Raw genomic sequence first — 68950 nt, forward strand, 5'->3', positions numbered from 1 at the left:
AGAGTCACCTAAGAGAAGGAAGCATCTTACTCATCTTTGCATCACCAGTGCCTGGCACATTACTGGTTATCAATGCACCTAAAAAATAATCTATGCATGGATAAATTAATAAAATGAATGAGTGACTAAAGAAATAAGCCACCTAGCAGAGGGGCCTAGGACACAAGAGGTATTCAGTAAATGCTTCTTTTCCCTCCCTCGCTCTGGAGGGTGACGGTCACATTTGCAATTTCTGGTAGGCCTCGATGAGTGTGTGTAGATGGGATGAGTGACCCTTAGCCCTTGAGGCCATGGGGAAACACATGTCTTCTTACTCATAAGCAGAGGCCAGTGCTCCAAGCTCCAGGGAGTAGTGTGCTACCTTGGCCAGGGCTCCCTCCTCTGCAGGGTAAGGGCCACCCATCCTACAAGCCAACCCGACCCAACCCTGGCCCAACTGTTCCCCAGAATCAGTATCAGGCTTGGATGCACACACCAGTGGGGGGCAGCAGCAAATCCCTCCGACAGCCAGAGATGGGGATATGGCTACCAGTGAGCTGAGGGTGTACTTGCCCAGCCAGACTCAATTTCATTCCATTCTTCCATCCTGTCTCTTTTTCTCTGTCTTCTAGAGGCTTCAAATCTCTGTTCCTGTGTCTAATGAGCAAATGAGTGTCTAGAAGAGTGTCTGGCATATAATAATAAATATTGGTGGAATGAATAAATGAGTAAGTGAAAAGGACTGAAGGAAGAGTCAGGCTGGCTAATGCGTGTCTATTTATTGGCACAGGATCCTATAGGGCCAAGACCACTCCCTCCCCACCCTCTTCCCTGTAAAAATAAACTCTGTCCTTCCCTCTCCCTGCTCCATCTGCCTTCCTGTTTAGCCCAGTGACAATCAGTTACCCCCTAAGACTTGTACCTCAAACACAGGAACTAGTATCCCCTAACATACACACTTTTCCTCTGAGCCCAGGAAACCAGGAGGCAGCAGGAAGGCTTGTAAAAGCCTTCAGGCCTCCACTAAGAGCAAGCACAGTAGGCCTGGCATGAGGGTTGACAGGAGTATTGGAAGCAGCAGCACAAGGAGACAGGGTGGGGGACAAGCCCCTGAGGAAGGGGCTGAGAGGAGCTGAGTCCACTCCCAAGTGGGCACCGAGTGAGCCTCAGGGAGAAGCGTGGGAGGCACATCACCCAGGTCCCGCATGGTCAGAGTGCATCAGGCACAGCAGGCCCCGTGGCCACCAAGCTGAGTGAGCTTGGGACAAGAGGAAGACTCCTTCCTGTAGGAGTGGGTGCCCCCACCCAGGCTGCCTCCAGGCAGGGTGACACAACAGGATGTCACAGTGAATGGTGGGGGCTCTGCTGGAGGCAGGGGCACCCCCAAAGCAGAGGCACAATGTGGTGGTTGAGGAAGGACGATTGGGACTTATGTCACCTGTGGTGTAGAGGGGCTGGACCCAGCCCAGCTGGCATGTGCCCTCTCCAAACCTTGGAGCAAAGAGCCTTGCTGGGTGAGCTGCCCCAAGGGCTGGAGACAGCCAGCCACTTTCCCCTGATCCAGGTCTACCAAACCTCACACAGCTGCCCTGGGTTCATGGGGGAGCCAACAGGGCAGCCGAAGTGCCTCAGGAAGTCCCGGGAGTTGGAGAGGGTGCCCAGCACGCGGAACCGGGCGGGGCTGTGGGGGTCGGTGACCAGCCCCTCATGAGAGCTCTCGGGTGTGCGGACTGAGCACCACACCTGTGGGCCAGGACAGACATGGAGACATATGGTGTCTAGTGCAGGCAGGGCCACAGACTTGGCTGCAGCTGAGCCATCCCAGGGATACAAACCACCACTGACCCAGCTGTTCAGCCTTTCAAGAGGCCTCAGGAATAAGGACGGTGCTCAGCCCACATCTCACCCCAACCTTTGCTATCAGCACCCAGGGAGGGAATGTGCCCTCCCTCCCAAATTCTTTGAAGGTCTTTCAAAGCTGCCCTGGACACTGGGTTGCTCAGGATGGACATGTCTGAGGGGAAGAAGCACAGCCCCCAGTGGCCGCCTGCTGTGGTGCAAAGTGCCTTGAGGAGGTGCTGTCTGGGTGCTTGCTCTGTCACTTAATTTATTCCTGGGTAGCCCTGAATGACCCACTTGGTCCTGGAGCTTTAGTTTCCTCCTCCACTGCCACCTCAGGAGTGTGGTGAGGAGCAATCCTACTCCCTGCCCCTCCCCCCACTTAAGCTAGGCAGCCCTGCCCTTTGAGATCTGCAGAAGCCTCCTGAAGAGCTGTCCTTCCTCAGGCCTCCAAATGGACTCTCAGGAGCCCTAGCCAAGAGGCTCTGGACACAGACCACTTTCTTCCCCTCATCTTCAGTCCCATTTCCCAGGCCCTTTCCTACATGCTCCACACTTGTCACGACACACCCACGAGGGGGTAGGAGAGAAAGACCCCAGGCCTCCCGGGAGGGCAATACCTGGGCAAATCCCACAAAGAAGAGCTGATGATTGGTGAGCCCCACGGCTGGCAGCTGCTGCTCCTCCCCATGCTTTCTCAGCCATGTTTTGTAAGCCTGGAGTTGAGCACAGAGGCAGCAAGTTCTTCAGGGCCTGCTCACCATGTCTACCCAGAACCATTCCACCCCTGGGGTAGGTGGGCCACTGGAGGGCCAGCTGGGCCACTCACATTGTAGGCAGCCTTGAGCCCCCCGTTGTCAGCAATGTTCTCCCCCAGTGTCTGGCGGCCGTTGAGCCTCTCCCCGTTGACCTGGTACTGGCTGTACTGCTCTTCCATGCAGGCTGTGTGATTCTGGAAGGCTGCCAGGGACTCATTCTGCCACCAAGGCCGCAGGTTTCCTTCCTTGTCATATTCTCGCCCTGAGGAGAACTAACCTGTGCACCCCATTGACAACAGCCCTCCACCAGCCCCAGGGTCCCTAGGGCCTGCTCTCAACATCCCAAGACCTCATAGGAGTCACTGGAAATTCTAGGCTGGAGGGTACAACTCCATGGGCTTCTACCTTGGTCATCAAAGGCGTGTGTCAACTCGTGGCCCATCACCACGCCAATGCCACCAAAGTTCAGGGCCCTGGTAGGTGAGAAATGCTGAGTGAGGACATAGTGGGGGGACTTCTGGACCCCACCTAGAGCCCTGAACCCAGCTCCCCCACAGGCCCAGGTCCCAGCACCCAGCTGCCCCTGCCTCAAACACACTTGGGGTGGTTGCGGGTGTAGAAGGGGGCCTGCAGGATGCCAGCAGGGAAGACGATTTCATTCTTGGTTGGAAGGTAGTAGGCATTCACTGTCTGGGGGGTCATGCTCCACCTGGGAGAGAGGAAGGGTGAGGCTGAGACTCATGACTCCTCTGAGGCCCCTGCCAGCCCAGCAGCCTTCACCTCTCTCCTGCAGGGACCTTGTGCCTCTGGTTTGGGGTCGGTCTCGCCACCCCTTTCCCTCAAGCCCTGGAAACCTCCCCCACCTCTCCTGTTGCCCCAGGTATCTAGAGCCCCCCATTCTCACTGGTCCCGGCTGGGAGGCTTGCGTAGCTGGTCAGCCATCACCTTAGCAGAGAAGTTGTACAAATTCAACATGTTCTGGAAGAAGGAATCTTCAGAGACTTCATACTGTGGAAATGGTAGGAAGTAGAAAGCAAGAGAACATGTTGGGGAAGAGAACAGTCCCAGCTTGGCCACCAATTATAACCTTTATGAGCCTCAGTTCCCTCAGCTGTAAAGTGGGAGTGAAATATCTAGGAAGTAAGAACGGCCAACACTTACAGAGCACTTAGGTTGCAGATGTACTACTGCCTGCTTTTATTCTCACAACAGCCCTTCAAGGTATGTACTAACAAGACTCCCATTTTACAGTTAAGTCGGGGTAGAAACAAGATCTGACTCAGATCCGACTACAAATCTCTCATTAACACTGCTGTCTGGCCCGCAGCCTGGCACGGAGCCAGCACTTGAGCGATGTCATTGCCTGCACTTGCTTCCGAAGGAAACCAACAAACACCTACTTCCCTCCCAGTGCTTGAGCCCAAATTACCGAGCCCAGAAAACAGAGCAGCTCACAGAGCTGCAGTTCAGCAGTGGGGAGCAGAAGTACTCACCCCATCATAAACATCATCCAGCTCTTTGGGCTCCAAGATGAAGTCCGGGAAACCAATCATATCATAGATGGAGTCTGCCTGAAGAGATCAGGTTGAGTTGCCCTCCCCAGGCTCCCTCCAGAACGGTATCCTCCATCCCTACCTCAAGATGGCGCCCCAGCCCTGGCCACGGCTCACTTTCTCCTTGGCTGCCCGGCGGGTCTTCTCATCCATCCAAACCAGCTGTCCCAGGGCCTCCTCAAAGGCAGTCCTGATCTCGCTGATCATCCCCTCTGCCTGAGAGGGAGGGAACACAAGTCAGCTTCCGCACATTCCTGCAACCTTTCTCCCCGTTCACCCTCGTGCCCACCCCTATCCTTCCCAGAACATGTGGGAGTGAGTGCCCAGACTCTTGAAATAAGGCTTGAACACCTGGGGAGGACGAGAAGGAAACACAATTTATGGAGGTAGTAGGATGGCAGGTGACCTTTTTCCTAGTTCATCAAAAATTTTAATTGAAAATAAGTTAATGAATTAATATTATAACTTAATATAGTGCACTGATTTCTTTTTTTTAATTAAAGTATCATTGATATACAACCTTATGAAGGTTTCACATGAACACTGTAGTTTCAACATTCAACCATATTAAGTCCTTCCCTCTCTTATTGCAGTCACCTTCAGAGTAGTAAGATGATATAGTCATTATTTGTCTTCTCCGTGCTGTACATATAGTGCATTGATTTCTATCTGATTATGGAAGGAAGCCTTTAATAGCAGAAAATTTGGAAAATTGAGGAGAGTTGAAAAAGAAAATAGACCACTTACAATCCCATCAGTCAGAGACAACTTCTTTTAACACAGTGTCTGTCCCTGCCCAATATACATACATAATAGGGGATGATGTTGTGCAACATATATATCTTGTAACCTACTTTTGTTTCACTTAACGATATATCATCAGTTTTAAGGCTGTCTCATAATCCATCCTAATCACAATTTTTTTACAGTCCCCTATGATTAGACATTTAAGCTTCTTTCATTTCCCCTATTATAAATCACACTGCTATAAAAATCCTTATAGATGTTTAAGCACATTTATGATCATCCCCTAATAAAAATATATATATTATTTTCCTAATTATATAGGTAACATAAACTCATTGTAGAAAATTTGGAAAACAGAGAGAACTTTAAAGGACAAAAAAAGAAACGCATAATCTCTAAAGTGATCACTGTTAATTTGTTGATGAATTTCCTTTCAGTTTTTTCCCCATATATGTACACACATACATGAACAGTGGATTTTAACTACAAGGGGTAGTGTTCAAAGAACCTTTAAGACTCACAATTTGCTTGCTTTGCCGGTCAAATGTGGCCTTCACAAAGAGGGCACCCAAAGCGAAGCCAAGGGCATCATCTGTGCTGGAGATGCAGGTCTGCCACCTTGGTATGCAGGACTGTAAGGACAAAGGGCAAGATATTCCAGAGACGGTTCTGTCCTCTGGTCTGAGGGCCTTTCTCTGGCTCAGCTCTGAACGATGAAGGCCTGGGTGCCATCTCTCCCTCGGACTCAAGGAAAATAAAGGGCAGTATGGAAAAGTGCTGGCCACTGCACTGAAACTTCTGGAGGCACGTGTGCACTACCCACTCTGTTCTCAGCACTCTCCTCCTCTTAAGTCTCTAAGATGCCTATTGGGGTCCAGAAGTTTCTTTGCTCATCTCCATACCTCAGTCTTATATCCAATCAGTCCCCATGCCAGAAACCGGGGAGTCACTGCTTCCTGGAGCTCCCTCCACCCACATTCTGTCTCTCACCAGTTTCTACTATCTCTACTTAATCATCTCCCCTGTCTACCCTCTCTGCCTTACAACACTGTCATCTCTTGCCTGGATATCGCAGTTACTCCTAACAAGACACTCTGACTCCTTTCTCATTCCCCTGCCCATGCCACTCCCCTCCATATTCCATTTAGCTGCCAGGAAGATCATCCAATACATAAATCTAACCTGGTCACTCCTCTGCTTAAAAACATCCCATGGTTTCCCCATCCCTGAGAGAACCAAGGCCAGACTTCTTCACCCAGCATTCAGGCCCCTTCAGGGATTGCCCCAGATCCTACTTGCCACCCTCAGCCTCTCAGCTGCCCTGTTCTCAAGCCTATACCAGCACACGTGCAAACCCATCACGCTCCTCCTGGCCTCTGGGAACTTGTACCTGTTCCTTCTGCCTGGAATGCCCTTCTCTCTTGCTTTCTTGGTGTACTAATTCTTCAAATGTTACCCCTTCATTGAAGCCTTTCCTGATGTCTCCCCATTCCCCCAGGAAGAACGTACTGTCTCCACCTCTGTTCTATAGTACCCAATGTGAGCATTATCACCCCAAAATGTTTATCTGTCCACTACCCCCACTTAATGTGGTATCTTAAAACTAAGAACTGCATTTATTCATCTTCTGCTTCACCATCATTATCAAAGCTGAGTGCCTATCCATACCATACAGTGGCTAGGTGCTCCCTTACATTTACTCAGTCCTCAAGACAATCCTGCAAGATATCCTGTTTTACAAACCAGTAAATGAAGAGCCAGAGGCTGTGTGAAATGCCCAAGGTTCCAGAAGCTGAGAAATGGAGTAGTTGAGATTGGAACCCAAGTTAGCTTGATTCCTAATCTTGTGCTCCATGCTGTACCATGAGGCAAATGGTGCTTGACACACAGTAGGTATGAAGTATCAGCTAGACTGGATCAGAAGCGGGGCAGAGTCAACCCACCTTCTTGGTGCCATAGAGTGTCTCCAGCAGCTTCTCTTGTGCAGACTCAAAGCGGTGGTCCAGGCTTGAGGTTGTCTTCTGCACCAGGTTCCAGATCAGGTAATTGTTCAGGATGCTGGCATCCAGACCAGAACATAAGGAAAAGACAGTTGGGGTGCCATTTCCACCCCAAACCAGCTCCAAAATGTGCAGGCAGCAGGCGTCTTAACAGGCATATGTGGGAGTTGTCCCAGAATCCCTCTTTGTTACCCTAGGACCATACCCCAACTTGTAGGAATCAGGCTAGAGCAAAGTATGAGAACAGAGATCATAAGTGGGCTCCCTGAAGCCCTGGCCTAGGGGGATAGCCTGCAGACATTTTGTTTGATATTTGGAAGGCTCAGGGCCTTGCCAAATGCTGCTCTATGTCTGGCTCTGCCTGTCACCTCTGCCTGGTCCCTATCTGGGACCTGCACAGAGCCCTGAGCCCAACCCCAACACTGGGGCTCCCTTCCAACCTTGGCGCCGTGTGGCTGATGAGCTCGGACACCTGCTGCAAGTAATCTGTCCCATACACCACCACAGGCTCAGAGTCACGCAGCTCCAATGGTGACAACGAGAAAGACAGGAACTCCAGCCAGTCCATAGAGGGTGCCAGGGCCTGTGAGCAAAAACGTCTCAAGCCTCCCTGCTTGCCCACCTGGCTTCCAGTAGACACCCACAACCCACAGTTGATATGCTGGAGCCTGGGAGGGGAGCCTTTCCATTGCCATGGCTACGTCTACTAGCTACTTGATAGCCACTTCTGCAATAATCCTTTTCCAGGCCTGAGTGCTCCTGAAACCAAGGGCCCAGTCACTTGTTATACAAGGAAAACAACTGTGTGTGATATACAGCTGGGGCACAGATACTCAAATGTTTTCATAACAGTTGATAAAATACCACTCCCCTGACACCACTGAAGGTCCCTAAATACCTTCTTTACCCAAATTTGCCATAAGCCAGCAACTAAAGGGTTGACACCTGGCACAATGAGAACCCTCTAGATGTGGATACATCATACAGTTGTTATAGATTTTTAACAAAGTCCCTCTACACATCCGCAGGCAATATGAAAGGGATGGCCCAGTGAGAGGTAGTAAAAAATGGACACCACTTTTCTTTCCAGGATAGTAACAGTGTAGCTGGGAAGCTCAGAAAAGCAAGGAAATGAGAAAAGGCCTCATTTGGAGTGGAAGGAAAAGGAGAGCATAAAGGGAAGCTGGGGAACTCACGCTGGGGTTGGCCCCTCCCAGCTGTCTCTATTTCCTGCCTGCCCCACCTGCAGCTCTGAGATGCTCATTTTGTGATAGATCTTCTCCTCATCCCGCCGCTGGTCCTGGGGCACTGTGATGTTGGCCAGTTGTATCTCCAGCTCTAGCACCTGCTGCATCTGCTCACGTGTGGAGGCTGGCTGTCCACCCAGCAGCACCCCTAGCTCCTCCATGTAGTCCAGGTAGGCGTTAAGTACCTGTCAAGGGCCCCAGTCATCCTCAGAGCCCAGCAACAAGTCCTGCCCAAAGCTGAGAGGGACCGCTCTGGCCACCCCCTCTGCTCACCATCTCTTCTCCTGACCCTCCTCACAGAAGCATTCTTGGGCAATCATGTTTCATTTCTGTCAGACTGTTTACCACTACTTGCTAGAAACATTTTTATTTCTTTGTGCACTTGTTTATCATCCATTTACAAAAGGAGAAGGTAAGTTCCAGGACCACGCTGTTCCAAGTCACAGCGGCTTGCTCGTTGCTGTATCCCGAAGGCCTGGAACAGTGCCTGGCACAGAGTAAGTGCCCTGTAAATATTTGTCCAGTGCATGGATCTTTTTCCCATACTGCTCTGCCTTCTCATTGCCTAAAGCCCTTCTAGTTTTCCCAGCCCAGCAGTGACCACGTGCCTTCACTTAACAGCTGAGTGGACCCACAGAGAATTTGGTCCACAGTAGCTTTAATTCCCTTCTACCTCCCATCCTACTAAGCCTCAAACTTGCTGCTTTCTCTGTGGCTCACCTCTGGTCTCTAAGGGGAGGAAAAGTACAGAAATGAAATCCTTAGTGACCACATGCATCAGAGTCTCTAGGGGGCTTTATATATAATGTGTCTTTCCCCTCACAGAAACTTTATAAAGTGGGCATTAGATGAGGAAACAAGTGTGAAAAGGTTACATGACTTGACTCATACCACAAACTAGCAGATGGCAGTGTCGAATGTGAGCCAGGCCTAATGACTCCAGGGCCACGGCTCCAGCACTACCTAGGCTGAGTACAAACTCATATTGCTTCAGCCCCTGCTGGCACTCGAGCTGCATGAGGTAGGGCCTGTTTGCCTCTAGCACACAGTAGGTGCTCAACAAATATGTGTTGAATGAAGGGATGAAAACCTGCAAATAGCCCCTCAGCACTTCTCAGCACCAGTTCCCTGTAGCCCTCCTCCCAGGGACCACTCCTCACTGTCTCCCTGAAGCCCCACCGTGGGCTCCCATAATTGCCAAAGGCCAGTTCCTCTTCCACTCTACCGAGAAGTTTTAGATCTCTTAATATCCATTCTGTGTACTTCAAATTTTCTCTTTTTGCCCTCCTCCACTCTTCTTTGCTGCTAGTGTTGGAAGAAGTTTGAGTACCAATCCACATCATTTCTGTTCCTAAGGGAGACAGTTAAGCTTAACCAGTCTTATTGCTCCCACACTCCTGCCCAACTCACTTACCCCTTTCTCTCCCTACCTTAACTTAAGACTTACTTTCAAGAGCCCTGCGCTACCCCTATTTATCCTATTTAAACCTTGTGTGCTACAGATTCCCCTAGATGCTGGCACAGGAGACTTCCTACTCAACAACACAGAACTCACTCAGAGTTGAATTGAGGCTTTCTACTGCCATTTCCCAAGTGTTGGGCCCTGTGGTTCTCTCCTTCATTCTCTAAATTCTCTCCTCCCCAACTCAGATAATATTAAAACCACATCTCTAAGGATCACTCCCCACTTTTGAGTTTCATTTTGAATTTCTTTTGTGATAAATGCTAACCTTGATCCACAATGTTCATGCATAATATGAATCTATATACCTGTTCAAAAGGACTTGACCCACTCTCTTCTCCTATTCCTATTCCCCTCTCTGGTCCATTAACAGGTCATCTGCCTTCTTACCTCAGAGCCCTTGCATAAGCTCTTCCCTTTGCCTGAACCCTCTCCTTCACCACAGCCTACCCTTACCCTAGGACTATGCTGGTTCCTACCACACACAGTCAGAACACCATGCTTCTAACAGTCCCAGCAGCTATACACAGGATAATTGCACTGAGCCATTTCATGTCTTCTCCCCACTTTAGACAATGGCAGTGTCTTGTTCACCACAGGCCAAGAAAAGGGCCTGGCTGGGGCATGGTTGGTGTTTGAAAATGAATAAAAGAAGGACAAATGACTCCCCTGTTTATCCTATGCCATGACAGTCTCTTATGCCAGCTCCCTCCTGCTGACCTTAATATAGAGAATTGCCTTCTTTCACTTCTCTGTTCTTCCCTTTTCTCTCACTTCTCCTAAGCCCTTGACTAGGTTTCTGAGGAGATGCCCTTCAAGCCCTTGGCTCCCTCCAGCCTCATCCTCTCTCCAGGACTGCACCCAGCTTCCACAGCTGCCTGCTGACCTCCCTATATAGATGGTGCCCGGGTCCCTCAAACTCATACATCTCCAATGAGAGGCTCCTCCTCCCTCAGTTCTGCCACATGCAGGAACTTAAGCTTACATCCTGCCTCCCAAGTAAGCACCCTAGGAGGTAGATGTATGATCCCCATTTTCAGATGAAGAAACAGCCTCAGAGAGCTTAATCAACTTGTACCAAGCTGCACAGATGGGATTAAAACCAAGATCTGACTCCAAAGTCTGCCCTTTTCCTGTGACATCTCAGTCTCTTCTTCCACAGTGTGCTCTCAGCAGGGTCCTCCTCCAAGCACTCCTGATTCCCTAAGGGTCCCACCACTCTACCATCAGCCTCAGCACACAGTCTCATTTACATCCTCCTCCTACACCTCTCTTCTAACATCCAGTCATGATTTGGGCTTGCTGATGTCTCTTGCATCCTTCCCCTCCCAACATTCCCTCTTCACTTCCTGTACTTGGGTCCTTACAGACTCAGAGCCTGGGGTACTGCAGAGATTCTTAACTCATCTCCAGGCTCCCTCTCTTGCATCTCCTTTTCACACCCTAGCCAAACTGGCTCCCCAAAGCACTGCTCACTAGGTCATTCCCTCCCTGCTGTGAAGCATGCAGTGGCTCTCTGAGGCCTGTGCAGTAAACTCTGCATGAACCCCCAGAGCCTCCATAACTAGTCTCTACTCACCTTTCCAGCCTGTCATCTGCTTTGAGCTCTACATTTTGCTGATCTGAACCTCTTCCCACCGTCCAAAGCAAAGCTTATCTTTTCCTGCTTCAACACTTTTGTTTAAATTCTTGTCTTTACACAGCATGCCCACACCACTCCTAGATTTCTACAGGGCCCAGCTTAAATGAAGTCTAATTAGGAAACCTTCTCTGGCTACCTGAGTCTCTCCTGAGTCTTAGAGACCCTCTTTTGGGCCTCGTTCTCAGCTATCCAGGCCCATCTATGCTGTCTCAGAAATCCGCCACTGCACTGGGCACACAGTAAGTGCCCATAAAATGTCTTCCTGGAGAAGTAAGAGGAAGGAAAGAAAGAAGGGAAGAAAGGAGGCAGGAAGGAAAGGGAAATAAGTGAAAGAAAGGAGGTACGGAAGCTAAGAAGGAAGGAGAAAGGGAGGGAGGGAGGGAGGAAGGAAGGAAGGAAGGAAGGAAGGAAGGAAGGAAGGAAGGAAGGAAGGAAGGAAGGAAGGAAGGGAGGGAGGGAGGGAGGGAGGGAGGGAGGGAGGGAGGGAGAGAGGGAGGGAGGGAGAGAGGGAAGGAGGGAAGTCAGCTCATTAGGCAACAGGATAGGCTCACCTTCCCCACTCAGACCCTGAACAAAGGGAAAAGTAAACAGAGATCAGCCCAGCTCAACATGGGGGTGGGGGCAGGTGTTCTGAGGGTGCTCCTTACTTTCTCATTGGCAGTCCTGTTTAGGTAGTAATCTCGAGAGGGTAGAAAGAGCCCAGACTGGTCCACCTGAAACAGTAAGGTAAGGAGGTGAGCCCTCCACACAGGCACCTGGACTCTTGTGCAGGGGGTGCTGTCCCAGCCTGCCTGTCATAGGGGTGGGGAATCTGGGCTCAGCAAAGAGGCCATGAGTCCCTCCCGACACTTCCCCAGCCCTGTACCTGGATAACATTGCTATTGGAACTTTTAGAGTCAGCACTGATGTAGACAGTGAAGAAGGGAGTGGCCCTGTAGGTCCCTGCTACTGCCTTCAGCACCTCCATGAAGTTGTCCTGGTCCCAGGGTCCGGTAATGTTCCAACCACCGATCTGAGTAGAGACCATGGTGGAACCTATGGCTCAGGACCCCCCAAAGCTTTCTGGGGCTACATCCTCTCCCAAGGCCTGTCCTATTCCCCCTACCTGCAGCCCACCCAGAGCCCCTACCTTGTCAATGAGGTCTCGTAGGGGCTGGGCTCCCAGCTCCTCAATGCGTTCCACCTGCAGGCAGGAGAGGTAGAAGCGCTGTGTCTTCCGCTCAGCTTCACTGCTGGAGTTGAAAGTGGTGTTTTCTGCGGGGTACAACACAGATCTGGATGGTAACATGCTAACTGCTGAGAGGTGTCCCGGGCCCTTACTTGGTCCCTCTCATTGCCTTCTCAAGGGCAGTCCTCCTAAAGTACACCCAGGAAGACTATTTGACACAGCAAAGCAAGGCTTCCCCTCCCCTGCCTGAGACCCTCAAAGATCTCTAAGCACTACAGACTCCCTGATGCCTACCACACCTCAACAGTGCTACAGAGTGAAGAGAGGAGTCCTTTCATTATACTCAAGAGATCTGGCCCCCTCAAACCCATCTCCACCTCTCTGAAGCCCCCTGCTCTCTGCATCCCCTACCCCAGGAGTGTTCACGGTCACCCACTTACTCATTCAGTTGTGGGCATTTGTGGAGTGCCTACTAAGTGCCAGGCTCTGTGCTGGGTGCGAGGCATGTACTTGCCACAGCACCTCCCTGACAGGCCCACTCACCAAGCAGGTGCTTCAGTACAGCCTGGTTCTGGTCCCAGAGGCTGTTGAAGGTGTTCCAGCGAGAACGCCCATCAGGCAGGGGGTTCCTCCGAATCCAGCCTCCACAGGAGAACTGGTAAAAATCCTCACAGGGGCTCACTCCACGGTCCAGGGACTCCAGGATTTTTCCAGCCACTCGAATGCAGGCCTCTGTGAGGCAGGTACTGTGGGATGGGTCTGTGGCAAGGGACATGGCCAAGGGGTAGGGGGGACTATCAGTCAGCCTGAGAGAGGCAAAAGTTTTGGGAAGCGCCATGACAACCGGTAAGTTGGAAAGGGAAAGGAAAGCTGAAAGACTCTCCCCAACCAGAGAAAATCTTAGTGGCCCTTCACCCTCCAGAACCCCCACAGCTAGGAGGTCTGGTGACAGGTGTGGGCCCACCTACCTCTGTGGTACTGAACCCCCAGAGCCACAAAGCAGCCTAGAAGCAATGCAGCCAGCAGTAGAGAGACACCTGCCAAGACCAGCTCCATCTGGGTGTGCGAGCCCAAAAACTGTCTTTTTCTCTTCTGGAATCCCACCTGGGGAACACAGGGTGGCAGCGAGTTAGCAAGTGGCAGGTGGGGATCCAAGATCAAGGAAATCCTGCCGGAGATGAGGGCATAGGCAGTTTCCAGAGCAATGGAGCAAGGATGTTGCAAGGGTTAATTTTGGGCGCAGGGGCCATGAGACAGGCTGAGTTGCGCGCTGAGCCTGTTTTGTGCAACGTCATGGCTTAGAATCGCCTCACCATAGTCCTAGCGCAGAGGCCAGAGACCAAGCGGAGGTGGGGACAGATGACTCTCCAGGGCAGCCCAGAGCTCCTGGGTGTGCCAGTCGTCGTCATGCCAGGGCTGGGGCCTGGTGAGAAAGAAAGAACCCCCTTGCCCACCTCCACGGCGTCCGGGGAGGCCCCGCCCTCTACGGGGGTCTCAGGCGCGTCTTCATCCCGCAGCGTGGCCCGTTTGTACTCCACCATCTGCCAGACAGTCGGGGGCGCCAGCCGAGGTCAGGCAGAGAGGGCTGTTGGCCCACGGCCCTGCCCCAATGCCCCTCGCTAACCGGGCCCCTCTTGCCTGCAGTGAGGGCCCCTTCCCTCCTGCCCAGCTCTCCGGCCTAGGGTGCCCCCGCCCTCCACCCTCAAGCACGCAACCCCTTCTCCCAGAGCGGGAGGCCCTGCCCAACGCCGCCTGCCCCTCTCCCTCACACCCTTCCACCTGCCCCCCTCCCCACCAAAGTCCGGGGCCCCCACTCACGTTGTCGCCGCCGCCGCCCAGCTCCTGCAGCGCGACGTTCATGGTGGAGTTGGGGCAGGCAGCCCCTCAGGGCTCCGGGCGGCTGGCCCTCGCCCGGGCCGCGGCCTCGGCCCCCGGTCCGGCCCCGCCGCCGCCAGCCATCACAGCCGCTGCCACAGCCCCTCGCTCCGCCACCGCCGCCGCCGCTTGCCCCGGCCCCCCTCCTCCGCGGCGAAGCGCCCGAGGAGGGGGTAAAGTTGGGGGGAGGAGCGCGCCCGCCTCTCCCTGCCGTCCGCCCTGCGCCCAGACCAAGCTCGGGGCCCGCCCTGCTGAGCTGAGAGTCCCCTGCCACCCCAGCCGAGCGAGCCGCCTTCCAAAAACGCCGGGGACCCTTTCTCCTCTCCATAGTCAGCGCCCCATACCAGTAACATCCTCTTGCAAACCACTCTTTGACCCAGGCCCAAACCCTGCTGATATTTCTTGGCCCAGTTCCCCAAATTGCAGGCCCTCCCCATCCCCTTTAAATACCTCTGAGAAATTATGTTCACAGGGGGAGCAACTGTCTGCACAACTCTTCAGCCCCACATACAGAGCGGCACACTGGAGTTGACCCTCATACAGGGTGTTCACACGATACACCTAACGCAGGAAGCAGCATCCCAAGGTACAGAGGCAGGCACTCAACCCAACACCGTCCATACATACGCAAAACACAGAATGTACACCCTGAACACTCACACACATAACACAAGGCACAGAGCCAACACATAAACTACAATGTTGTTCTGTAGACACACACAACACATATACAGCACACGCAGCCCATATACTCTGACTCCACTCCCACATGTTGCTTCAAGACTATGCTTTTCTACTCCCCAAGATAATTGTTGTCATCAGATCATCTCACAAAGGGAAGATTCCAGATGGTGACAAGTTGGCTGGGAAAAAAACAGCCATGCACAGATATTTAAAGAAAAGACATGCTAACACTTCTAACTTAAGGAAAGCAAACCATTCTATTTGGGAGGTTTACAAGAAAAAAAAAAAAACCTCCAAGCAATATTTAACTGAAAGGCGGTAGTGTAGCATCTATGTATCTGCCATCTGTCTTCCATATTGTTATTCCTTAATCAGGCCTGGTAGTGTGGCAGTCTGCTGCACTAAGGAGTGCCTAGTGGGGTTTTTTTTTGCCACCATTTATTAAAAAGTGCCTAATTCTCTTCCATCCTCCCCAACAGACTACACGAATTTGACCTGAGAAGGTCTGGAATGGTGGCAAATCCATAATCCATTTCTTGATTCTCACCTCAGTTTTCAGACAGCTTGCTGAAACTGTTTCTACCATGCACTGCTCTTGTGGCTAAGGAAGAGTGGGTGGAGGATGAATGGATCAGGCTGAGAAATGTTGCATTGCTTTCTTCAGTATTTTCTTTTTTTCTTTCTTTATTTTTTATTTATTTTTGGGGGTATCATTTTAAATGAACAACTTTGTGGTTACTAGATTCCCCCCATTATCAAGTCCCACCACATACCCCATTACAGTCATTGTCCATCAGTGTAATAAGATGCTATAGAATCACTAGTCTTCTCTGTGTTGTTGTACAGCCCTCCCCGTGCCCCCACCCACATTATGTGTGCTAATCATAATGCCCCTTTTTCCCCTTATTCCTCCCTTCCCACCCATCCTCCCCAGTCCCTTTCCCTTTGGTAACTGTTAGTCCATTCTTGGGTTCTGTGAGTCTGCTGCTGTTTTGTTCCTTCAGTTTTTTCTTTGTTCTTATACTCCACAGATGAGTGAAATCATTTATTTGTCTTTCTCTGCCTGGCTTATTTCACCGAGCATAATACCCTCTTAGCTCCATCCATGTTGTTGCAAATTGTAGGATTTGTTTTCTTCTTATGGCTGAATAATATTCCATTGTGTATATGTACCACATCTTCTTTATCCATTCATCTACTGACGGACACTTAGGTTGCTTCCATTTCTTGGCTATTGTAAATAGGGCTGCTATAAACATAGGGGTGCATGTGTCTGTTTCAAACCGGACTCCTGCATTCTTAGGGTCAATTCCTAGAAGTGGAATTCCTGGGTCAAATGGTATTTGTATTTTGAGTTTTTTGAGGAACCTCCATACTGCTTTCCACAATGGTTGAACTAATTTACATTCCTACCAGCAATGTAGGAGGGTTCCCTTTTCTCCACATCCTCTCCAACGTTTGTTGTTGTTTGTCTTTTGGATGTTTGTCTTTTGGATGTTAATTCCATCACACCATCCTAACTGGTGTGAGGTGATATCTCATTGTGGTTTTAATTTGGATTTCTTTGATCTTTTCATGTGCCTGTTGGCCATCTGAATTTCTTCTTTGGAGAAGTGTCTGTTTAGATCCTCTGCCCATTTTTCAGTTGGATTATTGCTTTTTGTTTGTTGAGGTGCATGAGTTCTTTGTATATTTTGGATGTCAACCCCTTATCAGATATGTCATTTATGAATATATTCTCCCATACTGTAGGATGCCTTTTTGTTCTACTAATGGTGCCCTTTGCTGTACAGAAGCTTTTTAGTTTGATATAGTCCCACTTGTTCATTTTTGCTTTTATTTTCTTACCCGTGGAGATATGTTCATGAAGAAGTTGCTCATGTTTATGTCCAAGAGAGTTTTGCCTATGTTTTTTCCTAAGAGTTTTATGGTTTCATGACTCACATTCAGGTCTTTGATCCATTTTGAATTTACTTTTATATATGGGGTAAGACAATGATCCAGTTCCATTCTCTTACATGTAGCTGTCCAGTTTTGCCGACACCGGCTGTTGAAGAGGCTGTCATTTCCCCATTGTATATCTATGGATCCTTTATTGTATATTAATTGACCATATATGTTTGGATTAATATCTGTTTCTTCAATATTTTCCACCTCAAAAGTGCATGTTCTCAAATAGGAGACAACACAGGGTCATAGTTAGGATGAAAGATTCTGGATTCTAACTCAATTCCCTCACTTGTAAAGTTGAAATAAAAATAGTACCCATGACTAATCTATTTTATAATTTGAAGTTTGTACCTCTTTATCCCCTTTCACTTATTTCACCCATTTCTACCCCACCCCCCACCATGGCAACCACCAGGAAGTACAACATAAGGAAGATAGCCAGTAATATTGTAATTTCTTTGTATGTTTCTTATTGTGGTAAGCATTTAGTAATGTATATAATTGTTGAATTACTACATTGTACATCTTAAACAAATATAATACTGTACATAAACTGTATTTCAATAAAAAGAAAGAAGAATAGTACCTATTTCAAAGCATGCTTGTGAGAATTAAATGAAACAATAATTGTAAGTGCTTAGGACAGTGTCCAGCACATAATCGGCATTCAATGTGTCCGCTGCTATTATTATTATTATTATTTTTATTTTTAATCCTATAGGTAGAAATAAGCCTGGAGGAAGTAAAGGGAGCCTGAAGGAAGCCTGCTCTATATTCCAGATGGCAGAGTAGGCAGATGGGTTCTAGGTTAGTGAGGGATTCCCTGAGCAAGGAACTTTCACATCCAGCCCTACTAGGATCTGCAGCAACAAGGCCTTGGGATATCCACATGGGACAAGTCGCTGGAATGTTCCTGTTCACTTTGATAGCAATGTGCCATCACAGCACTCATCTCTTCTTTCCCCTGCAAAGCTGGATGAAGGGAAACATGGCAGCAGAGTCAGTTTTGTCTTATGGGAAATTCCATCATGACATGGTCAAGAGAGTGTAACCAAAGCTACTGTATAAGGACTTCCTGGCAACAGGCTCATTAAAAATAGTCCCATGGCTGCTACAATGTTGTGTTGGAAATAGCAAACTTATCCAGCACTTCAGTGTGCCAGCTGTTTGTTCTAGGTGCTTTACATCTATGTACTCAGTTACCCTCATGGCACTTAGGAAGCCATTTTACAGATGAGGAACCCGAGGTATAGAGAGGCCAAGAGTCACACAGCCACTAAGTAGCAGAGCAGGGATTCAAATACAGCCAGTATGGCTCCTTTCTGGAGAGCAGTTTGGCAATATGAATCAAAAAGGGGATATAATTCCTCCCAACATTAGTTGCTAGTCTTCTGCCACATACTCTCTGGAAGAGTAAGGGGAAACATCAGTTTTTAAGACAGGCAGGCCTAGTCTCAAATCTGAGCTCAATTTTTTATTAGCTTTATGATCTTTATCAAGTTACTTGAAAGGTCTGATCCTTAGTTTTCTTCATCTGTAAAATGGGAACAATCATTTCAGAGAATTTCTGTGAGAATTAAATGCAGTTGCATATGAAAATGCCTGGTACCTAGTTTCACAGCAGTCTCAGTTTCACTAATCTTGGTCTAAATGGACATTTCCTTTCCATGCCTCTTTCATAGCCCAGATCATTTACTAGGGTCATAACTATTTCTGACTACATGTTAAATATCCTAGTATAAGAGGCTTGGAGGCTGCTCCATTCTATAATTCTGTTTTCCTTCCTCAGTGTTTATCACCTCTGACTCTTTTTACTCTCTCATTCTATTATTCTTCTGTCTCTTGTCTCATCTTTTCCTACAGGAGTAATTTTTCTTTTGGTTGTTTTTATTCCCCCCTCACCTGATGATGAATCAAGAGGGAATGGACAATGGTTTATGTGTTAAATTTACAAGGGCAATGTAGTCATGAAGATAACAAGAAACATTAATGTCCAATGTTGACAAAGATAGGGAATATGGGCACTCACATATTGCTAGTGGCTTATAAATTAATACAATCTTTTGGTGAATCAAAAGGTATGTGTATATACTCTTTGACCCAGAAGGTCTAATTTTAGGAAATTGTTGCAGGAAATAATCATTTTCCATAGGGTGTTTGTATCAATTAGCTTTTGCTGCATAACCAACCTCCCTTGCAAACTTCATAGATTAAAATAGCAAAACATTTTTTAGCTGTGGGTTGGCTGAGTGTTTCCTCAGGTCTGGGTCAGCTCAGCAGGAGCTGAATGGTCTAGCTGAATGGCCTCACTTACATGTCTGGACCTCAGCTCGAATGACTGGGTTCTCTGTCTCCATACAGTCTCTATTCCTCCAGTAGAGTAGCCCAGGCTTCTACATATATGGTGTAGGATTCCAAGCAACAAAAAATGGGGCAAGACCCCAGTATATAACCACTTTACAAGCTCTGTTTGCATCACATTTGCTAATGTCTCTATGGGGTACAAGTCAGATGGTCAAGTCCAGATTCAGGGATGAAGATATAGACTTTACTTCTTGATTGAGGAGCTACAAAATATTGACAGCTGCAACATTTGTCCATCACAGCACTGTCTGTAATCACAACAACAACAAAGGGTGTTGGTAGTAGTGGAATTCAATGCCTGAGTAGAGGACTTGCAATGCAACATCCATACAATGCATCATCTACAAATTGTGGAAAAGAAGAGTAATGCTATGGGAAGTGTTCTTAAATAGAGTTAAGTGGAAGAGAAAAAGGACTACAAAATCTGTTTGTGAAGCAAAAAAATATAAAAGCACAAGTCAAAATTGGAAGGACATGGAACAAAATGTTAATATGAGTATATCTAATGATGAGATTATTTTTAACTTCTTCCTTATGCTTTTGTGTATAATAATAGCTAACAATCTATTGCCCAGAACTTACCTAAGCACTTTATAAAGGTTAACTTATTCAGTCCTTTCAATGACCAAGTAAGATAGGGTTTACCAGTATCCTTGTCCACATTTTACAGATAAGGAACCTAAGACACAGGGAAAATTAATAACATCCCCAAAGTTACACATCAGGTAGAAGGCAGATCCTTGATTTGAATCTAAACTCCATGCTTTTAACTACTATTCTCCTAAGTCAATCGATTTGTCTGGGGCCAGAGTGTGATGTTTGGTAAGTGGGCTATATCATAGGTTTGAAACTTATAAAAAAATTAAAACCTTTCTATATAAAAGCAATATACTCCAGAAGTATATAGAGAAAAAAATAAAATTCATTCTGCTGGAGTTCCAGTATCTTCCTCAGAGATAACCATTATTAGCAATTTGCTATGTATCCTCCTAGATCTTTCTTTTATATGCATATTATATACTATGTGTGTGCACATGTGTATGCATATATGTGTGTATACTTCCTTCACATATGTGAAATCATACTATACATTTGTTATTTGGTGACATTTTGGTAGGTCTTAGAGATCTCATCATGTCAATCCACACAGATCTACCTCATTCTTTTTGTGATTTATCAACCTCTGCTAAATAGAATGAGTCCCAGAAATACCCTCATGGTGTGGGCTACCTTCAAGCGGACAGGGTGAGAGCAAAGGGCCCCCAGAGAGAGTTTAAGAAAGGAGAAACATGGTCATGAGAAATGTAAAAAGATGAGTCAAATATATTTCTAACAGGGTATATTTGTTTCCTAGGATTGCTATAACTAAGTACCACAAATTGTGTGGCTTAAGACAACAGACCCTTATTCTCCCACAGTTCTAAAGGCAAAAAGTCCAAAATCAAGATATTGGCAGAGCCATACTCCCTTGGATGGCTCTAGGGAAAAATACTTCTTCGCTTTTTCCAGTTGCTTGTGGCTTCCAGCAATCCTTGTTATTTGGCTTATAGCTGCCTCATTCCTATCTGCTTCCTCACATGGCCTCTGTCCCTGTGTTTATGTGTCTTGTGCATCTGTCCTAATCGTATAAAGACACTGGTTACTGGATTTAGGGTCCACTTTAATCCAGTATGACCTCATTTGATTTAGCTAATAACACCTTACATTATGAGGTTCCAGGTAGACATGAATTTTAGGGAGGATAAAAGTGCCATTATATTCAATTGTCAAAAGGCATATTATCCTGTTTGAACTTATGGACCAAGTCCACTAGGTTTTAAGGGATTTTCAACTGAGAAATTCAATGCACTGTCACAAAATTCCAAAGAAACATTATTTCATTTTAGCTGTGAACATGAATCTTCATCTCATAGGCCAAAATGCAGAACATCAGAATTTTACGCAGAGGATCATAATTTAAAGAAGTTCCCCACGATTTTACACATAGTGAAGCTTATAGATCTCTATATTTCACAATTTTGTACTTAGGCCTTTTGCTTTAATCATGATCCAGCATGCACAGCAGAGATGGGACTAAGGTTATTTAAGAAGGAGCTAACCAAATGAATTCCAAGTTGTATAGTTATTCCTCCAAATTCCCTCATTCTGGGGGGAGAAAGAATTGTTTCAATTCCCCACTACTACTCTCATCTCATCCTTGGCAAGAACCTTCATGGCCCCATTAGCACTTTGGGGCATGTGGTATTACCTCCTGAGACAACCCGTTTCACCACAGGGCAACAGTTTCATCTACAAAACTGTCCTTAAGGTAGGTTTTATCATCTCTATGCTTCAGATTAAAACAAGAAGTCTCAGAGAGGTATGCATAATATACAAATACATGAGATTGGAAGGATATGTATCAAGGTTTTGTGAGATTTCCCATATTTTCCTAAAATGTTTCGAATACAATGAATAAACTTTCAAAAACTGCAATTATGGGGCCTTCAGCTCAAGGTCACACAAACGGTGGCAGAGCCAGGACCGGAACCCATTCCTGGCCAACCTCCAGTAGGAGTGTAACTTTCTGGACTCTCTTTCAGTGATCCTGAGCGCCAACCTCTCTTGTTTCAGATTCCAGGGCTCCTCTCAGTCCAGCTGGGGCTCCATGTCCAGTTTTGGCCCATCCCAGAGACTAGTAGGACACCGCAGAAGAGGGTTGGTAAGGATGAACCGCAAGTCTGGTGCCTTGAGTGAGGCTTGCACTGAGGCACTCCCCTTTCCCCTCCATCCTGGTCCATGGTTCCTCCACCACTGCATTAGCTTCTATATCCTGGAACTAACACCTTGTGAGGAGTTGGAAGGAGACCCGACACCAGGCAGCCTCACTATGTGGTGATTTGGTGGGTAGGAGATAAAGTGCTTCAAGTAAGTGGAAACCCCTCCGCTTCCAGTTGGGACTGAACTTACGGGGTGATTATTACCCTTATCAGCGCTATCGTCACTTGTCGCCGAGTGTGATACAACCCCCGACCCCTTCCCAGGTTGGTGATTGCGCCAGAGTCCCCACACTGTCTAACCAGCGGGTGACGCCGCGGCTGACGGCAGCTGGGGGAGGGGAAGAAGAAGTAGTGTGTCCCCGTAGGAACTCAAGAGAACGGTCCTCGGAGGCAAGAATTATCACGTGATCCTCCGCAACGCTGGCAAGGGGCGCCCTCTGCCCCTCCTTCTCTACTTCCGAACACACGCGGGCGCGCGCCGCGTCCTAAGGTGCTCCGGGCTACCCCGCGACACCGGCAGCCACAGCGCCCCCGCGACGCCACCATTCGTTCTTTTTACATGGCTTGCGCAGCGCGGACCTCCGGGGCAGGGAGAACCGCGGGGCACCGCAGATGCTTTAGGCCGGAGTTTCCGCTCCAGCAGCAGGGCTGGGGTTGGAAGGGGTCCTACCCTGGTGGGAGCGCGTCGGCCCAGTTACTTAGACCCTTCCTAGAAGAGATCGAGATACAGACACTCCGGATATAGAAACACAATGGCACGTAGGTAACGGAGTCAAACACGGAGACAGATGCAGAAGAGCAGACACTTAGGAGAGACATAGAAACCGTGGCACAAGGAGATGTGCGTACAGAAAAGATAGACACTTGGAGGTAGACTGACGTACAGATTGGCAGAGACAGAAACAGAAAGCAGTCAGGGAAACTGACGAACAGTTTTAAGAGCCGGAGAGCAACCCGATACAACAGCGCGCTAACAGCAGGACCTTCAGCGGGCCTGAGTTATTCTCACATGCAGCGGGTTCGGTCAGTCCCACACACCTCAACCGGTACCAGACTCTCCGCAGCATTTCCGGTGCACACACACCCCCACCCTTGGAACGTCGGCTCAGATCCTGCCTTTCGGCCCCGACCAGCCCCCAGTGCCCAGTCCCAGTTGCTCGCCTCTTGTAGCTCCGTGCCAGACTCTCCTTCCACCCCGCGGTGCTGGGCTCGCTCTCGCCTCCCCCTCCCTGAGTCCCGCATCTTCCCGCCAGATCCTGAACCCATTGGCCCATACTATTTGCCCAGCCCGCACTCCCGCCTGCGGACAGGACCCTCCCACTGCCGCTTCCTAGCCTACCCGAGAGCCTGGCGCGCTCCCGCTACCCCCACACCCCTGCCCCGCCTCCCCTCTCTCCCCAGGCCGGTGCCCGCCCCACCTCCACCGCGCCCCGCCCGCCGCGCTCTGCGGCAGTCGGACGCTCATCGTCATTCCGCTCTCGCCGCCGCCGCCGCCACCCCCGCGCCCGCCCCCAAGCACACCGCCTCCGCCCCGGTCCCTGTCACCGCCGCCGCCGCCTGTCCAGCGGCCCGGGAGGCGGAGGCGCGGGGGAGGAGGCCCCGCTTGGCTCTGCAGCCCCGGATGCTGCATGACTTCATCTTTCCGCCGGCTTCCCTGCTGAACTAGGGCCGGTCCGGCAGCTAGCGCGCCGCCCGAGCCCCGCCGCAGTCCCGCGCCCACCCCGCGCCCGCCATGTCCGAGATCCTGCCCTACAGTGAGGACAAGATGGGCCGCTTCACCGCCGACCCCGAGGGCTCCGACCTCTCCTTCAGCTGCCGCCTGCAGGACACCAACTCCTTCTTCGCGGGCAATCAAGCCAAGCGACCCCCCAAGCTGGGCCAGATCGGCCGAGCCAAGAGAGGTATGCGGCTGGGGCCCGGAGTAGCCGCTTGACCCAGAAATCCTCCACTGGGCGCCCCTCGACTGCAGTTCCCCGCCAAGCGCGCTCAGCTCTTGCCGCAGACCAGCGCAGCCAGTCGTTCGCTGGCCGGTGCTTGCTGGGGGCTGGGGGTGGGGGGTGACACCGCTGCAGTGTTGTGTCCCCCTCTTCCCCTCTCCCGGGAGCGCAGTGGCCCGGATTCGATGCTCGCCACCTCTGGAAGTAGAGCCCTGGCACCCGGGCGAGGGGGAGGGGACCGCCCAGGCATTTGGGGCCGCCTGAAAGTGGGAACGTGGGACAACCAGTCTCTTCTTCAGAATCAAACGTTGAATCGGTAGACGCTACGGAAGAACCTTCGGGTGGGGAGGGACGTCCGATTGGAAAGAGAGAAGGGGGAGCCGGGGTTCGGTTGTCCTGATTGTTTGCATGGGGAGGGGAGCTGTTGGTACCAGAACTGGGAAAAGGGCTCAAACTGCAAGAGGGTTAGCTGGGTTGGGGAAAAGGCTGGACAAACTGGAGATTGTGATTGAGGAGGGGGTTCTGTTGTGAGATGAGGGTTGAAGAGAGGTAACCGCATAAGCAGAAGGTCCCAGATTAGCTCGGATGGAGGAGAGTTCAGGTGGCGGGAGGGTTTGGACTGGGACGATGAACGGCTGGAGCCTTTGGAAGAAGGGGGCGTTCTTCCACAGGGAGGGGCGGGGAAGAGTCTGTGGGAGCTGGGTTTAGCAGTGGCTTGAGTCAGCATCAGGAGGACACTGTAGCACGGGGATCCGAGGGTCGTCGCTGGGCCACCAGCAGTAGCTGAGGGGGGTGAGGACCCGGGGCCCTTTCTCGCCGCCGCCCCCCGAGGCCGCGCGGCTGACGCGCTTTCTCCCTGCGCAGTGGTGATCGAGGATGACCGGATAGACGACGTGCTGAAAGGGATGGGGGAGAAGCCACCGTCCGGAGTGTAGACGCGCCGGCTCGCGCGGCAGGCTCCGGGCCCAGCCCCGCAGCGGCCACGAGCGCGGGCCGGCGATGCGGCTGTCGGCGTCCCCCGCCCCGGCCCAGGCGCCCGCGGGCGGGGGCTGCAGGGCCGCGCAGCCTCCGGGTGAGAGTGGCTGCCGCCGCCGCCAGGCACCCCGGAGCTGTCCGCTTCAGCACCACGGCGGCGGCGGTAGCGGCGGCGCGGACCCGCCCGGAGCCCGCCGCCGCGCTCATGCACTTTAGAACTTCGGGCCGCAGCCCGACCCCGCACACCGGAACGGACACGGAGATCCGCGGCCCTCAGCCCCCGGCCCGCCCCCTCCCGCACGGCTCCCTGCCCCACCCCTCTCCGGCCGTTCTGGTCTGCAGAGCCGGCAGCCTGCCGGTGTTGGACCGCGTACGCGGCCAGGGATGTTTGGCTGCGTATTTTGCATGAGCTTCCCACCCACCTGAGCCCGCTCCTCACCTCCACCCGTCTGGCGTGACCCCAGCCTCAGCCTCTTTCTAAGGGACTTCCTCACACATTTGTATTTTTATATCCGATTCTTTGTTTACTGGCGCCTCTCATGGTTCGTGCCCTCCCCATATGGTCTCAGCCACACTCTTCTGCGCCTGGCAGATAGGACGGGTGTTGAGGCTGGGATGGGACAAGTCCCTAACATGGTAACCAACCACATGGCCAGTCTGCCCAGGCCTGACCCCCGGCAGCTCTCTGGCAAACCCCTTCTCTCAAGATATCACCTTCCAAGGGCCAGGTCTGATTTTACCTTGGACCCCTTTGTCCTGCCCCTGGGAACCCAAATGGGGACTGCTCTGCACCTCTGGATGACACCTGTGGCCCTGGAGCTGTTCTCAACCCAGGGGTGCCCTTTGTAAATGTTCCTCCATCCTCACTGTACCAGGAGTGTGTGAATAAACACAGACCTCCCTGTGCGTGTGTGTGTGGCCGCTGCTTTGGTCTGCCCAGAGCCAGGCCAAAGTGGCTCCAATACTTTTTGTGGAAGGGGGCAGCTACTCCAGTGCATGTTGCTGGCAGGGAAGGGTTGCCAAGTAAACAGACTGGCCAGCCTGGCCATGAACATCGTTATCAATGTAGCCTCTTTGAGTAAATACACACCCTAAGCAGGATAATCACCAGAGTTGGTGAAACTGGGGTCAGAAGGAAAAAGCAATTTTGATTTAAAGTGTGCAGCCTCCTGTGTATAAATCTGGGTTGTGGGGGGGACTGGTCCCAGTGTAGTGGTTTTGGTCAGTAACAGGCCCCAGGGATGCAGGTCGCTGAGTGTGGTTGACCTGCTGAAGGGTTATGCTGAGTTTTGACCCTGGAAATGAATCACTGTTGATTCAGTATGGTGAGGGAAGAAGTTAAGGAAGCCAAAAACTAGGGACTTGGGATCTAGTTTGAGCTGGCCTGTATTTCATGTGGGATTGCTTCTATCAGCTCTGTGTTGGGCATGAGGTTCCTGGGATGTGAGCACCTTGGACCCAGCCCTAATCCCTGAGTCAGGAATTCCAACTATTGAGGAGCCCAGGGCAAAAGGCAGAGAGGGCTGGAGGACCACGCTTCTGGCCTCACAGCTGAATGGCACCTAGAAAGTCCTCATGATCTGAGTCCTGGAGGAAGCAAGGTGAGGTGGGAGGTCTGGGGGGTGAGAGGATTTGGGCCCCAAGGGCCTGCTGGGCCACACTGAGCTCTTTGCCCTTCTGCATGAGGTAGAGATGGAAGTGGAAACCACTGCCATAGGTTGCATGCCTCAGAGACCAGCCATAACAGGCTTGGGCATAGTGTCTGGTCCGAAAGTGGGGGGCAGCAGAGGTCAGTGAGATGAAGCGGCCCCCGGTGACCAGCACCCGGCTCACCTGCAAGGCAGACAGAGAAGCCATTGGTGAAGAGTGCATTTCTAGGTTCTTAAAGGTTGGTATTGCCCCAGGTACCCTCCCAGGTACTATTCTACATCCAGTAGTTCAGGCAAAGACCAGTTCTTTGCCCCTGGTCATTCCATAGGGGTAGGGCTATAATTCTAGACAGGTAGGAGCATGGGAGTGATGTCAGGTACAAGAGGCACTGCTTTCCTGCCAACGGCTCCCCCTCCCAATCTGCATTACCTGTCTAGAACTTGGCAGCTACTTCATCCCTATGGCAACCCAGTAGCCAATCATCAGCCCCTGTGAACCTGACCACTCCAGCCCCTTATAATCTTGACCCATCTTAAGCCTCTCCTTCCTTCAGGTAACCACAATCCTGAGGGTGACCCACCACCTGCTTCAAATCATGCCTCCTTCTGGCTTCTCAATTCTTTCAATCTCCTGAAACCTCAACCTCTCATCCCTACCTTCTGGTCTGCCCTCCTCTCTCGTAGTTCCCTCACCTCACTCAGCACCTGGTTCACAGTGTGGATACCTTCAGAAGACACGGTCCAGGGATCTTGTTCTCCAGCCAAAAGAGCATCCAGTGTGCCCTTCTCAAGTACCACATTGAAGGAGCCACTGGGGAAGTCCAGTGCCCGCACATCCATGGTCTCCCAGCGCAGCTTGGGCACGTGGGCATAGCGAGTTCTCATGGCAGCCACCACTACTGATGAGTAGTCCACACTGGTCACATCAGGGAAGCCCCCAAGGAACAGCTCGTAGCTCAGGGCACTGTTCCCACAGCCTGGGATGTGGGGTGGCAAAATGGCTAGGTTAGCTTGGTTCTCCCCTCTCCAGTTATCCATCCACTCTTGGCCCATTTTCTCTCAGTTCAAACCCTTCTGTACTGAGGAAGAAGTGCTATGGTATAGAAAAGACCATGAGCCTTGGAATCAGACAAGCCTGGGCACATGCCTGGCTCTATCATTCCTAGCTGTGTGGACTAGGGCAAGTTGTTTATATACTAGGAATTCGGATTTCATACTCAGAAAAGTGAAGATAACAATACCTAGCCTACTTGCCAGATGGAGAATAGCTGAAGGAGCTCTGAATTTAGGAGTTCAAAGATCTGAGTTCTGATATTCCTAGTCACATGGCAAGGCATGTGCCATGGCAAGTCATTCAATTCTAAGCCTCAGTTTCCTCAAACTCAGAGTGGGAATAACATTGGCATCAAGAGGACCAAAATTATGAGGATAATACTAGTATTATCCTAATCCCTAGCTTCTCTGAGAACCTCTGACAGTGTCAGCCCTGGGAAGATTCATGTTAGGGGTTATTATCCTACTTTGGTTTCCAAGACAGAGTTAACAAGTGAAGGGGAAACTAGGTGGGGACACAGTGGAGCTGATCCCTTGTAATTCCTTGATGTCTGTATTGAGCACTACATATTGGGTTCTGCTGATGAATAACCCCTTTAAGGGGCTCATGCTTTAGTGGGAGGAACAGATATGCAATCAGGCAATTGCCATGTAACGGGAGAAGTGTTTTAGTAGGGACAGGCTGTGAGAACACATAGGATGGCCCCTGTCCCCACCTCCGGCAGGTTGGCCAAGGGTTTCAGGGAACCTGACAACAAATCAGAATCTTGAAAAATCCTAACACTCTGGTGGGAGGTGCCTGGAAAGCAGTCCAGAAGAGGGCAGGGTATGGAGAGAGAACTGGTGGCAATTAGAGGAGTGGATGTGGACTCACGGTCCAGTGGGCATGACTTTTTTCAAAGATCTGTTGGCCTCTCCCAGAACCTCTTGTTGTTGGTCTCAGCCTGAGAATGGGGCTGGACAACAGCTCTAGTGGCCCCACTTGGGGATCTCCAGTTCTTGGAATTAGATTACCTTTAATCCCCATTCACCTCCCTAATTGGATCACAAGATCAACTGCTGGGATAGCCCTAATCTAGCAGGGTTTGGCTCAGAGGCTACAGGCTGGTCCTCAGGCCCTGTGGCTTAGGGAGACTATTATCTCACCTGGGGAAACCAAATACATGCTCTCTCTCACTGGAATAACAAGCTCTGATAAATACACCACGTGGGATGGGAGGTGAGGGTGGCTGACCAGGAGACCCTAACTCTTAGGCTGAAATCCCATTGGGTTTGCTGACCCACAATCCTTTCACCACCCCACACCAGACTTCATATGCCTGGAGAGCTCTGCTCACTGTGAAAAAACCCAAATTTCCTTCCTCTGCTCTCCTTTGTACAAGAATGGCATCTTCCAAGAGACCTTTACTAAGGATGAAGGGAGAACAAAACCTGACCACAGAGCCAGTCATGCTGATAAAGCAGTGGTTTCTGATCATGCTGCCTCAGTGAGGTGGGGCTAGCAACTAAGATTGGGCTTGGGAAGGTCACTGCATCCCTGTGCAGGGCCTTAGGGAAGCAGAGCCCTGGAGAACCCAGCTGGATCCAAGAAGCCACTACATGGGAGCCTGGAGCTATGTGGTTGCTAGCCCAATATCATGAGCATAAGGTATAAGCCAGAATACTAACTCATTTACCACAGGAAAAACAGCCACCATGGGGACTCGACAGTCAATCCTCTGGTCAGTCCCTTCTTTCTTCTATAGGAAGTACAAATTGAAGCTAGATTATGATCACAAAATTCCTACAGAGCATGGAGTCTCTCCTACAGAGAGAACTCAGACACATGTAATAATGGCAAAGCTGGGACAGCCATATGCATTTATCTGCTGTGAGGATATTCTAGCCACAGAAATCAGACACACAAGTCCTCAGGCTGGGCACTCTGTTTCTCTGAAAAGTCCAGGGTAAACTGCTTCTCTGATTCCTATTTTCAATAATAAGAATCATAGCTAACATTCATTGAACACTGAGTACTATGCAAGCACTTTATAAGAATTATCTCAATTTAGTTTTACAGTAGCTCCACACAAAAGATACTATTATTACCATTGTTTTTCTAGATGGAGAAATTGCAGCTGCCCTCAGTTGTGGATAAGGAACTTTCCTAAGGTCATATGGTCAGTGGTAGGGCCAGAATTTGGATACAGGCCTCACACCAGAACTAGAGCTCTTAAACCACTATGCTAAACTATCTCCCAGTTTTCAAGAGTTCCACTCACCTTTGGTCATGACATTTTGTCTTTATATTAATATGACCATTAGACCACAATTCTCAGTTATGTCATTTTATCAGTTTCAACAGTGTAGTGCAGCAGGAGAAATAAAGCTCTGGAGTCAGATGCTACCTTTCTTTCACCTTGTTGCATGACAGTAGTGGACACTATCAGTGCTCTGACCAGATCACTTGGACTGTCCCAAGGTTTTGGCATGTGTTTCCTTCTGACAGTTTGCTTCTGTGACTCTACAGGCTGAAACTATCCTCAGGGAAATTTCACCTGTGATCACAATCCTGCTTAGCCTCTTCATCTTCCCTTTCCCTCATTCTCTTACCAGTTTCTCTTGGGAGCACTTCTCTAGTAGATAACTGGGATATGAACCCTCATTTTAGGATTTGCTTCTGGGGAACCCAACCTGACACAATGACCTAGAGCAGAGGTCACCAAATCCATCTTATTGTTGTTGTTGTAAATAAAGTTTTACTGCAACACAGCTATTCTCATTCACTTATGTATTGACTGTGGCTGCTTTTTCATTCTGACAGCAGTATTGAGTAATTGCAACAAATTATAGAGCCCATAAAGTCTTAAATATTTACTCTTTGGCCATTTTCAGAAAAAGTTTACTGACCCTAATCTAGAATAAATTTCACAATACTTATCACTCACCTCTAGGGGTTGTCATGAGGATTAAATAAATTAGAAGGGTTCCTTAGCACCTACCAGATGGTCAACTTAGGTTTTTTGAGGTGGAATGTAACATAGGGTACTCTCCAAGATGTGGGTCTTGTTCTTAGAGCTTGGGCATCCTACCTGGAAAGTTTTTCTTTCTGATTTTACACTTTCCTCCTTTCTATACAGAAAAGGATAACTTCCAGTCAGATTTTTTTTTAAGGTAGTGTTACTCTGCCAATCACCAGCATGAGAGTCAAGCTGTGGGCTTTTTGAAACTACATATTCCTGAGACCCACTTTAGACTGTACCTAGATTAGAATCTCAGAGTGGGGTCAAGTTTCCAGGTGATTTTGATGGACACTAAAGTTTGAAAAACTCAGATCTATGGTAGAAGAGGTTTGGGGGAACACAGAGAAAACCTTGAATATACATGGGGCTTTTTATTTTGCCAGGCATTTTTCTAGGTATCTTTCACATTCACTCAATCATTTAAAAAACCCGATAAATCAGTACTCTTGTTTTTCTAAGGTTAGGAAATGGAGGCATAAAAATGTTTAAGTATTTTGTCCAGTATTCCACACCTAAGATTCCAACATAATTAACTGCCTCCAGGGTCCAAATTCTTAAGCACTAAGTTACACTTCCTTTCTAATCCCCAGAATGGTCTATTTCTCAAACTGAGTTGGACACACACATGTGTTAGATTATTTATATCTGACATGTATGCTGTTACAGATCTTTTATACATATAAAATATTTCACTTGAACATATGCATGCTTTTACAAATACCAAAATAAAAACTATAATTGGAAGAGAATCTGTCTCTCAAGCCAATCTTACTAGAGCCCGCAAGGCTGGCAGAGGGAGAGAACCCAGAGAGGGCAGCTGGACCTCTGGGAGCCAAACCTTGCGTCCCCACACTTCTTGTTTGGGTAATCACACCAATCTAGGTTGCAATCTCCCCTACGGCCTCAGAGGACGCTGTCCTCACCCACACTGCCAATGGGCATGGGACCAAGTTTTAGTTAGGGTGCGAAGAGTAACAATTCTTTCTACGTGCCAATGGCTTCCAGCGCCCAGGGGCGCAAAGAGAAAAGTGCTAGGCATTGTCCCCCAGGTTCCTGCACGTATATTATCCGACATAAGCTCGCAGTCCCTTTTCAAGAAGTGCACCTGAAGCTCAGAACAGGTTCTTGACTTACCCTAAGCCACAGTCAACTAGCGTTCAGACTTGGAACTAGGTCCTTTGAGCTCTCCAGTGCTCAAGGCTGCCTCTCAAGGGTCCGGAACGGGATCGTGGGTCACCTACCAAGCTCACACTCAGAGAGACTGTCTTTCTCCACGGGGTCCCCGGACTAAGACTTTCTTGGCTCCTGTGGCTCTGGCTAAACACTGCCAAGATTCTTCAGGTATTGAGTCTTAGCTCCCAACTGGGGCGTTCTCCGAGATGGGTAGACAGACACGGGAAAAGCGGATAGCGCAAGGCCGGTCCCACCAGATCCAGCAGGGCCGGGCAGCGCCGGGACTACCCACCTAGCACCAGGATACGATCCTCGGGCCGCAGCTCCGGCTCTAGGAGGGCACGGAAGGAGGAGAAGTCGCCGAACCATTCGTAGGGGTCAGAGTCAGCCGCGTCCAGGTAGCGTTGGTCCCAGTACTGGACCTCACGGTACCCGCAGTTCTGCTTTGGTAACTCCGGCTGGGGTACCAGGGTACCCGGAGAAGCCATGATTGCAACGACCGCGCTGTCAGGGCCGAGTGCCTACACCTTTGGGGCTTTATGCCCCTATGCAGCCAATCGGGGTAGTGGCATGTAGGAGGCGTGGTCTTTATGTCTCCGCCCACCATCTCCAATTGCTCAACATAAACACGTGGAACTTCCGTCCTCTGCTAAGCGTCCTTCTAAGAATCCTCCGGTTGGGAAAACGTTATCGTCCAGACCCTGAATCCTCTGGCTGTACTGCTCAGACACTTATGACTGCCGCGCTCATGGTGTCAGACTCAACTCGGCTCATCACTTCCCCCTTTCATATTTTCAGTTTGGCTCCTTCCACTACGAAATCTTAAAACTAACGAAAGATTAATTTCTTCCCAGTTTTGAACACCCAGACGGCTCTGAAAGGAGGCGGGACGGGCGCGGACGCAGGTCTTGCCCTCCAGGAGAGAATGGCATGAAACATACTTCATACAAATGAAGTAAGATGCTGGGTGGGCGGAGGCAGAGCACCGGCAGGAAAGTAGCTGTTCTAGGCAAACGTTCTATCCCTATTAGCGTCTGTGTGTCCAAGACTTACTGTGGAGTAAGTCTATTCCTGCTCGTAGGGAGTGTGCAGTATATCAGGGAGGCAGATGTGAAAGAAGTAAATTTAGAGGAGTAAATAAGGACCCTGGTAACTCTTCGGCGCTCAGTACGCTGGATTACCTGACGAGGGGAGCGGAACTTAAAGTGCCGATGTGTCGGGCTTCCGGGATAGCGGGCTCCCACCAGCGACGCACCGTCAAGATGGCGGCCGGCCTGCGGAAACGAGGCCGGGCTGGTCCCGCCGTCCGGGCAGCAGGACTCTGCGGGCAGTGGCTGCGGCGCGCCTGGCAAGAGAGGCGTCTGCTGCTGCTAGAGCCTCGCTACACGCTGCTGGTGGCCGCCTGCCTCTGCCTGGCGGAGGTGGGCATCACCTTCTGGGTCATTCACAGGGTGGCATGTGAGTGCGCCGAGGGGGAGGGAGGGTCGGGAAGGGGACCCGAACCCCCTACCCAAACTGGGACCCAGATTTCCAGATGAAACCCAGACCCCAGATCCATTCAGTCATCAGTTGAAGATCCATATCTTTTACCCAAGTCCCAAGCCTACTCTGCAGAAAACCCAATCAGATATTAATCCTTCCCCAGTGACAGAAGGGACGACCCCAGAGATCGGCAGTCTGCCCCAAACATACATCCTGCCAGGCTAAGAAGGTAAATCAGCCTGGAGGTCAGAAGACTTGGGTCCGAGATGATGTACTGCTGCTGTTTGACTCTGGGGCTTTAGACACATCACTCCCCTTGCTGGGTCTCAATTTTTTTCATCTGTTCAATTCTGAGGTCTTAAAAGTCTTCTCAACAATGGCATTTTGTGACCTCTTGAGTCCATTTGGCATTTTTGGTGGCTGCCTTCCAGACTGCTTTCTAGATATGGCTTAAGGCTTTCTTAGAGATATTAATTCAACACATATTTGTTAAGTGCTTATTATGTGCCTAACAGTGTGTTAGGTGCTGGGGACACTGGTGAAAACGATGGACATGTTGAAGTACGAAATGTGCGTGGGACTGAACAAAGATAAATTAGCAAAAAATTATAACATCATATTCATCGTGATAGTATTAAGACAGGATGCTATAAAGGACACAGGAGGTCACTTAAGCTAGACTTGAAGAGTCAGGAAAGACTTCCTACGGTCCCCCTTGAAAGGTAAGAGCTAGCCAGTTAAGGAAAGAGAAAAGGGAGGAGGAAGACCACTCTAGGTAGAGATGGTCCTGTAACAAAAACTCAGTCCAAAGAGGCCGAATCCTTTGAGGAACTGAAAATTTTTTAGAGCTAGAACATAGAAATGAAGTGAGGGTGGTAGTGAGAGATGAGATTGCAGAAATTGAAACTAGACTAAAGGGGTCTAAGCCATGCTAAGGAGATAGTTGTCATGGTGGTTAAGAATTTAGGACTCGATAAATTCCCATCTCAACTTTACCCTATTTAGCTCACTGATCTTTAGCTACTTGTTAATTCATAGGTTCCTCTTCTAAGAATGGGAATAATAGAGTTTGATCTTTATCTTAAGGACCTTGGGGAATCGTTGAAGGTTTTCAAGCAGAAAATCTGATATGATTTCTATTATCAGAAGAGCTGTCTGGTTGCAGGGTGGAAAATATATTATGGTGGGGTGAAAGTGAAAGCTAGTGCTTCACTGAGGCTAGAGATTATGTTAGACCCAAATTTGAGTATGTAATAGCAGAGAAGAATGAGATAGGAAAGATACTTAGGATGAAGAATAGGCAGGACTTGGTGACTGGCAGTTGGAAATGAGAAGGAAGTATCAAAGATGTTACCTATGTTTGTGACTTGGGCAGCTGGAAGATTCATGGTGTTATTCATGGAACCCAGGAAGGGGAGCAGATTTGGAATGGAAGATTAGTTCAGTTACAGACATGTTAAGTTTGAGATGCCTGTGTCCATCCAGAGAATGTCAGATAGGCAGTTAGATAAGGTTTTGTGGTGGAAGTCTTGGGCATGAGCTGAAACTCTGCTTTGATGGGCTGGAGGTGTGGATGGGAGGGCAGACAGATTCTGAATTTGGAAGTAACCACACTGTCCTGTTATTTTCCAGATACAGAGATTGACTGGAAGGCCTACATGGCTGAGGTAGAGGGCGTCATCAATGGCACCTATGACTACACCCAACTGCAGGGTGATACTGGACCACTTGTGTGAGTGGGATGAGGAAGTTCAACAAGGACATAGTAGGCTGGGTAGCCTGACCCAAACTCACATTCCTTCTCATCTTTCAGATACCCAGCTGGCTTTGTGTACATCTTTATGGGGCTCTACTATGCTACTGACCAGGGTACTGACATCCACATGGCCCAGCATATCTTTGCTGTACTCTACCTGGCCACCTTGCTGCTTGTCTTCTTGATCTACCACCAGACCTGCAAGGTGAGTCCCTGCTACCAGGACCAGGGAGCCCTAATTTGGAAGGTCTGGAAAGTGGGGATGGCTCAGGGTTTATGAGCTGACCTTGTTCCCCACTGTGCCTCTCAGGTACCTCCCTTTGTCTTCTTCTTCATGTGCTGCGCCTCTTACCGCGTCCACTCCATCTTTGTGCTGCGGCTCTTCAATGACCCAGTGGCCATGGCACTGCTCTTCCTCAGTATCAATCTCCTGCTGGCCCAGCGCTGGGGCTGGGGCTGCTGCTGTTTCAGGTCAGCACCCCTCCCTTCAGGCCCCCTCTCTCTCTGTATTTCCATTGCTTTCTCCCCAGTTTTCTCCAGCAGAGGGAATAAGGGAGTGGCCAGACACTGTGGGTCAGTCAGGGCTCTGTTGGTAGGTCCAGGAGTTCTAGAAAGCATCCAGCCCCTCACTCCCACCATCTTCCCATCCTCTTCCCTCCGGACATCATCTGTTATTGAAGTTGATTCTGGCACATTCTAAATACTCCATATATATTTATTGGCTTAGTCTGAGCATAGAGACTAGGTATCTATCCCCACCCCACCCTCCAGCCTCCTTCCAGGCTGTTTTGCCCTCCCTCCAGCACTTCTGAGTGTGGGCCTATCCTGGAACTTGCGGGTGAGGGAGGAGAGGAGTTGCTGTGGTGATGTACAAAGGGGAGGTACACCTTTGGGTGGAGTGCACAGCCCTGAAGCTGATCTTCATCCTTCTTCTCCCCTACCCACCCCAGCCTGGCAGTCTCTGTGAAGATGAACGTGCTACTCTTCGCCCCTGGGTTACTATTCCTTCTCCTCATGCAGTTTGGCCTCCGTGGGGCCCTCCCCAAGCTGGGCATCTGTGCTCTCCTTCAGGTACCTTCTCTCACCCTTTCCCTTTTCTAATAAAGGGGAAGCCACTCTGTCTGACCTTCCATCCTGAGACTTTCTCAAAGCCAAGAGACAGGGTTTTGGAGTTGATTCTGGGCTGGGTATCCATTACCTCTGGGCTTTGGTTTCTTTAGCTGTAAAGTAAGGGTACTGGACTAGATGGTTCCTGTCTAGCCCTGCCCTTTTATGACTTTGGTGAATCCAAACTTAAACCACTGTTACCATCTGCTGCCTCAGCTTCTTTGGCCCCTGGCTCTGATTTGGGTTTGGGGTGGGGATGGGCTAGCTTCCTGCTAGGAATTAGAGAATCTGTGAGACCTACACCGTATTCCCACCCCCCTCAGTGATTAGCATGAAGCCTGGGCAGCTCTGCTGACATCACACCCATCCTCAGGTGGTGCTGGGGCTGCCCTTCCTACTGGAGAACCCTATCGGCTACCTGTCCCGCTCCTTTGACCTTGGTCGCCAGTTTCTCTTCTGCTGGACAGTGAACTGGCGCTTCCTCCCTGAGGCCCTCTTTCTCCATCGTGCCTTCCACCTGGCACTACTAGCTGCCCACCTTACTCTACTCTTGCTCTTTGCCCTCTGCAGGTGGCACAGGTGAGAAAGGGGAGCAGTGCCATGGGCAGAGCTGGGGGAAGGAATGAAAGACTAGGCCATAGGGGCTGCTTGGGAGAGATGTTGAGCTCCTGTGGTTAAGTCTAGAGCTTGGCCTATGATGGGGGCTTGATAAATGTTTAAATGGCTTCTCCCCAGGACGGGGGAAAGTATCCTGTCGCTGCTGAAGGATCCTTCCAAAAGGAAAGTTCCACCCCAGCCCCTCACACCGAATCATATCCTTTAAATTATGGGATGGTAAGTCTTGACCTCTCCAGGTGCAGGTGGGGCCCTGGATGGCTGGTGACCTTGGGAAGGACAAAGGAGGAGGTACCAGTAATAACTACAGGGCCCATTCATGTACTGAAGCCACTCTCTTCACCATAGTACATCAAACACAGTGCTTAGCACTTTGCATAGTAAAGTGCATTTTAGTCTTCTAAATACAATTGAGCTACCATTCTCAGTGCTCATCCTCTGCCTGGTGCTATCTTAAGAGATTTACATACATTCTGACCCTTAAAGCTCACAAGAGACCCTGAGATAGGTATGTTCATTATCCAGTGTTTATAGATGGCAAAATTAGGACCTTAAGAGATTAAGTAATTACCAAAGTCATACAACTAGTAAGTGATGGATTCAAACTCACTAGGCCTTACAGCCCTAGGTATTAATGTCTCAACACTGGATTGAGGAGCAGGTCCAGAGAGGTTAAGATACTTGTCTAAAGGTAGGCATCTAGGAATGGCAGAGCCAGGGGGCTGTCTGACCAAAAAACTTTTGCCCTTCTGCTCCGGAACCTCCCCTTGGCCTTGACCACTGCATACAGATCATTTCTACCCTCTTCACCTCCAACTTCATTGGCATCTGCTTCAGCCGCTCCCTCCACTACCAGTTCTACGTCTGGTATTTCCACACACTGCCCTACCTCCTGTGGGCCACGCCTGCACGCTGGCTCACACACCTGCTCAGGTACTGGCTGGGACAGTGTGGGAAAGTGGGAAGGGCTAGAGAGCTCGTCATCCTGAGGCTGACCATGGAAGGGCTGAGGGTGAGCTGAAGGGCTAGGCCTAGAAACTGGACAAAACCTGGAGCTTATTTCTCACCTCCAGATTGTTGGTGCTGGGGCTCATTGAGCTCTCCTGGAACACATACCCATCCACATCCTGCAGCTCTGTTGCCCTCCACGTATGCCATGCTGTCATCCTGCTACAGCTCTGGCTGGGCCCCCAGCCTTTCCCCAAGAGCATCCAGCACAGCAAGAAAGTGTACTGAGATCCACCTCTTTTCCCATCCAGTTCATTCTCAGGATCCTGGATGGGGATAGATCCTGTGCCCTTCCCAATAAACCTTATCAAGTCTGCTTTTGTGCAGCCTGGAAGTGTCTGGACCAAGCTGTGAGGGGTGTGCACGCAGCAGATAAGGAACTCATTCAGGCAATCCTAAGAGGCACTTTATTGCATAGGATTTAGGGACTGTGGCTCTCTCCCCTTCCACTGCAAGAGCTAGGAGGGGAAGGGACATAGGGTGGGAGGAGTGGGAGAGAGCACAGGCAGGCACTTTCAGTGAGGACAGGATTCTGGGAAGGGGATGAGAAGCACTGGGGTCAGGCTGACACCAACCTACTCCTTTCCAGTACTGAGAAGCTAGTCCTGGGTGGCAGTGACTTGAGTGTGCTGTGGGGCTCCAGCCTAAGCAACTGGTGGTGCTTACACATTTGCCGGGCTGTAGCACAGCAGGTGTAGCTGCAGATTTTGGTCCCAGTGGCGTAACAGCAAGAAGAGACCCCGGGCTGCAGCCTTGAGGGCAGCCAGATCAAGGCCATCGGGCAGGTGCTGGGCCTGTAGCCAGCAGTCAGCCTTAGCTGCTGCCAGTTCCCACTCTCCAAAGGCAGCAGCACAGCGGTGCTCCAGCCATGCCAGTGCCACAGCTGTGGCCCAGGTCCGGCCCCGCAGATCAGCGCTGGCTGGCCCATCTCCCCTCTCTGAGGCCTCCGTGTCTGAACCCCACCCACTGTCCACCTGGCCCAGACCCTCAGAACCCGAGCTGTGAGATGGACTGCAGGAGGCCGTGGTGCTGTTGCCCTGGCCAACACCCTGGCCCAGAAGTGCCCAGGGAGATGAGGCTGAGGTGGGGCTGAGGCTGGCACGGTGCACAGCAAAGGGTGAGGCTCGGCACAGACGCTCCTGTGGGATGTGCACTGCTGCACAAAAGGGTGCGTCCAGACGGAAGGAGCCAGGTGCCTCCTGCAGCCGCACCTGAGGAGAGAGGAGGTGGGGGGAGAAGTGAGCTGAGACAGCGCCCTGGCTCTGGCAGTGCCACCCTCCACCTCCCGAGTCCTCACCAAGGGCAGGTAGTCATGGTTGCTGCCTTCACTGTTGCTGTCACTGGCCCGGCCTGGGTTGCGGAGTCTGTGGCACTCTGGACCTCTGGCTGCACCACTGCCCAGGCTGAGCCTAGAGGGAGGCTGCAGGGGCAGGCAATGAGGACTTCTGGTGGGGGCTGCAAGATTCCCTGTAGCAGACTTGGAGTTGCTATTTTGGTCCAGGTTCCAGCCACCTGCCAGAGAGCCTGCCTGAAGTCCTGTAACAGAGCCAGTCAATGCCATTGGTAGTCCCCAAGCCTATTACTCCCTACCCTTCCCCCAAATTTGAGTGTTACCTTTAGAGTGGACAACTGTGGGCAGAGCCACTGTATCTAAATGGCCCTGAGAGGCAGGAAGAGTGCTTGGGGGCTCGACTGGCTCTGCAGGGGCATACGAGACAGGGAGGTGTGTCTGGGAGGGTGGCCGATGTGGTGAGGGCCAGCACCTGAGAGGTCCACCCAGGAAGTACCCTACCTGAGCTCCGCACCTGCAGGGCGGAAGGCAAGACTTCCCTAGTGGTAGCATCCACAGCTACAGGATAGGTGAAGCAGGAGGGGGCAGAGCTGACCTTGCTTGTCTGAAGGGCTCGGAGCCAGGACCTCCGGGCACGGCCTGTGAAACCAGGGAGCAGCATGCTGAACAGGAGGCAGTGCACTACCACCACCCACAATCTACAGAGGACTTTATAGAAAAAAATTTCAGTGCTCCCCACAGCTTCTCCACTTCTGTCCATGGAACAGAGTAGGGTTCCTTCTCAGGGAGAGCTTACATTCCCCAGCTTTGAAAAGAAGTGGCTGAACTCTCCACCATAGCAGGGCTAGGCCCCCTGGCCACACAGAAACTGAACACTCTGGACACCACCCAGAGGATGCACTGACTGGTGCCTTTTCCACTCACTCAGTTCAGACTGTCCAGTCGAACTTTTCTGCAGTGGAGGAAATGTGCCATAGCTGCACGCTCCAATGCAGTAGTCACTAGTCATGTGTGACTATTAAGCATTTGGAGTGTGGTTACTGCAACAGAACTGAAAATTTGATTTGATTTGATTTGATTTTAACAGTCTTCCTGAATGACCAATTTGTTTTTATGTTATGGGCACTGAATCATGGGAAGATCATTCTCTCTGTATTTGCTGCTAGGGACTTTGCCAGTTTTAGGTTCCCTGCTTGCAAAGGCAAATAATCTCATAGTGCATCTTTAATATAATGTCATCCCCAACTTTTTTATTTCCCTTTTTCTATTGCCCTGCTTAATATTTTTTTCTTGTCAATGTGGGAGAATCACTTCAAGTTGTTTGTGAGCAAGGTGACATGTATAGGGTGATCATACAGACCTATACCTCTGCCACTCACCCTGGCCAGCCATGGTCTCTGTCCCTCTTCGGAGAGCCAGCTGCTCATTGTCCCGGACCACAGAGGCTGCTGTCAGCCGATGGAGTGCTTGGTCCCAAGCACCTTCTCTTTCAGTGGGTGATAGAGGCAGTGAGCCATCTTCCTCAGACCCCCAGAGTGTCTCTAGCCCAATGCCCACCTCCCAGCACATAGGCTGCTCCCCACACAGGGCCCGGATCACCACATGGCAGTGTGGAGCCTGGGGAGGTGGTGGCACTGCTGGAGGGGCTAACTCCCCATTGGGGGGCACAGCCGTGAACAAGAAGGGTGGTTCCATTAACATGTCCCAATCCATGGGGGCTGGGGAGAGCAGGTTTCCTGGGGAGAGAAAAGGGCAAGGGCAGGAGCAGTGTGGTACCTGGGCCCCTCCCCAAGGCCTCCTTGGTGTCAACCCAGGCCCCCATCCAACCCTTACCTGAGTTGTCCAGGCCCTGTCCCCGCTGCTGCCCTGACTCAGGGCCTGGCCCATTTGGTCCTGTCCCAAGAGAGGGGTGCTGGGAGTGGCCAGGGACTGGGTATACCCGACCTGGGGGCGATGAGAGGCTTCGGCCAGCCAAAGCTGCTCTGCGTCGACGACCCAGCACCTCAGCACTCAAGGCTCCAGTCTGCATGTGAGAAGTGGGGTCCACTGGTCAAGGGATGCAGAGCTCCTGGCCATCATACATACATACATACACAATTGGCCATATGCCCCTTTGAAACCTTGGATGGCTGCTTTCCACTCTTTGGAGGATAGCCAACTCCTTATGGCCCCTGGCCTCTTCCCAGTGTCATCTTGCTCCATGCCCTATTTCTCACTTGAGGTTGTTGCTTGTTTGTGTTTTTATTCCTGTCTTCTCCCTCTTCGCCTGGCTAACTTCTACTTATTCTTCCAGATGTGGCTCTTGCTTTCTTGACTTCCTCACACAGGTTTAGTCACCTGGACTTAGAGCCCCCACAATACCATGTCCCTAGCTCATCACTGTGTGTTGCATGGTATCATCATTATAGATTTACACATCTATCTCTTCAGCTAGACTTAATAGTAACCACTGCTTAATTTATGGCATACAGCAAGTGGTCAGCATTTCCTAGGTACATGGTAGATGGGTGTGAACTGAATCTCACCTTGACTGGAGCCAGTGGGGGTGGAGGCAGGGGGCAGGAGCGGGAGCCTGCAGGTTCTCCCCAGGCCAGGCTGCGGCAGCCCTGCTGAGAAGGGGGATCCAGGGGAATACTGCCCTCGGAGGACCCAGGGCCCTGGGAGCCAGGGGACTTGCTGCTCCCTGTAGAACCTGGACCTGGCTCAGGGCTGGCAGAGCAGTGGGTGAGCACATACTGCTCGCGGATGTATGAGGACTGAAAGATGCGGTGCCATATGGCTGTGTCAGAGGAGAGGTTGGGTCCAGGATCTGTGACTAGGTCTGTCAGAGCATCAGCACCTGCTGGGAGCAGGAGAATGGATCCCAGTCCCGTTTCCCCCACTGCCCACTCCTCCTCCAACACAGCCACACGTGTACCTGGGCACTCATTCTGCTCTGAGTCCCCAACAGCCCATGGGCTGGACAGCTCCGCTGACACAGTGGTTGTTCCCAGAGGCTCCAAGGTGCCAGTGGGCTCAGTGCCAGGACTGGTGGCAGATAGCACTTCCTCTGGGGATGGGAACACAGAGCCACCCAAGCTCTGCCAGCCAGGTTCTTGACCCTAGAGAGGGATAGTCACTGGAAAAAAACCTGATCGCAGTTACACGCTACCTCTTCAAGCAGGATTTAAAATGGCTCACTGCAAGAAGCAGTAAAGGTAAATCAAAAATGTAAGCCTAGTGCTAAAGAGTAGCATATGTCATAGGGTCAATAGAGCTGCTGGGGCTGAGCTTCAGGTTTGGCTCTGAGCTTCCTGGCAGCCAGATAAAAAGGCAAATAGTCCATTAGATAGCTCTCATGATCAAAAAGAAGGAGGCATGCTTAGCTCTTCTAGAGAGGAGCTTTTCATAATAAAAATAACTGTCATTTCTCAAACTCCTACTCTCTGTCAAATATTCTACCAAGAATGTGAATGTTATCACTTCCAATCACTACAACCCTATGAATAAAATCCATAAGAGGAAATGGGCTCAGAGAGGTTAAGTGACTTGCCCCAAATCAAATAGCCAGTACATAGCAGAGTTGAGATTTGAGATTTCATCTAGACTATGCTCTGTCCCTGAATATCACAGGAAATAATCCAGATGGAGCTTTCTGTAGGGGCACCGTGTGAAGTAACAAGCAAGTTTTGAGAAAAACTTCACAGCGAGTGGTGGCACTAGTCTCTGTAGCTGTGTGCTTTTGGGAACTTTGGTAAAAAGCCAAAGGCAACACTAGGGGACAACTCGGTGGAAGACCTCATGACAAGGGCAGGCTACAGTCACCTGGGGCGGGCTCCAGGGTGCTCTCTGGGGAGGCCTGCAGGGTAGCAGGACAGCAGCACAGGGAAAGGGAGAAGGGTTTTGAAGAGATGCAGGGGCTTCAGGCCTCCCTCCCGCACCCCAGCCCAGGCCTACCCCTGGGGGACGTGGCCGGAAGCCATCCACCCTGAAGAGTGAGCAGTAACCGAGCAGCTGGTCCCCAGGGTAGAGTGCTGGGATCTCCCGGGGAGTCAGCAGTGCCTCCACCGCATCAGGCACAAACCAGTCCACAGAGACGTCGCTCAAAGCGGGCTCCAGGGCCTTGCGCAGAGCCTGCACCAGCTGGGAGGAGTGGCCAGAGGGAGGACATGGGAGAGAAAGATGTGCTGCACAGAGGACAGAGCAGGAAGGTACCCCTTTGCTGATGCCATGTGCCCTGCCCCTGGGCCGAGGGGAGGAGGATGAGGCTGAGGTCCAGAGAAGGAATAGGGGTAGGAGTAAGCAAGGGGACTGAGTGCTCAGTCCTCAGGACTTGGTCTGTCTGCTGGCCTGAGCTGTGCCACATAGGTGAGGCAAGACTTTTTAAGAATATGGCTTGGTACCAGGACAAAACTGAGAATAAGATTGCGGGGTAGTCAGAAGCTATGTGAGCCACACCTTTGGCCTTCTACATCACCCACAGCAGCTTCTCCCCTGATTGGCATCTAGGGAGAGGAGTGATCAGAGTAGGGGAGAAGTCCTGGTCTGGGTGCTCCCACGACCTAACACGGTTCTGTTTCAGACTAAGTGTAACTTGGGAGAAGGAGCAGGGTGTTGCAGGAGTAGGAAACAGGGCCAGGCTCAAGCTTACCATGGGCTGCAGTCTCTCCCCAGGCCTCAGGAAGTAGGCCTGGCCCCTACTGAGGGCAGACAGACCCTGGAGCAGCTGGGGGCAGGCAGGCCCTAGCCCAAAGGAGAAGCACCTGGTGAGGGAAGGGAAGAAGCTGTGACCTTCGAGAGCCTCAGTGGAGTAGGGGGTGTGAGTCCATCTCAGGCAGCTGGCTCTGCTTGTCCCATACCTGGCTGCCCCCCTGTGCCACCTCATGAGATCCAGAGTTTGGTGTGTAACAGTGGCCATGGGTGAGGCAGCAGTGAGCAGGAACAGCTGCCGGGGGTGGGCCTTGTGCTGGGGCTGCCCCATGGCCCAGTCCAGAGCAGCCAGCACGTCTGGCGGACTGCCTGCAGCTGGCAGGGCCTCAACACTCTCACAGATCTGCTGCATGGTGTCCTGGAGAGAGAAGGCACGGGCTGAGCCGTACTGGGATGAAGCATCTCCACTAGGCCCCCAAATCCCTGGACCACACTCACATCATTGCAAGGCTGGCTCTCTGAGAAGAGGGGCTGCACGGATGTGCCAAACATGGCCAGGTTGATGAGCGTCTGGGGTGGGAGTGACTTCACAGCCAAAACTATGGCATCCTAGGGAAGGGCCGGGAGGGCAGCATGAGGCAGGCCTGGGGGACACCAGATGGCCTGCCTTCTCCAGACCCTGTGTGAAATGAGGAGCTGGCTGAGGAGAGGCTCTGTGTGAGACTGTGTGTGAGAAGGACCATGAGTGAGACCCTGAAGTTAGAGGGAGACTGAGTGTGTGTGAGAGACGTTCGCATATGTGACTCTGGAGGTGTATCTGGAACCTTGGGTTTAGGATTAAGTGCAACTGAATGTAGCATTACATATGAGAGAGGCTTTTGGACTCTGGGAGAGATGTATGTGAGTATGAGGAATAAAGAGGAGTGTGTGTGTGTTTTTGAGAGGCTGTCCCCAGCCCACCTCAGGCCTGCCCACACCATGTCCCCACAGGCCTTGTGTGCTACACTGCTGCCATCCAACAGGAAGAGGAGCTCCCGTGTAGCTGTGCCCAGGTGTCCAGGCTTGGAGCTCAGGTCTGGGCAGAAGCTCAGCACCAGCACAGGGTTCAGCAGGATGTCCTTGTGGAAGCGTCGCTGCAGGAACCACACCTGAGACGGGAGCCCCAGTCATCCTGGGCCAGGCTTTGTGCATCTCCAACCTGGGCCAGCAGCAGGACCTAGCCCTGGGGATCTTTTCTATCTAATTCACCCAGAGGGGGCACCTTTGTATCATCATTTACATAAAGGCAAAGGCAGAGGGGCTGTCCTCTGCCTATGTCAGTCCTACTCCCCATCATCAGAGATACAATCCAGGGATACTTGGGTGGGCCCTCCTGTGACAATACTCATCAGCCTTCTAGGATGGTGGTGGCAGCTACTGAGAGGTCCTGTTGAGAGCACAGGCCCCCACCCATCCCACCAGAAGGCTGATCACCTGCTCCTCATGCATAAATGCAGCCAGCAGTGAGACAGGGTGGCCAGAACCCCAGGCAGCCATACCTGCTGGTCTCCATCATTGTCCCTTCGCTGCAACCTCTGGAAATCCCGGCGGGCCCTCACCTGGGCCTCGTATTCTGCTGAACTCAGACTTCCAGCCTCCAGCATCAGGTGCGGCTGGTGGGGTTCTAGAGAGGAAGGGGACACAGCTCCATCAGGAAATTCCCTGTCTCTGGACCCAACTGCTCAATCCCACTGTCTGGGGAGGACCCTGCAGTTCTCACCTCCCTATATCACTGGGCCCACCCTCACAGATGACTCAAGTCTCTTTAGCTTGGGGCCCAGAAATCTGTTCTTGAAAAATCCTACCCAGGTTGTCCTGAAGCAGGTCAGAGCTGACCCACTGTGTGCCCCATTCTCTCACCACTGGGGTGCAGCAGGATCTCCAAGACCCGGTCACAGCGGTGGCCCTCTGCTAGTGTGACGCAGATGGTGGCTGCAGAGCTTGCATGAGGGGGTGCGTCTGCCCGCAAAGCATGAGAGGGGCTTTCTAGGCCTGAGGGACATAGAGGCGGGGAAGAGTGATGATTGCCCACCCCAAGTCAGTACCAACAGCACAAATATCACCTACCCAGACAACAGTGTGCGGCAAGGAACGTGACTGATTGAGCTCAGCTCTCAGAGCCTGATCTATAGGGTCAGATGGACCTGGGGGGATTTGCCTACTTTCATAGGCTGGGAGGCTGAATCCCAGCTGTGTTCCTGGCTGGTTAGAGTTATACATCAACCCATCGGTGATTTAGCATCCTTCTCCACCTCTTGCACAAGGAACTCCACTTTATCACTTGGACCAGTCTCATAAGCATCTCTCTTCCCAGTGGTGAGTGGAGTGGGATATAAGTAAGTTACACTGACAAACCTAGGGGGTAGTGTGTGTAGACACAGTCAGGGGTATTCACACTGTGAAACAGGCGGTTCCTAAGGCTTAGGTCCCTGTCTTGTTTTTTCCTGTGTTCCTGCCAGCCCTGAGCTTTAAATGATTTCCCAGCTATGCTGGGAGGGGCACCCACCTGCCAGCAGGCATGGCCCAGTCACCAGCATCTCGAAGGAGAAGGTGTATGGGGCGGGGCAGCGGGCAGGGCCTGAGAACACATCCTGAGGGGCAGCTGGCTCCTCCCAGGTCAGCCCTTCCTCCTGAGGGCTGCCCACCCCGAAGCAGCTGGTGGGGCTGGAAGGGAGCATGAGGAGGGTCACTGGGCCACTACCAAGGCCCCTAACCCCCCTGGCTGACTGGCTCCAGACCTTCCCTACTCTTCCCATCCCCCAGAGCACCCTGCCAAAGCCCCCTCACCCGTACTAGACCCAGAGAAGCCAAGGGAGGGACGAAGAGAATCACCATAGGCCCAACCTGTCGTCACAGAGCCCCGGAGGCCTGGGGGGCCCCGGTGGGCCTGGTGGGGCCAGTGGGGTGAGCACAGAGGGCAGAGCCACGCGCAGTACCCCATCAGGCCTTGAGGGCAACTCCCGGCTGCTGCACAGGGTCACTGTCATGGTGCCAGCTGCAGCGATGAGGCCAGTGGGCAGCACCAGTGTGGACCGGGCCTGGGCCAGATCCAGCACAAGATGACCTATGATGAGTGAGAAAAGGAGTCAGAGGACGCTGGTAGCTGAGAATACAGGGGAAAATAAGTGTGGGAACATACACTGAGTCAGGTCACCCTGGACAAGGCGGACTTTGTGAGGTTGGAAGGACACTAGCTAATGTGTTGGTGAAGGAGGATGGAGGCATGAGATGAATGATCACAGAAGGAGAGACAGATTGGTGGTAGATGGATCTGGCTGTTATCAGGGAATTGACATCACTGCTAAAGGATAGCTGAGGAGGAGAAGAGGCATGTCCATACCACCCCAATCCTAGGGCCCCATACCGTCTGCCCTGCTTCCCCTGCCTGCCCCAGCCCATTGAACCCTTGGGCATCCTCTTCTTAAAGGACCTTTCCTCGTGGACTGACATCTCCTGCCTGGGACCCACCCTATTCAAAAATTCCCTACTCGTGAATGGTCATGGCTCTAGAAATTTCTACTTAAGAGTAGTTCAGGAGCAGTAATATGCTTGGAAGTGGGCTAGAGGATATAAAGCTGCATTTGTTTCCTAAGTACACCATTTTACTTAGATCATAGGTTTTTTGGGGAGACTGGTGGAGTTGTGGGGGTCACTGCTGCTAAAGGAAAAATGGCTGAGTGTGTACAGTGGCAGTCAAGGCCCTGCATGTTCTGGCCCCAGCCTTACTTCACCTCACTTTCCCACGGTAATCTTATTTGTCCATTCTTCTGAGAAATATTTGCTGAATAAATGAAGGGAAGAAAAGGATGGAAGGAGAGAAGGTAAGAAGGGAAAAGGGGGCTTCCATCCCAGCCAGGGGAGGCTTGGGGACAGCCTGATACAGTGGAGAGGGCACAGGCAGCATCAGCTTTTAAATTTCAGCTCTTTGAGATCTAGGTCTGTCCTTTGGTAACTCTCCTGTTTTGAGGAGCCTGTTTCCTCATCTATAAAAATGGAGGTCATAATAACTTTATCTCAAAGATTATGGTGAGGAATAAATGAGAATGTATACGAAGCATCCAACACGTAACAGGTTGTTGCTATTATTTTCATCACCTATAAAAAGGGGAAGGAGAACAGCATTTTTATTACATACCTCTCTGGATTCAAATGAGGTGGTACCAGTGATTGGGCTTTGTCAGCTGTAAATCACTATAAACATGAGGTATTCTATTACTATCACTCGATATAAGTTACCTCCTAACTTTTTCCCTTAGACCAGTGCCCCTGTCTTGAGTACCTTTCTCCTCCTCTCCATCACCTCACACACTGCCTTTCAGTCAAATGCTAGCTCCACTTCCTTCTGGAACATTCCTGGGGCCTCAGCCCAGCTCACTCTGGCCTCTACCTACCTGCTGGGCTTATTTATGTCAACTCTCAGGAGCACTGGATTCTGTCCCTCTTCTTACCGGGTTGGCAAATCCCATGTGCAGGAATTAAATGAGTGTACAAATAAATAAATGAAAGAATGAAGTGCAAACCACAGAACTTAGCACAGGCAGGGATGGGTTTCCATCCCCTCGCCCAGCACTCACTGAGCCCCTTGGTGTCCCATTTCTCTAGAAATGCTCAGATTTGGAGATGACCAAAACCCCGTTCCAGGCTCAGGTGCTAATGCTCCAGACGGGGAGAGATAACTGTGAACTGGCTGCTTTGTCTGTCTCCTGGCTGCAAACCTCAGTCAAGCATGAGTGAGTCACACTGTCCCAGCACTTGGCGTACATCAGGTGCCCAGTCCAAGACTGATTGAATAAAGGGACGGATGAATCAATGAATAAAAAAATCCGTGGCTGGACGGGGACAAGGAGGGATGGGAAGGAGAGCGGGCAGGAACCGGAGTGCGGCTGGAGGCGGGGCCGGGGGTGCGTCCTGTACTCACCCCGCGCACAGCGGCGCGGCATTGAGGCCCCCAGCGCCGGGCCCAGCGCGGTGCAGCAAGAGGCCTGAGAGCGGCGGCGACTCTGCAGCTGGAAGGAGACGCGACGTCCAGCTGCCTCCGCTTCGAAGCCCGATACCACTTCGGCCTCCGCTAGTGGGTACACGAACACGCCTGGCGCAGTACGCGGGGAGGGGCGGTTTGCACAGGCGGCGTCGGACCTCGCCCGGCACCCGCTCTCCACCAACCTGCGCCCCGCCCGGGTCTCACCGTCCACAGGCTGTGGTTGCGGGTTGTGGTAGGTGAGCCGGGCCCGCAGGCTGAGGCAGGGGCCGTTGGCGCAGGCCCGGACCCAAGAGTCCGTGAGGGGCAGCGGCGTCCAGCTGGAGGGGCAGTACAGGCCGGGCATGATACCCCTGGGGGAGGGGGTGCTCGATGAAGGGGTACGCAGGGTGAGTCCAGGGCGCCCCATCCCGCTCTCCTGAAAGCCCGTTGGAAGAATCTAACTCAGGCTCTAGGACGCGGACCTGCAGTGGGCGTCAGGCTGAGCCCGGGCCTCGAGCCGGCTGACAGGTGGCCAGGCGTGGGAGGGAGGGCGGGAGAGGGGATGGAAAGATGGGCATCCTCGCCCGTTACCTGGGAAGCCAGGGCAGGGCGCAGCTCCCGGCAGCGCGGGCGCGGCGGGAGCAGAGGGTTTATGATTAACTGGCGCTCTGGGCGCCCAGCAGTCCTGCCGCAGGCTTCTCCAGGGGCGGGGACGCGGGTCACAGCGGTTCCGTCACCCGCTCCCGGCCCTCACCGCCGCCCCCGTACCTGCCGGCCCCTCGGGGCTCCCCGCTGCAGCCAGCTGTCGAAGGCAGCGCGGGTGGAGAGGTGGAAGATGCTCTGGGTGGGGAGCAAGGGTTTAAAGGGCCAGCGTCTTCCTGGGTGCCGCGAGCACAGTGAGGGACAGAAGGGGCGGGGTAGGATGGGGAGCCGAAGGGTCGTAGTCTTTCTCTCTCTCCCTCGCCTCATCTGCCCCGGGCGCTGAGAGGGGCTGCAGGCCGGAATGGAGGGGCAAGCTGGGTCGGGAAGAACGAGATAGGGAAGCGACAGGAGGGGGTCCTTCGGAGGCAAGACCGGGAGAGGTGTTGGGACAGGGCGATTCTGTGGGATCTCCCAGGGCACCTCTCCCCACCCGGCAGAATTGATCTGGCAGCGGGGAACCGCTGCAGTCGCCGCCGCCCCCACAGCCGAGCTGTCAGGGGATGCTGCGGGCTGGGTCTAGGGACCGTCCTCCTCCCCGCGGACAGCCCCAGCCTCACCGTCGCCTCCTCTGCGGAGTTCTGGGCACCACGATGGCACCAGGATGGATGCTGCCGCCTCCGCACCCCGGGACGCAGGCAGTCCTTGTACCTGGCGGGCACCAGCTCCGGACTCCAGCTGCAGCCGCTCTGTGTCCTCGCAGGGGCGTCGGCCCGGCGGGTGCTGGTCCCGCCCCCGCTCGGAAAGGCCGCCCCTTCATTCCGCCTCCGCCCCGCCTGCCGCTGCGGCGGGCCTGCTGTTCCCCCTGCCTTCTGGCGCGGTGCCGCCTCCGCGCCAGCCCCGGTCGCTCGAGCCAGACAGGGCACCGCAGTGCAGGGACCGCGTCGCAGCCGCCGCACAGTCCCCATCAATGCGGTATCGACCCTCCCGAAGCCCCACCCTTTCCATCCTTCAGCAACTGGGGCATCCTGCAAGTGCAGGAGAGCTGCTCATTCTGCAGCCCCCCAGCACCGCAGTGACCCTAGCTCTCTCAGCATCATCCCATCCCCCGCCCTGGCTAGGCTTTCTATACTGCCGGGACCCTCCTTCATCACTGCAGCGAACCCCAGCGTCCCATAACCATAGGACACCCCCTACCCCATCCCTGCCAAGAAGTCAGCCCCTTTCCTTTATAAAGTGCTCCTTTATCACTGCAGAAACCTCCCCATCCCTGCAGTTACACGTTCAGCTTCTGTGATCACTTCAGTGACTACCCACTCCAAGCAGGGATCTCCCATCACTACAGCACCTTCTCCACACCCCCAAGCAGCTAGCCTTCCCAACACAGCTGTGCCATCTTCTCACTTTTTCTGAAGGGGTAAGGGTGGGCAAGATGGCCCCCTTAGGATATAATTCCCTGGTACCTTCAGTTGCCCACAGTCTTGGAAGTGAGGCCTTCCAGCCTGCAGAGTATTCTACTGGCTGCTGACTGCCCTCATCATAACAGTGACCCCACCCCATCACTGCCTCAGGAGAAAACATTCCTGCTTGTAAAAAGGTCCCTCCTTATTGGCAGAATTTTCTCACAGCTTGACAGTGTTTTGCTGCAAAACATTAGGGAGGTCTATAAAACCTCTCCTAGGATTCCCAAGGGGCGGTCTGGGAGCCCTGGGGAAGTGTCTATGTTTGGGGGTAACCCATGCAAGCTTTCTTGCAGAGGCCACACTTAGAATCTGCAAAGAGATCTTGAGGAGAGGTGGGAGTTGGAGGCAGCCAGTGGAGTAGACTTTCAAGCTAGACTCAGGGTTCTGAACCTTCCCCGTTTACTCTGTCCTTCTGATTCCAGTTGCTGTCACCATACTGGCCCCAGGAGCACTCTCCTGCCTCCTTGAGCACCTGAACCCTCACCCCCAATCCTTTCCCTTGCTCAAATCACTTTGCAAGGTGGAGATAACCCAGCCTTTTCCCATTGAACATCATGGATGGAAATTAACAAGGATGATGCAGGAAGTGTAGAGACCAACACAAGGATCCAGCTCACAGGAAGCTCCAGCTGGGTCTCAGCCCTGTTCTTTCCACACCAGCTGAGCCATGGTTCCATTGACCCCTCTCCTCCCTTCTCTGCTGAACTCACCCCCAGCCTCATTCTGAGTGAGGGTCCCTCTTACAGGTATAGGGGAGAAACAGTGGTTGGTGAGTGGGCTGATGGGCCCTTCAGGGGATCCAGGTCTCCAGCCAGGACAGCCCTGACCCTGAGGGCTCCATGAAGTCCAGGAAGTGGTCACCTCCCTGTGGGTGTTTTGTACTCTGTCTCTTCTGCAAATGAACCAAGAGCTACAGGCCACCAGGAAGCTGCAGGGAGCAGTCAAGAGGGCTTAAAGGTAATGGAAAAAGAGGTCCTTGTCTTCAGTCCTGACTAGAACTTGGAAGTAAGACAGTCTCCCAGGAAGACGGTGTCCCAGTCAGAAACTAGATAACACATTAGTAGAAGCCAAGCTTTTCTAGGAAGCTGCACCAAACCTGAGATCCTTCTGGAAAGGATGGAAAGGCAGGTCAGCAGCTCAAGAGGGCAAGAGACATCTAGCATCCTGCAGGAAGGGGCAGGGCAGTGCAGGTTACATGGCACTGGGGAAAAGGGTGGCTTTGTACAGCAGCAAGAAGCGTCTCTGAGATCCATCTAGGAGGCACTCTGGTGGCGGGCATAGCAGGCAGCTGAGGACAGGAAGGGACAGCACAAACCAGGTTCCAGAGGTGGAGGAGATCCTAAGCAGGGCTGAGGAATGGCATGGAGTGTGAGTGGTCTGCTATGTGCCAGGCATAGGGGAAAGGGTAGAGAATATAGAGCTAAAGCATAGCCTCTTTTTTAAAAGGCTTCTACTTTAATAAAAAAGGCAAATATACAGCTACAGTACATTAGCATGAGTGGTGTGTTATAGATATCAGGAAAGCTTTTAACAGGGAAGTTTTAGGAGGAACACCTAACCTGGTGGCGGTGGGGAGGTGCCATTTAAGCTGAGTCCTATATGGGAGTTAAGCAGTGATGGGGAAGGTGTTTCAGCAGAGGGATCAGCTGGTCAAAGGGTGAGAGAGCTAGAGGGAATAAGGAAAGTAGGTGTTTGTTTTTCTCTTAGTTAATATTTGTCAAGCATTTACTATAAGCATTTACTACACTAAGCATGTATTACCTCTTTTAATGGTCAAAATAGCCCAAGAAATAGGTACTATGATGATTTTACAGATGAGAAAACTGAAGCCCCAAGAAGGTAGGTAACTTGCTCATCATAAACTCATAAAGTGGCAGAGCCAAGATGTCAAACTCAAACAGTCTGGTGGCACAACCCACGTTTTTAACCCACTACACAATATGGTTTTCTTGATGTTTATTTCTTTTTTATTTTCCCTAAGTCTCTCTTTTTTTCAAAAACTTAAAAAATGGTGATATAATTGATATATAAATTACATTACTTTTAGTTGCATAACCTAATGATTTGATATAGGTATATATTATGAAATGATAACCACAATAAGTTAAATTAATGTCCATTCAGAGTTCCTGAATTTCTTAACACACTTCCTTTTCAAAATTCCCATTAGTCTTGGCTAGCCCTAAAAAAAAAGGAACTGCTAAAGAAAGGACTGTTCTCACTGTCATGGCAGGGGGGCCTAGTGACAGGCAGAAGTGGGAGCTGGTGGGGCCCAGGCACGGAAGGAGACAGGAGCAGGTGATTGGAACTAGAGCCCTCTTTCTCCTCTTAAGCTGGGTTGAGCCCTAGGCATGGTCCCTCCTCCTACAACAGGGCCTGGCACACAGCAGGTGCCAGACAACATTGGCTGACGCAGTTGAAGTGATGACGTGAGGAAACACACAGGCTCTGTTAGTGAAATTGACCTTGTTTTCTAATCTCTGTGTGGAGTAGGCAGTTGGGCCACCAAGGTGCCTGTCCAGGACATCTGCTCACCTTGGCCATCTCCAAGCTGGCCTGTACAGTGCTGCTTTTCCAAGAGGGAGGATTCAAACTCACCCCTCAACTCAGGCTAACACTGCCCAGGTCAGGGCTGGAACATGTCAACGACCTTTTACCAAGGGTGGTGGTGCTGGGGGCAGGGGTAAGGGAAACCTGAAGGATTCAGCCTTGGAAAATAACCCTCAGCTAGGTAATCTGTTGGACAACACAGCTGAATTGTCTTCTGTTTGTGGGCAGCCTCCCTGCCTTTGGGAGCAGTGGTCTTGCTCCCTCCAGCCTCAAAAGCATCTGCACTCTCAGATTTCAGCTCCAGAAGCATCAGGTTTAGAGAAAGAGAAAAGTTTTGCCTCCTGCCTGTCTCAAGCTTGATTTCCAAAATCCCAGCCCTTGTCTAATAGCCCTAACTGAAAGCTGGCTTAGTTAATTCGTTCATTTATTCACTCAACAAACATTTCTTGTTGCAGCCTACTATGTGCTAGAGCTGAAGCTACAGCAGGAAGCAAGGCAGTGGTGGATCCCACCCCTCATGAAAGACATCAAACAAATCATACACTTGATTTTTAAACTCATTCAAAAAAACTTCAAAATTTATACAAAAATTGCAAGAATAGCATTTTTTTCTATACCCTTTGAAAATATGTTTATATATGCCATGCCTCTTTACCACTAAATACTTCAATGTGTGTTTCTGAAGAACAAGGATACTCTTACAGAAACACAGAATAGTTGTCAAATTCAACAAACTTAACATTGAATCAATGCTATTATCAAGACTATGGTCAATATCCCAATTTAATTACTGGTTGGAAAAATGCCCTTCATAGATATCCCCCTCCCCCTATTCAATCCAGGATCACACATTGCATATAGTTGATAGTTCTCTTTATAGTCTTCTCTTATCAGAAATACATTTCTCATTCTTTTTGTCTGTCACAATACTGACATTTTTGAAGAGTGCTAGGCAGTCATTTTCTAGTTTGGGTTTGGCAGCTGTTTGCTCATGATTAGATTTAGGATATTCATTTTTGCAGGAATACCACTGAAGTTGTGGTGTATCCTTCTCACTTTGGGATATATTACATCAGGATGTGCATAGCAGTTACTGTTAGTGGTGATGTTAACTTCGGTCATTTGATTAAGGGCTCTCGAGAGAAACAAACAAGAGATAGATGTATCTCTATCTCTATCATCTATGTATATTTATTTATTTATTTATTATAAGAAATCAGCTTGCCCAATTACGGAGGCTAGAAAGTTCAAATTTGCAGTGTGGGCCAGCAGGCTGGAGACCCAGAAGAGCTGATGGTACAGATAAAATCTGAAGGCAGTGTGCTGGAGAATCCCCTCTTGCTGGAGAGGCAGTCTTTTTGTTCTATTCAGGCTTCCAACTGATTGAATGAGGCCCACCCACATTATGGAGAGCAGTCTACTTACTTACAGTTACCAATTCAATTGTTAATCTCGTCCAAATCCATCCTCCAAGTTGGCACATGAAATGAACTATCATGATTAACATCTGCCAAGCTTTTCTACTGTAATGCTACTGTTTTTTTTAATTAAATAAGTACTTCTGTAGGGAGATAGTTTGACTATGTAACTATCCTGATCTTCATTATACTGTTATCTACAACTTTTAACATCCATTAATGTCCCAATTAACATTTTATGTCAGTTTTATTGAGATATAATTTACATACAACAACATTCACCATTTTTTATTATGGTATAGAATATATAAATAAAATTTATTATTAGTGATATTTAGAACATTCACAATGTTGTACAACCATCAGTACAATCTAATTGTGCTGGCCCTAAAAGGAAACCCCATGCTCATTAAATAGTCACTCTCCATTCTCCTCTGCTCTCCATCCCTGGAAACTCCTAATGTTTTCTGTCTCCACAGACTCCCTATTACAGATATTCCATATAAACAAAATCATATAATACATGGCCTTTTGTGTCTGGCTTCTTTCACTTAGTATAATGTTTTCAAGGTTGTGTTGTAGAGGATATATCCATACTTCATTCCTTTAATGGCTGAATAATATTCCATTGTATAGCTAGTCACATATGGTTCATCCATTCATCAGTTGATAGACATTTGGCTTTTTTCCACCTTTCGGCTGTTGTGAATAGAGCTGCAGTTAACATTTGTGTACAAGTTTTTGTTTGAATACCTATTTTCACTTCTTTTGGGTAACTCCCAGAGGTGAATTTGATATATCATATGGTAATTCTATGTTTATATTGAGGTTTCTCATACATAGTAAATAATTTTACATTCCAACCAGGAATCTACAAGTGTCTTGATTTCTCCACATCTTTGCCAACACAAATCAAAATCTCAATTTATTGTTTTCTCCTTTTACAGACCATGCTTTTGGTGTCATGTTAAGAACTCTTCACCAAGCCCTAGATCCCAAAGATTTTCTCCTGTTAGCTTCTAAACACTTTATAGTTTTACATTTAAATGTTTGAACCATTTGAAATAATCTTTATATGAAGGTTTAGGTCAAGGATTCTTTATTGTTGTTGGTTTTTTTGGGGTTTTTTTTTTGCCTGTGGATATCTGATTGCTCCAGCAACATTTGTTAAAAAGGCTATCCTTCCACCAATGAATTTTTTTTGCACCTTTGTCAAAAATCAGTTGGCTGTACTTGTTTGGGACTGTTTCTGGGTTCTCTATCCTGCTCCATCAGTGTGCATGTCTGTGTCTCTGCCCACACCAAAAATCCTGATTACTGTATATATATGTCATGTAATTGTATAGATTGATTTCTCCTACTTTGTTATTTTCAAAATTGATTTAGTTATTCTAATTTCTTTGTTTTTCCCTATAAATTTTAGAATAACTTTGTCTATATCTACAAAACATTTTTCTGGGATAGTGATAGTAATTGCATTAAACCTGTATATCAACTTAGGGAAAAGTGATGTCTTTATTATATTGACTCTTCCAATCCCAAATGTGGTATGTTTGTCCATTGTTGTATTTTATTTATTTATTTATTTGTATGTAATTATGATAATGATTCAAGAAAGTACATGTTTTTATGCAATTATCATGATAAGGGAACTTGGCCTGCTCTTGAGGGGTAGGGTCAGAGATAGCTACTCTGAGCACTGAGATCTGAAGGAATAAGAACTAGCTAGGCAGAGAGGATAGGGGAGAAGGTTTCCCCAGAGGGAACAGTGTGTGTACAGGCCCTGGGCTGGGAGAAAGCTTAGAGCCTTACAGGGAATAAGGGAAAGTTTGTGTGGCTGGTAACCTGAAAGCAAAGGGGAGAGTGAAGCAAGGTAGTCTGGAGGGGTGTGGGTAAAATTGCAATATTTCCAGGATCTCTCGCCTGGCCTTAGTGAATCTCCATATCAATAGGTGTTTCTAAGGGGTGGTGAGAAGTAGCTATCTCCAGGTGATTACAAGGGTGAGGGGAGCCAGGGTATATCTGGACTGGAGAGGTTTGGTGGGGTTCTTATTTGCAGCCTGGTTGTGAAAGACACAGGCGAGCAAAAGTGGACAACTGCTTGTAAGCAATAAACAGGTTTCTCCCACTTTATTTCTCCCTTTGATTTCAGCTTCAAATGTTATTTGCCCCAGGCTGGGAACATATTTTCCCCCCAGAGTTACAAGGGGTCAGTAGTTATTGGATTATCTAAGGCTTTAGAACCTTGTTAAGGGTTTTCAGATTTTCTTAAAAACTAGACGAAAGCCATTAGAGGGGCTTTAAGTTAGGGAATAATGCATCATGCAGGATTTATTTCAATTTAATTAACCAATAAATTAATTATCTATAACTTTATTTTATCCTAATTGTGGTTAAATATACATAACAAAATTTTCCACCTTTTTGTTTCCCTACCTCTATTTTTTGTTGTTGTTCTTAAAATTACGTTTGGAGTTGACAAAATAATATATTAGTTTCAGGTGTTCAAACCACCTTAACCACTTTTAAGTACACAGTTCTGTGGCATTAAGTACATTCACATTGTTGTGACTTAGTTATTTATTTTTTTATCTTTTTATTTTATATTATTAAAAAAAGTTTTTTTGGTACCATTAATCTACAATTACATGAGCAACATTATGTTTACTAGACTCCCCTCAACATCAAGTCCCCACCACATACCCCATTATATTCACTGTCCATCAGCGTAGGAAGATGCTGTAGAATCACTTGTCTTCTCTGTGTTGTACAGCCCTCCCCATGCCCCCACCCACATTATGTGTGCTAATCATAATGCCCTTTTTTCCCCTTATCCCTCCCTTCCCACCCATCCTCCCCAGTCCCTTTCCCTTTCGTAGCTATTAGTCCATTCTTGGGTTCTGTGAGTCTGCTGCTGTTTTTTCCCTTCAGTTTTTTTCTTTGTTCTTATACTCCACATATGAGTGAAATCATTTGATACTCGTCTTTTTTCGCCTGGCTTATTTCACTGAGCATAACACCCTCTAGCTCCATCCATGTTGCTGCAAATTGTAGGATTTGTTTTCTTCTTATGGCTGAATAATATTCCATTGTGTATATGTACCACATCTTCTTTATCCATTCATCTACTGATGGACACTTAGGTTGCTTCCATTTCTTGGCTATTGTAAATAGTGCTGCAATAAACACAGGGGTGCATATGTCTTTATCAAACTGGGCTGCTGCATTCTTAGAGTAAATTCCTAGGAGTGGAATTCCTGGGTCAAATGGTATTTCTATTTTGAGTTTTTTGAGGAACCTCCATACTGCTTTCTACAATGGTTGAACTAATTTACATTTCCACCAGCTGTGTAGGAGGGTTCCCCTTTCTCCACATATTCACCAATATTTGTTGTTGTTTGTCTTTTGGATCGTAGCCATCCTAACTGGTGTGAGGTGGTATCTCATTATAGTTTTAATTTGCATTTCTCTGCTGATTAGCGGTGTGGAGCATCTTTTCATGTGCCTGTTGGCCATCTGAATTTCTTCTTTGGAGAAGTGTCTGTTCAGATCCTCTGACCATTTTTTAAATGGATTGTTTGCTTTTTGTTTGTTGAGGTGTGTGAGCTTCTTATATATTTTGGATGTCAACCCTTTATCGGATCTGTCATTTATGAATATATTCTCCCATACTGTAGGATGCCTTTTTGTTCTATTGATAGTGTCCTTTGTTGTACAAAAGCTTTTCAGCTTGATATAGTCCCACTTGTTCATTTTTTATTTTGTTTCACCTGCCGTGGAGACATGTTCATGTCCAAGAGATTTTTTTTTAATTTTGGTATCATTAATCTACAATTACATGAGGAACATTATATTTACTAGGCTCTCACCTTTACCAAGTCCCCCCCACAAACCCCATTACAGTCACTGTCCATCAGTGTAGTAAGATGCTGTAGAGTCACTACTTGTCTTCTCTGTGTTGCACATCCCTCCCCATGCCTCCCCCACATTATACATGCTAATCGTAAGGCCCCCCTTTTTTCCCCCACCCCCACCTTATCCCTCCCTTCCCACTCATCCTCCCCAGTCCCTTTCCACCCATCCTCCCCAGTCCCTTTCCCTTTGGTAACTGTTAGTCCATTCTTGGGTTCTGTGAGTCTGCTGCTGTTTTGTTCCTTCAGTTTTTTCTTTGTTCTTATACTCCACATATGAGTGAAATCATTTGATACTCGTCTCTCTTTCCACCTAGCTTATTTCACTGAGCATAGTACTGTCTTAGCTCCATCCATGCTGTTGCAAATGGTAGGATCTGTTTTCTTCTTATAGCTGAATACTATTCCATTGTGTATATGTACCACATCTTCTTTATCCATTCATCTACTGATGGACACTTAGGTTGCTTCCATTTCTTGGCTATTGTAAATAGTGCTGCGATAAACATAGGGGTGCATCTGTCTTTTTCAAACTGGGCTGCTATATTCAAAGGGTAAATTCCTGGAAGTGGAATTCCTGCATCAAATGGTATTTCTATTTTGAGCTTTTTAAGGGACCTCCATACTGCTTTCCACAATGGTTGAACTAGCTTACATTCCCACCAGCAGTGTAGGAGGGTTCCCCTTTCTCCACATCCTCACCAACATTTGTTGTTGTTTGTCTTTTGGATGGTGGCCATCCTAACTGGTGTGAGGTGGTATCTCATTATAGTTTTAATTTGCATTTCTATGATGACTAGCGATATGGAGCATCTTTTCATGTGTCTGTTGGCCATCTAAATTTCTTCTTTGGAGAAAAGTCTGTTCAGATCCTCTGCCCATTTTTTAATTGGATTACTTGCTTTTTGTTTGTTGAGGTGCATGAGCTCTTTATATATTTTCGATGTCAACCCTTTATCGGATCTGTCATTTATGAATATATTCTCCCATACTGTAGGGTAACTTTTTGTTCTATTGATGGTGTCCTTTGCTGTACAGAAGCTTTTCAGCTTGATATAGTCCCACTTGTTCATTTGCGCTTTTGTTTCCCTTGCCCAGGGAGATATGTTCATGAAGAAGTCACTCATGTTTATGTCCAAGAGATTTTTGCCTATGTTTTTTTCTAAGAGTTTTATAGTTTCATGACTTACATTCAGGTATTTGATCCATTTCGAATTTACTTTTGGGTGTGGGGTTGGACAATGATCCAGTTTTGTTCTCTTACATGTAGCTGTCCAGTTTTGCGAACACCAGCTGTTGAAAAGGCTGTCATTTCCCCATTGTATGTCCATGGCTCCTTTATCATATATTAATTGACCATATATGTTTGGGTTAATATCTGGACTCTATTCTGTTCCACTGGTCCGTGTGTTTGTTCTTGTGCCAGTACCAAATTGTCTTGATTACTGTGGCTTTGTAGTAGAGCTTGAAGTTGGGAAGTGAGATTCCCCCTGCTTTATTCTTCGTTCTCAGGATTGCTTTGGCTATTCGAGGTCTTTTGTGGTTCCATATGAATTTTAGAACTATTTGTTCCAGTTCTTTGAAGAATGCTGTTGGTATTTTGATAGGGATTACATTGAATCTGTATATTGCTTTAGGCAGGATTGTCATTTTGATGATATTAATTCTTCCTAGCCAAGAGCATGGGATGAGTTTCCATTTGTTAGTGACCTCTTTAATTTCTCTTAAGAGTGTCTTGTCTTGTAGTTTTCAGGGTATAGGTCTTTTACTGCCTTGGTTAGGTTTATTCCTAGGTATTTTATTCTTTTTGATGCAATTATGAATGGGATTGTTTTCCTGATTTCTCTTTCTGCCAGTTTGTTGTTAGTGTAAAGGAGTGCAACAGATTTCTGTGTATTAATTTTGTATCCTGCAATTTTGCTGAATTCAGATATTAGTTCTAGTAGTTTTGGAATGGATTCTTTAGGGTTTTTTATGTACAATATCAGTTATTTTTTAATATTGTAAAATTAATACAGTTAGGATACAAAGTCCTAATGGGTATTCAGTGGAAAGTAAGACGCCTCCTTTTCTTTCCTCAGTACCACTCTTAGAAGTACCCATTGTTGTCAGTGCTTCTTGTGTATCCTTCCACCATACGTTAGGGAGGCTATCCTATAGAAATAAATACATGAGTGTGTAAGGGAATAGAGTCAAGTATAGAAACGTGTTTTAGGGACAAAAAAGAAGGAAAAAACCTGAATGTCCACCCAAAGGAGAATGGTTGAATAAATTATGGCAATCCATAGCATGAAATATTGTACAGTTTTATGCTGCTACCTAAAAGAATGAGTTCTACTTATATATATATATTTTATAAATTGACTTTTTATAAAAATGACTCTCAAAGTCCTATAGTGATAATATCAGGGTAGTACAAAAGGTAGGAAAGGAATTGACAGAACAGGAGGGCACTGAATCACCTTGGTAGTCAGGTCTCCATTTCTTTTTTCCAAAACTCCAGGCTGGTAAATTTCCTCCTCCCCCTCTGATTCTCCCTAAGAGCTTAGAAGGGGTAAATATCTTGGTGGGAGGCAAAAAATGGGAGTCAATAATTGCTGTATTGTGGTGTTCTCTGGCCAGGGACTCTTTCCCTCCATATTCCTTGAACTCACAGGGCTCACCATACTATTTATAGCATGTAGTTATCCCACTCATTGTGAATATCCATATGTTTTGCTACAAGAATATGAATGTGTCTGATTTCAGGATACTGTCTCAGATCTCACTGGGGGTTACTAATATTCAGTATTGCACCAGAGTATTATCGTATTAGCTTTCTAAAGTTTGTAATATTCTGAATTCTGACAAATATGTGCCCCCCAAAGTCTTTTTTAAAATTGAAGTATCATTGATATACAATCTTATATTAGTTTCAAGTATACAACATAGTGGTTCAACAGTATGGGATAAATCGCAGAATTTCTAGAATCTCCCGCCTGGCTTTAGTTCATTTGCATATCAATAAGTGTTTACCAGTTCAGCCTGCTGTAGCATCTGGGCCAAGGGGTGGAGAGAGGACAGCCATTCTCCCCTCCTCTCCATTCCTGGTGTGTAATTGGTATGGCATCTACCAGTTGCCAAGGACAAGGCAATGGAGTTCCTCCTGGGAGGAGCAGGCAGAAAGTAGGCAGCACGCCCAGTGTACAGAGCATAAGCAGTGGCCGGAGGAGACAGATGGGGCCAGGCCTAGCTATCAAATTAGAATTTGGGCAAGCTAGGAGCAATAAAAAGCTGCTCTCCCAACCTACTCTTTCCCTTGCCTCATTTCAGTTTCACCATTTTCATAAGGGATTCATCCAGAGTTGGGACCACCCTTCCCCGTGGAACTACAGTTTACCCTCATTATTAAATCCTCACCCCTCTAGAGCAGTTACTATCAATATATAGGAAGATGTTACAGAATCATTGGCTATATTCTCCATGCTGTACTACTATCCCTGTGACCAACTCATATTATGATTTAGAATTTTTGTGCCCCTTTATTCCCATCACCCTCCCCATCCACCCATCCCGTACCCTCTCCCACGGTAACCACCAGTCACTTCTCAGTGTCTATGAGTCTATTGCTATTTTGTTCATTTTGTTTTGTTTTGTTTTTAGATTCCACAAGTAAGTGAAATCATATGGTATTTGTCTTTCTCCACTTAGCTTATTTTACTTAACATAATACTCTCTAGTTCCATCCATGTTGTTGAAAATGGCAGGATTTCTTCTTTTATGGCTAAGTAATATTGCACTGTGTATATGTACCACATCTTCTTTATCCATTCATCTATCAATGGACACTTAGGTTGCTTCCAAAACTTGGCTATTGTAAGTAGTGCTGCAATAAATATAGGGATGCATATGTCTTTTTGAATCAGGGGTTTTGTTTTCTTTGGGTAAATTCCTAGAAGTGGAATTACTGGGACACACAACACTTCTATTTTTAGTTTTTTGAGGAACCTCCATACTGCTTTCCATAATGGCTGCACCAATTTACATTCCCACAAAGAGTAGGAAAGTTCCCATTTCTCCACATCCTCACCAACACTTGTTATTTCTTGTCTTTTGGATAGTCACCATTCCAACTGGTGTGATGTGGTATCTCATTGTGGTTTTGATTTGCATTTTTATGATGATTAGAAATGTAGAGCATCTTCATGGGCATGTTGTCCATCTGTACTTCTTCTTTGAAGAAATGGTCCTCCACCCATTTTTTAATTGGGTCATTTGGGGGTATTTTTGTGTTGAAGCATATGAGTTCTTTATATACTTTGGATATTAACCCATTATTGGATAAATTTTTACAAATATATTCTCCCATATTGTAGGATGCCTTTTGTTCTGCTGATGGTGTCCTTTGCTGTACAGAAGCTTTTTAGTTTGATGTAGTCCCACTAGTTCATTTTTTATTTTGTTTTCCTTGCCTAAGGAAATGTCTCCAGGAAAAAATTGCTCATGCTTATGTTCAAGAGATTTTTGCCTATGTTTTCTTCTGAGAGTTTTATGGTTTCATGTCTTACATTTAGGTCTTTGATCCATTTTTAGTTTATGCCCCAAGGGTTTTCAATAAGTGATAGTGGGCCTCTTAGGTATATAAACTAAAATTAAAATAAAGAACATGATAGATTAAATTAATAATAAGATGGAAATGACTGAAAACAAATTAATGAGTTGGGAGATTGGATTGAGGAATTCTTTTAGAAAATGACAGGAGAGGATAAAGACATTAAAAAAAAGTTCACAGTTATGAAGGATTGACATAGATGCTGTAATTCAGATAATAGGAATATCCCAAGGAGAGAAAAATAAGGAAAGAAAGAAATATTTGAAGAAATAATGGAGATAAATTTTTCAGAGCTAAAGAAAAATAAATAGCTTCAGATCAGTAGGACCCATGGAGTCCCAAAGAAAGAACAAAGAATAACAACAACAATAAATAAAACCATAGACACATTATCAGGAAATCTAAGAACAACACAAGTAAGAGAAAATTCCAAAAAGCCTTAGAGAAATGTTTGAAGAAACTGAGGATCAGCTACAAAAGAATAAAAATCAATTGACATCAGATTTCTTAGAAGCAGTACTAAATGCAAGAATAAAATAGAGTAATATTTTCAAGAGTAAGTTGAAGGAAAATAGTATTTCACCTATAATTTTGTATCTAGGCAAATTATCATCAAATGTTAGGGTTAGGGAATAATAAAAATATTTTCAGGAATATTAACTCAAGTTTTGCTGTATGACTCTGCATTTGTCAAAATGCATAGAATTTTACAGCATAAAGAATGAATCTTAATGTATGCAAACTTGAATCATTTAGGAGATTGGGAGATCCCAGGATGGAATGAAGTATGTGACAAAAGAAACTATCTGTATTACTATGTATGAAATAATTTCACTGAAGGAAGGGAATGAGAGAATGGTACTGACCCAAGTTACTTTGGAAATGAGTAGTCTGCAGGAGTAAAGGTAAAGGAACCGAACATAATGCTGTACTCTAGTTGATAAAGTTTTTTCCCATGGGAAATGTTTTAACAAAGTTGAAACTACTATACATGAATACAGTTTTAAACAATTAAGCAAATGAACTGTGGATGGGGGAGTCCTATTTCTTACTGGAGTGGGAGGTTACAGACAAGCAAGGAGAGAAGGCTAGAGTGCTCCATGTGGAATGGATTAAAGTTGGAGACATAAGTGTGAACTCATTTAGCTTAGTAAGATACAGATAGCTACATAAAGAAATGTTTTAGATATGTTTATAAACATAAAATCATAATTATTTATAGATGATAAAATCATCTACCTCAAAAAACCAATAGAACTGAAGAGGAGAAGAATGCCACCCCAAAATGTGTCACTTTGGCATGTGGATTATTTTGAGTTGAAGGTAATCAAGGCCCAGCAGATTCAAGAAAACTTTAACCTCTCTCTTAATGGCCTTAAATAATTTAGAGAGGGGGCCTGGATCAGAAAGAGAGCTATTACCAGAGATAACTTTTTATCTGAATGACCTATTTGTATGGCAGGGCACACATCTGAATAGCAAACAGCTGCTCTTCTTATCTTCTAGTGAATTGCCCTCCTCCCCTTTGAAACACGAGGCCCCTACCCCATTCCTTAGCTCAGGATGGCACAGAATTTTTTTCTCCTGTTAATGTCAATTTAATTATTAGACCAGCCAAGGAACCTAGAAGGGAGAAGGAAAATTTTCTACCTCAAAAGAATCAACAAGCTATTGAAACTGCTGAGAGAAATCAGCAAGGGAGCGAGATACAAGATCAATAGCATATCTCTATATCAACTATAAACAACAGTTTATAGAAAATGCAGTAAAAAAGATGCCTTTCACCCCAGAAGATGACTGGTTAGCCAGAGACGGGTAAGATTCCTCAAGGGAGGAACAACCTAAGACAGGCACAGTCGCAGGGGGGCCATCAGGTGAGAAATTGGGGACCAACAGAGGTGAGGCTTAGAACCTCACCCCCCCTGTTTTGAGAGAAATCTTCTGCATCCATGGATGTTTTGTTGCCCTTGTCTAGCTTGGATTAATACTTAGTCTGTAGGCACACACCTGATCATCTACATTTGCCCTCTTACAACACTAAATTATGTTTTCTACTTTTATCTTGCATCTACCTACCACTTCAGCATTTTATTAAAAAAATAATAATAATAATAATAAGGGAGAAATGTGGGATTCACATATAAATCAAGTATAAAAATCAAACGAATAATCATATCTTACTTGATTGTTTATAGTTCATGATGCGTGATCAAAACCGAAAGTTTCTGTGGTATGACTGCCCTTGCACTGTTCACCATGTAAAAATTTATTCACTATGTAAGAACTGGTTCACCATGTAAGAACTTGTTCGTTATGCTTCAGAAGATTGGAGACTGTTGAGAATTAGGCTTGGAGTTGATTAATGATTGTGCATTGAGTCCCCTAGACAGAATTTTATTGTTGTTAACAACCATTGATCAATAAATGAGAGATGCCCTCTCAAAAAAAAAAAAGATGCCTTTCACAGTAATGACAAAAGTACACAGTATCTAGGAATTCACTTAACTAAGACTATATGAGACCTCTATGAAGACAACTTTAAAACTCGACACAGAAGATGATCCAAATAACTACACAGATATTCCACTGTCTCAGATGGAATGGCTTAATAACTAACAATGTTAATTTTTCCCCAATTAATTTGTACATTCAATGCAATCCCAATTCATATCATGAGGATTTTCTGAAACATAGTAAACTTACTCCAGTATTTATGCAGAGAAATAAAGTTTCAAAATTAGCAAAGTCAATATACAAAAAAAATAATAAAGAGTGGAGCTTACTCTACCAGATATCAAGACATACTATAAGACCACAGTAATCAAAACGGTATGGTACTATTTCAAGAATAAACAGGCCAATAGAGAACTTAACCATTGTATTAATAATATATAAATGAGAAAAGGATATGCAATAAATGTGGCGCCACCATTAGAGAAAAAGGATAAGCTATTTAGTAGATAATGTTGGAAAGCCTGGTTCACTATATGCAGAGAGATGACAACCATGCTCCTATCCAACAACACATACAAAGATGAATTCTAGATGGACTAAATCTAAATAAGAAAAATAAAATGATACAATTAATGGAAAAATAATGTTGCAGAACATCTCTGTTACTTAAGGGTGGTTGGGAAGGATTCAAACACTTATAAAGGACAGATCATTGTTAAAAAACATTGATGATTTTGATTACATAAAAATTAAGTATTTCTTCTCCACAAGACACTTATTAATTACAAAGGGAAAGGTTGTAATTTAAAGCATAGAAACCTGGAAGATACCACCTTAACCAAGTAATCAAGGTCAACATCACCAGTAATGGGACAAATTGGTATCACATGGCTCCTGATAAGATGTACTGAGATGGCACAGCCTCACTTCTGTGATATTCCTGCCAAAAACACATAGCCTGAATCTAATCATGAACACACCAGACTAATCGAAATTGAGGAATAATCTACAAAATAAATGTCCTGTACTCTTCAAAATTGTAAAGGTCATGAAAGATAAAGACTGAAGAATTGTTTCAGATTAAGAAGCTAAGGAGACAGGACAACTAAATGCAATGTGTAATCATGGATCAAAAATTTTTTTTCCTTAAGGAAATTGGTAGTATAATTGGCAAAATTTGGATAAACTCTATAGGTTAGATAATAGTACTCTATCAGTATTTATATCCTCATTTTGGTCATTGTATTGTGGTTACATAAGGAAAGTCCTTGTTTTTAGAAAACAACATATTGGAATATTTAGAAATAAAGGAACATTATGTCTACAACTTATCTCAAATGGTTTAGGAAAAAATTATACACACACACGTAGGTACACACGTAGGTACACACAAATATACTGAGAATGACAAAGCAAATGTGGCAAAAACTTAACATTTGGAGAATCTGGCTGAAAGGAAGAGTAGAATTCTTTGTAATATTTTGCAATATTTCTCCAAGTCTGAAATTTTTTCAAAATAGAGTGTTATAAAAATTAAGGATTTCTTTTCAGTAAAGGAAACTAAAGAGAAAGTTTTTCACTGGTACAATGAAAGAAGGTGTTTCCATAAATATAAATTTAGAAGTTTACATGTTCATATGATTATTGATAAAATTTGGAAAGAGCTATGAAGCTGGTAATAATAGTTTCTTTAGAGAAGAGGGAACTAAAACTCGGGGGAGTAGTGTTAACATTATTTCAACTTACCACCGCATTCTTCAACTATTACCACACTCATATATTACTTTTATATTTAAAATGTATTCTTTATATTTATTTATTTTTATTATGGTATCATTAATATACAATCACATGAGCAACACGGTGGTTACTATATCCCCCCCCTTATCAAGTCCCCGCCACACACCTCATTACAGTCACTGCCTATCAGCATATTAAGATGCTATAGTCACTACTTGTCTTCTCTGTGCTATACTGCCTTCCCCGTGCCCCCCCTACATTATGTATGTTAATCATAATGCCCCTTAATCTTCTTATCCCTCCCTTCCCACCCACTTCCCCAGTCCCTTTCCCTTTGGTAACTGTTAGTCCATTCTTGGGTTCTGTGAGTCTGCTGCTGTTTTGTTCCTTCAGTTTTTGCTTTGTTGTTACACTCTACAGATGAGTGAAATCATTTGGTACTTGTCTTTCTCTGCTTGGCTTATTTCACTGAGCAAAATACCCTCTAGCTCCATCCATGTTGTTGCAAATGGTAGGATTTGTTTTCTTCTTATGGCTGAATAATATTCCATTGTGTATATGTACCACTCTACTTTATCCATTCATCTATTGATGGACACTTAAGTTGTTTCCATTTCTTGGCTATTGCAAATAGTGCAGCGATAAACATAGGGGTGCATATATCTTTTCAAATTAGGGATCTTGCTTTCTTTGAGTAAATTCCTAGGAGTGGAATGACTGGGTCAAATGGTATTTATATGTTTAGTTTTTTGAGGAACCTCCATACTGCTTTCCACATTGCACCAATTTACATTCCCACCAGCACTGTAGGAGGGTTCCCATTTCTCCGCATCCTTGCCAACATTTGTTGTTTCTTGTCTTTTGGATAGTAGCCATCCTAAGTGGTGTGAGGTGATATCTCATGTGGTTTTGATTTGCATTTCCCTGATGATTAGAGATGTGGAGCATCTTCATGGGCCTGTTGGCCATTTGTATTTCTTCTTTGGAGAAATGTCTGTTCAGGTCCTCCACCCATTTTTAATTCAGTTATTTGTTTTTTGGATATTGAGTTGTATGAGTTCTTTATATATTTTGGATGTTAACCCCATACTGAATAAATCATTTACAAATATATTCTCCTATATTGTAGGTTGCCTTTTTGTTCTGCTGATGGAGTCCTTTCCTGTACAGAAGCTTTTTAGTTTGATGTAGTTCCACTTGTTCATTTTGGATTTTGTTTCCCTTGTCTGAGGAGATGTGTCCAAGAAAAAATTGTTCATGCTTATGTTCAAGAGATTTTTGTCTATGTTTTCTTCTAAGAGTTTTATGGTTTCATATCTTACATTCAGGTTTTTAATCCATTTTGAGCTTACTTTTGTGTATGGAGTCAGACAATAATCCAGTTTCATTCTCTTGCATATAGCTGTCCAGTTTTCCCAACACCAAGTTGTTGAAGAGGCTGTCTGTTCCCCATAGTATATTCATGGCTTCTTTATAGTATA

At 48.0% G+C, this 68950-nt stretch overlaps 4 protein-coding genes across 20 annotated transcripts; 2 read left to right on the top strand and 2 right to left on the bottom strand.

The window, feature by feature from the left end:
- Positions 1-733: 733 nt before the first annotated feature.
- Positions 734-32366, bottom strand: ECE2 (endothelin converting enzyme 2). Of its 7 annotated transcripts, XM_017657406.3 has the most exons (20): positions 32109-32366; positions 27282-27565; positions 13850-13936; positions 13364-13499; positions 12939-13154; positions 12357-12481; positions 12093-12239; positions 11875-11940; positions 8120-8308; positions 7317-7459; positions 6820-6934; positions 5398-5508; positions 4247-4345; positions 4070-4147; positions 3481-3584; positions 3175-3285; positions 2982-3049; positions 2648-2838; positions 2439-2534; positions 734-1722 (listed from the first exon to the last, which is right to left on the bottom strand). In XM_017657406.3, exons 1-20 carry the CDS (start codon positions 32302-32304, stop codon positions 1546-1548), a joined length of 2739 nt encoding a protein of 912 aa, XP_017512895.2. In that variant the 5' UTR covers positions 32305-32366; the 3' UTR covers positions 734-1545. The 7 variants fall into 7 exon arrangements, with proteins under 7 accessions (XP_017512895.2, XP_017512890.1, XP_017512889.2 ...); XM_017657401.3 differs by lacking the exons at positions 13850-13936; positions 27282-27565; positions 32109-32366 and adding exons at positions 13709-13818; positions 14721-15209; XM_017657400.3 differs by lacking the exons at positions 13850-13936; positions 27282-27565; positions 32109-32366 and adding exons at positions 13709-13818; positions 14214-14680.
- Positions 23537-25299, top strand: CAMK2N2 (calcium/calmodulin dependent protein kinase II inhibitor 2). Its single transcript, XM_037024106.2, has 2 exons — positions 23537-23928; positions 24829-25299. The coding sequence occupies exons 1-2, from the start codon at positions 23760-23762 to the stop codon at positions 24897-24899; spliced, it is 240 nt and encodes a 79-aa protein (XP_036880001.1). The 5' UTR covers positions 23537-23759; the 3' UTR covers positions 24900-25299.
- Positions 32367-32479: 113 nt separating the features above from the next.
- Positions 32480-45000, top strand: ALG3 (ALG3 alpha-1,3- mannosyltransferase). Of its 4 annotated transcripts, none has more exons than XM_073231995.1 (9): positions 32480-32771; positions 34931-35030; positions 35112-35259; positions 35365-35525; positions 36005-36125; positions 36535-36740; positions 36897-36972; positions 37564-37709; positions 37850-38100. In XM_073231995.1, exons 2-9 carry the CDS (start codon positions 34957-34959, stop codon positions 38010-38012), a joined length of 1095 nt encoding a protein of 364 aa, XP_073088096.1. In that variant the 5' UTR covers positions 32480-32771; positions 34931-34956; the 3' UTR covers positions 38013-38100. The 4 variants fall into 4 exon arrangements, with proteins under 4 accessions (XP_073088096.1, XP_073088094.1, XP_073088093.1 ...); XM_073231993.1 differs by lacking the exons at positions 32480-32771; positions 37850-38100 and adding exons at positions 32814-33274; positions 44695-45000; XM_073231992.1 differs by lacking the exon at positions 32480-32771 and adding an exon at positions 32819-33274.
- On the bottom strand, positions 38243-50239 carry VWA5B2 (von Willebrand factor A domain containing 5B2). 8 transcript variants are annotated; one of them, XM_037024098.2, is made up of 20 exons: positions 49963-50239; positions 48929-49074; positions 48662-48832; positions 46576-46807; positions 46250-46407; positions 45604-45735; positions 45243-45367; positions 44697-44852; positions 44203-44313; positions 43914-44122; positions 43706-43817; positions 43012-43197; positions 41993-42176; positions 41601-41917; positions 40909-41098; positions 40455-40811; positions 39577-39714; positions 39399-39482; positions 39082-39320; positions 38243-38995 (listed from the first exon to the last, which is right to left on the bottom strand). In XM_037024098.2, exons 1-20 carry the CDS (start codon positions 50160-50162, stop codon positions 38447-38449), a joined length of 3996 nt encoding a protein of 1331 aa, XP_036879993.2. In that variant the 5' UTR covers positions 50163-50239; the 3' UTR covers positions 38243-38446. The 8 variants fall into 8 exon arrangements, with proteins under 8 accessions (XP_036879993.2, XP_036879997.2, XP_036879994.2 ...); XM_037024102.2 differs by having other exon boundaries at positions 41601-41914; positions 46588-46807; positions 49963-50238; XM_037024099.2 differs by having other exon boundaries at positions 41601-41914; positions 49963-50238.
- Between the last annotated feature and the right edge of the window lie 18711 nt (positions 50240-68950).

The sequence above is a fragment of the Manis javanica genome, chromosome 3, assembly GCF_040802235.1.
Source record: "Manis javanica isolate MJ-LG chromosome 3, MJ_LKY, whole genome shotgun sequence".
NCBI lineage: Eukaryota > Metazoa > Chordata > Mammalia > Pholidota > Manidae > Manis > Manis javanica.

What these genes read in the sequence shown, in the direction of transcription:
- CAMK2N2 (XM_037024106.2), top strand. Translation starts at nt 23,760, where the DNA reads ATGTCCGAGATCCTGCCCTACAGTGAGGACAAGATGGGCCGCTTCACC. An exon ending in GATCGGCCGAGCCAAGAGAG is followed by an intron (nt 23,929 to 24,828) that starts GTATGCGGCTGG and finishes CTCCCTGCGCAG; the next exon opens with TGGTGATCGAGGATGACCGG.
- ECE2 (XM_017657406.3), bottom strand. Translation starts at nt 32,304, where the DNA reads ATGGCTTCTCCGGGTACCCTGGTACCCCAGCCGGAGTTACCAAAGCAG. An exon ending in TGAACCAGGTGCTGAGTGAG is followed by an intron (nt 13,937 to 27,281) that starts GTGAGGGAACTA and finishes ACTGTCTGGCAG; the next exon opens with ATGGTGGAGTACAAACGGGC. An exon ending in TGGATGATGTTTATGATGGG is followed by an intron (nt 3,585 to 4,069) that starts GTGAGTACTTCT and finishes CCATTTCCACAG; the next exon opens with TATGAAGTCTCTGAAGATTC.
- VWA5B2 (XM_017657389.3), bottom strand. Translation starts at nt 50,162, where the DNA reads ATGAAGGGGCGGCCTTTCCGAGCGGGGGCGGGACCAGCACCCGCCGGG. An exon ending in TGGCACAGGGGGGCAGCCAG is followed by an intron (nt 43,818 to 43,913) that starts GTATGGGACAAG and finishes TTCCCTCACCAG; the next exon opens with GTGCTTCTCCTTTGGGCTAG. An exon ending in CACAGTTGTCCACTCTAAAG is followed by an intron (nt 39,321 to 39,398) that starts GTAACACTCAAA and finishes GCTCTGTTACAG; the next exon opens with GACTTCAGGCAGGCTCTCTG.
- ALG3 (XM_073231992.1), top strand. Translation starts at nt 33,028, where the DNA reads ATGTGTCGGGCTTCCGGGATAGCGGGCTCCCACCAGCGACGCACCGTC. An exon ending in TCTACCACCAGACCTGCAAG is followed by an intron (nt 35,260 to 35,364) that starts GTGAGTCCCTGC and finishes TGTGCCTCTCAG; the next exon opens with GTACCTCCCTTTGTCTTCTT. An exon ending in TGGCTCACACACCTGCTCAG is followed by an intron (nt 37,710 to 37,849) that starts GTACTGGCTGGG and finishes TCTCACCTCCAG; the next exon opens with ATTGTTGGTGCTGGGGCTCA.